Source organism: Lygodium microphyllum, chromosome 15 (assembly GCF_053477565.2).
Source record: "Lygodium microphyllum isolate KBCC chromosome 15, Lygodium_microphyllum_v1.1.10, whole genome shotgun sequence".
Taxonomy (NCBI): Eukaryota; Viridiplantae; Streptophyta; class Polypodiopsida; order Schizaeales; family Lygodiaceae; genus Lygodium; species Lygodium microphyllum.
In genome coordinates this window covers 79537037-79609125 of record NC_141149.1, presented here as the reverse complement: position 1 = coordinate 79609125, position 72089 = coordinate 79537037, and positions in this window count along the sequence as shown.

The window sequence follows — 72089 nt, the reverse complement described above, 5'->3', positions numbered from 1 at the left end:
TTATTGATCTAGTTTATGTCAGCACAGAGGATCAGGTAGCTGACATATTCACGAAGGCATTGGGCGCAGAGAAGCTGCGCAAGTTCAGAGACCTGCTTGGTGTGCAGGAATTGGGATTGAGCTCGAGGGGGAGTGTTGAGATATCGAGCTCCACTCGTGATACGCCAGGGTGACCGTTGTATATTTATGTCACCGACTTGTCAGTTGCAGACGCGGTTGGTACACCGCCCATGAATAATAGCTACATGATAGCTATCCTTATCTACTCTAGTTCGTGGCTCAGTTAGTATGCCACCTTAGTTAGTTGAGTTTGGTTTGAGACCCATATATAGGGTTCTTCTATTTCTTTGTACTTGAGTTCTTTTGGCTTACACAACTAAGAAGAGGAAAACTGTTTTCAGCCTCCACCCTTGTGTGTCTTCCCCCATTGTGCAAGCAAGAAAGCTTCAAGCGAGACTCCTTCCTTCTCTCCCACTATCTTGACAGACGTGTCTTGAAGATAACAGGTGGACACAGTACAAAGGTCCTGAATGAATGGCAACCCCAGTATTCTCAAGTCAAAAGAGAGCTTTGGGGTGTAGTGACAGCCCTTAAGTGTGATAGGGAGTATTTTATGGGAGCTCATGTAGTGGTAGAAACTCATTGTCTACCTCTATTGGGCATGATAGTGAATTGCTCAACTCCTGATATTGCTATGTCACAGTGGATTGCATATATAAATTCACCTTGATTTTCAGTATATTGTAGGTAGAGAAAACCCTGTGACTGACATACTTTCACGTGCAAGGTTTGAAGATGAAGAGGAGCTAATGGAAGATGAAGAGGATGATATGATAGGTGTTGGAAATGACTTTATGATAGCAAGAAATGAGTATGTAGCTACTGTTACTACAAGAACAACCATGGAGAATAAATGGGCAATAGAGAGAAAGTATCATCAGTGGTATGTTTTTGTGAGAATACAATTTTTAAAAGAGTCGTATGAGGATGATTGGTTGAAAATAGGCCAATATCTTAGCCTCATGAAAAATAAGGCTAGATGGTCTGAAGTTGAATTCAAAAGGATTAAAAGAAAAGCTTATGGGTTTTTCTTGAAAGATGGATATTTATGGAGGCATGCAAAGAAAAAGAGAGGAGCTCTAGTACGTGTATTAGAAGATAGGGCGGGCTTCTCAGCAACAGATGATGCATGAGTCTCATGAAAGCATATGGACTAGACACAAAGGAGTTTGGGGCACATTTGCCAAAATGAAAGAGAAGTGTTAGTGGCAAAACATGTATAAAGATGTGGAGCATTATGTGGAATCATGCAATGTTTTTCATAATATGTATTCCATGGTAAAGCATAGAGATGAGTTGCAACCGACCTGTCCATTGTCTATGCATGACAAATGGGTAGTTGATTTGGTTACCATGCCTATAGGTTTATGGAATATGAGATATCTTGTGCTTGCACAACAACACTTAACCAATCAAGTGGAAGCTCGAGCTCTTAGCACAAAGACTAAAGCAATTTCAGGTTCTTATTAGAAGAAGGCATTTGTAGGTATGGTTGAGTTGGTAAAGTGCTTGCAAATAGAGGAGAATTGGATGTGGATGAGGCTCATGACTTCTTTTCACGATTGGGTATCAAGATAGATTTAACTTTAGCCTACAGTCCTGAAGCAAATGGAAAAAATGAAAGAGGTCTCAGCCTATCATTAAAGCATTAGCAAAGTCATGCAAGGACATGATGAAAGTGGCCAAGAATGTCACCCTTTGCTTTGTGGGCTAATAGAACCACTCATAGTGCACTTACGTGGTATATGTCTGCTGAGAATTGATGTATGGACAACAACCAATCATGCCTATTGAGGGGACTATTACTACTTGGAGTGTTCTACCATGGGAGGAGGGTTTGAATAGAGAAGAGTTGTTGGTCATAGGCATTAGATAGTGAAAAAGAAGGTCTAAAGACATTGACACAGCCATGAAAAAGCTGAAGACTACAAGGATCAAGAACAAAAAAAGGTTTGAAAAGTGACACAGACTTCAACCACGAGCTACACAAGAAGCGGAATGGGTGTTGGTTTATGACAATAGCTTGGAAAATCAGCATAGTTCCAGCAGTCGAAAGATGGCAAAGCGGTGCTTTGGTCCATATGTGGTAAGGTTGTTTTTGATAATGCTACCTATGCATTAAATGAGATGGATGGGACTACTCTTAAGGATTCTAGTGGGTTGGAAAGCATATCAAGCTCTTTAAATGTAGGGATTCTTCAATATATGAGTTAAAGGAGTTGGATACTAAGCATGAACATGAGAATATGGAAGAACAAGAGGTAGAAGATGAAGACATTGACATGGTAGAGGATACTTCTTCTGACACTGGAGATCTGTAAAACCCTAGAGTGCATCGTCATTTGGCTTTCTTATTGATCTATAGATCCAATTTCATATTAGTCATTAATGTCAATACTCGAAGTGTGGGTGGTCTAAAAATACTAGATTTTTGGACAAGTTTAGCCAATTTTTGATATTTTAGATATTATCTCTTATAAAAATCTAAAAACTATAGATAAATTCTAAAATAGGATGAGATGTAAAAGAAAGCATTTAGCTTTTAGCCATTTTGGGAGGATTTTATGTAAAAAGAAGGATTGGCAAAATCGCGCGATGCGCGTTTGCAGTTTTCAAGCAGTAGACAACGCTCCGAACTAGGAGATAAAGAAGGAGTGATCTGGCAAAGTTTTGGGCAGGTGTCTTGGTATTTTACCCCCTTTTGAAGCCAATGGAAATATCAGATTGGCGGTCTTCTCAGCAGCACAGAGGAAGGTATTGTTTTATGCATGTTTCTATCTAGAAGAGATTTATCTTCTCATAATAAATTGACAGGCTTCACCTCTATGAGTATTCTTTTATATCTATGTCTTCGAATCCTCTTCTTTTCCGTCTATTCCTCTCTCTGAATCTTCCTTCACCCTGCTGTCTCTTACCCCCATGGTAGACTTTTGACCCCAAACACTTTGACAATGGGTGATGATTTATTTCACACATTGGAAGAAATTTCTTATCCTTGCATGATAGTCAAATATATTATATTTTTAGATATACTCAATGCCCTACCCTCATAAGTTGCTACCAATGATCTATGGTGCTCAAGGTTATAAGTTCCCCATTCTGAGGAGAAGCCGTGTGTGAGCTTATACATTGGTGGGTCTTCACTTGTATGCTAAATGAGTTCTATATGACAATCGGATGACCAAAAGGTGACCATTGTGGGTCTAGCCATTGGATTAGATAGAATAACTAAAGCTTCTAGCAACTTGAGGCATAGTGTATCAAGTTGCGGGGTAAGGAAGTTATCAAGGACCCCTAATTTGGGTTTGAGGGCCACAGAAGTAGCCGTTGGCTAGGGAAAGAAAATATTCCCTCAAATATTCACTGGCCAACTAGTGAAGGTACACATGGAAGGTCAAGACACACATGTGCATATAGAATATCAATAGACACATGTGCACATGGAAGTTAAATAGATACTTGTGCACATGGAAGGTCAACAAACACAAGTGCATAGAGAAGGTCATCCATCCTGACTCCCTTTGAAGGCTATAAAACGTAAACCCCTTCACAAATTTCATGATCCATCCTCTCACCCAATTAGAGTTATTCCAGCTAGTCTTAAACTCTTCACCTATCTTCTGTCTAGATCACCATCTAAGCTCCATATTGGAAGCACACGAGTGGACAGAGCCATCTTTGTATCAGCTTGTTTGGAGTTAAAGAAGACTTGTATTCTCCCAATCTCTTGTTCAAATTTTATTCATTGCACTCTGTAATTTTTACATAACATCAAAGCCTAGGGGCTCTAGGAATCAAGGAGTACGTGAGAAACAAAGGCCTCAATAGCAAGAAGGAGCTATATTAACTTTTGCAAGCGGTTCTTCAAACATTGAGAATTCGTACACAAATCTTTAGCAAAGAAAAGTTACATGGTAAAACTATACTTTATGGAAGTTTAAAATCACTACAATCCTTGATTCTTATAAGCTTTGGGAGATGATGCTGGGGACTAACCTAGAACCACAACTGACCCCCAACCCATCAAATTTGAGTGGGATGATTTCTCCAAATGTAGATCTTTTATGAGCTTGGAAACAAAAGAATGCATTTGCACTATGTGCCTTAGTTACAATTTGTTCTTGATTTTGATTCAATATATAATAAAGGCATCAAAAGTGCGGACACTATACTGAGAAGTCAGTATGAAACAAGAAATTTAGGAGGTGTCAAAGAGATTGTTTATACAACAAGAATAAAGGACATGAAATTGCAAATTGTTGTGTCAAGAAGGTAGATGAAAAGAATGGTATACTTAAAAGTAAGGGGAAAAAGATAGCCAACAAAGATAAAGTAGAGCTAGATTTATTCATAGCAACCATTGATGAAGTTTATTCCTCATCACAAGAAGAATCTACCACTAAATCTTGGATATTAGATAGTGGTGCATCCCATCACATAACCAACAAGAAAGGTCTATGTAGTTCTATGCAACCTCTATAAGAATCCATCACTTTGACACTTGGAAACAATACAAAATGCCTTGCTACAGACACAAGTATTGTTTCCTCTATTGCTACAAATGGTGAAGTCAAAAATCTTTCATATATGTTGTATGTTCTAGAAATTAGGAGAAAGTTGTTATCAATTGGCTGCCATGATTGATCTTTATCATGAAGTGCGATTCAACAAGACATGTATGAAAATTCTTGAGAGTGTTGGCAAAGTTGTTGGCAAAGGAGAAAGAAGGGACAACCTATATGAGCTAAGTAATCTTTGGCATGAAAGGTTTGGACACGTTGGATTTGCAGTCTTGAAGGAGATGCATAAGTAAGGTGTGGTTGCTCACCTACCTACAGTTATCGAATTGAAGGATCCATGTGAAGCTAGTATGATGAGAAAGAAAAAAAGAAAGGAATGTTCACAAGAAAGCAAGGATAGAGCAAATTCTCCTCTAGAGTTCATATATGTTGACTTGTGTAGTAATATGCATATACAAGCCTTAGGAGGATCTTCTTATTTGATATTGATAATCGAGGACGACAGTAGGAAGTTGTGGGTGTACATCCTTTGTGATAAGGCTAAAGCTTTTGGCAAGGAGGATCTTTTCGCATATGGGAGTGTAGGATGAAGATTCAACAGCGTGACAATCAGAGTTGCATTGCCATTTCCAGGAATCTAGTGTTTCATGCACACATAAAACATATAGAGATCTAGTATCACTATGTGCATGATTTGATCAAGAATGGGATAGTGGAGCTAGTCCACTGTCCAATAGAGGAGAATGAAGCATATATCTTCACCAAAGCACTCTGGAAGGATCTTCTTTAAGTTCATCTTCAAAGACTCAATATTGGCTCAAGGAATTAGTTCACCTATGGGTGGACATTGAGGGGGAATGTTAAATATGCTCAATGACTCACCCTCATAAGGTGCCACCAATGATCCATGGTGCTCAAAGTTGTAAGTTCCAATTATGAGGAGAAGCCATATGTAAGCTTGGACATTGGTGGATCCTTCTGAATTATATGTCAGATAATGTTTAAGTGATCAAATGGTCAAAAGGTGATCATTGTGGGTCTAGCCTTTGGGTTAGATAGAGTAGTTAAAGTGATAGCAACTTGAGGCACACCGAATTGAGTTCTTGGTGGGCAAATTGGAAGTGAATGTAGTGAATGTCGGAAGGTCCCCAAGAACAAAGATTTCTACAAAACCTTCATAAAGCAAAAAGAGAGTTTGCATGACATGAGACAAAAATAAAAATTGGGTGCAATATCCCCCCATGTCTTATATGAGCACTTCTTCACAAGGCATATATTTATAGATTTATTTATCACCAAGCTAAAAAATAGCCCACTTTACAAATAGCATGCTTTTGGCTTTTGTTTTTGCTTTTGCCCAAATAAAGAGTAAGGCATTTGGGCATCGGTAGTGCCCAAATACAAATATCAGGTAATGAAATATTTAACGGAGCACCTATGTGCATACAAGATAATAAATGTTTTGTCAAGCACTTTAATAAATCAGTGCGCCTAAATCAATACTAGCACCACGCCTTTAGTAATAAGGTACACGCCCATAAGAAATAGTAAATCTTCTAGGAATTTTGAATTCATGCCATCACTCCGTGCTACCCAACACCATTGCCGCTTGCTCTACACATCAACCGAAGCATTCACAATTTTTAAAAAATAATAAGATAAAACCCAACAAAAGTGAATACCTAGTAGTCTTCAGCTACAAATAAATAAATAGGTTGGAACTCTGTCCTAACCTTAATTTAATTCGAGTGCATACTCTAAACTCCTAATCGTCCATTAATTTGATATGTATTTTGCAGAATCATTCGATGTGGAATCATCCACGTGCACATTAAATTAATCTAACTCCCGAAAAGCACAAGTGTCCCTGTCAACTTCTTGCACAAGGAATCCACCTTGTGTATGAGCCTCAACAAATAAATATAGTTTTACAAAATCCGTAATAGAATATGCCTCTATTTTTATGGAATCCACTGTGGAATATGCCTCTTGGTATCAGTTTAGAGGTAAGAAAGTTATCAAGCACCCATATTTTGGGTCCAAGAGCCACGGAAGCAGCCCTTGGCTAGGGGTAGAAAATATTTTCTAGAATGTTTTTTGGCCTAGTGGAAGTGCACATGGAAGGTCAATAGAAACATGTGGATATGGAAGGTCAACTTACACATGTACACATGGAAGATCAATAGACACATGTGCACATGAAAGGTCAACAGAAAACAAAGCTACATATGGAAGGCCATCCATCATGAGCCCCTTCATAGGCTGTAAAAGGTAGACTTCTTCATAGCTTTCATGATCCATCCTTCACCCAATCCAAGTTATTCCAACTAGCCTTAATCTTTTCATCTATCTTATGTCTAGATCTTATCTAGATTGCCATCTAAGCTTCACATTTGAAGTATACTGGTAGTTAGAGCTATCTTTATATCAGCCTATTTGGAGTTCACAAAAAAAAAATCCTCTTATTTGTTGTGTACTCTCTTTCTATATTGCTTGCTCAAATTATATTCAATATACCGTGTAATTTATATATATATATATCATCCATTACAAAGAATCTAGTGTCTATTGACTAGATGGTAGATCAAGGGCTACTGGTTTTTTTTAATGTAAAAGGTTGTTTTGTGAATGAATTTAATTATAAGTTCTAGTTGGTCACAAAAGAAAGTATAGTAGACTACATATTCACTTTAAATGCTAGGATTCTTCCTATAGATATTTCTATGTATGCTAAGGGCAAAGGAGTGATTGGAGACACTAAAATATGGCACAAACATTTTGGGCATGCAAATATACAAAGGCTGAAATTAATGTAGTCCAAAGCATTTGCTATAAGGTTACCTCTTTTTAGAGTTATAGAATTTCATAAAGCATGTGAAGCATGTCAATTTGGTATGCAATCAAGACAACCTCCTTCACATGATAGAGACATGAGTATGAATATACTTGATATTGTGTATACATATATTTGGGGGTTTATAAAAATATATCTCTTGGTGGCAACTAATATTTTATCACATTTATTGATGATTGTTTAAGAAAATTATGGGTGTATTTCATAAAGGAAAAGAGTGATGTGTTTGACTACTTCAAAACTTTTAAGGAAGCTATTAAAACAAAAATAGGCTTGAAAACTAAGTGCTTGAGGTTTCATGGATGAGAAGAGTATCTCTCTAATGAGTTGAGTGACTTCTTGAGGTCTCATGGGATAAAGAGATAATTTACTTGAACATGTATCCCATAGCAAAATAGGATTGTAGAAAGAAAACAATATGGATATTGTAGAAAGTTGCACATGCATTGGTAGCTTGGGGAGGTCAGACATAAATATATGTATGTATCACATGGGTTCAACATAAGGGATTCTTAAAATACCATTTTTTTACATACAAAAGGGTCTCACATAAAGGGGTTACTTAAAAATTGAATATTAAAATATTTAATTTCATTAAGAAAAAATTCACAGATAAGGATATTTATAAAGAGGCCTTAAACACATGTGATATAGAGGGTATACATATAGTGAGTCACCCGAGATTGGTAGGTTGAAAATAATTTGCCAAAACATTTTTGGTTTGAAGCTAGTTATACTTGCATTTACATTATGAACTAAATATCCATAATTGCAATTCATGGAATGACCTTTGAAGAATGCTTTACAAGTCTGACAAGATCACAATGTATATTTTAAATATTGGATTTTATGTTTTTAATCCTGATCACCCAATTTCTATGAGAAAGGAATATGCAAATTTGGTCATTATAGGCATCTATGTGGATGACTTCATTACTACAAGTACCAGTGATAGTGGGATTACTAAAGTCAAGAACCTTTTGAAAAAGAAGTTTGAGATGAAGGATTTGGGTGAGCTTAAGTACTTTCTTGGTACTAAGGTGATCAGATGTGATGATGGTATATAATGGCAACCCCCAAGGCAGTATGGCTTGGATATGTTTTCCAAGTATAGAATGATAGCGTGTAAGTCTCTTTCAGTTCTATTGGAGCGAAATGTAAAGGTGAGTGTTGATATTGGGGATGATATTAAAGACCCTTCTATGTTCAAGAGGATAGTAGGGAGTTTGATTCATATGGCTATCATGAGGTTAAACTTGAGTTACATTATTGGCTTGTTAATCAGTTTATGAAAATGCCCAAAAAGCCTCTTTTTGATGCAATTAGATGCACATTAATGTATGTGAAGTGAAATTTGCATTATGGACTTTTTTATAAGGCAGGTAAGGATATACATAGATTTAGATACATAGTTACAGATTGGGCTAGTAGCCTGTCTGGGTGAATATCTATCAGCAAATTTATATTTCCCTTTAGTAGTGCGCCAATTTCATGGAGTAACAAATAGCAATCTACAAATTCTTTATCAAGTATCGAGGTTGAATACAAAGGTGTTACTATGGAAATATATCAAGTGGTATGGTTGCAAAAGTGATTGGGTGATTTGGATGTGTAGGGAGATGGTCGAGTTGTCATTCACTACGACAGCATGAGCAACATATAGTTAACTAAGAACCTAGTGTTTCATACTTAGCCTAGTAGTAAATACATTGAGATGCATTACCATTTTGTGAGAGAGAAGGTGCTTGTAAGAGAGATTGATGTGTTATATATCTGCATACAAGACCAGATAGTTGACATTTTTATAAAGGCATTGGGTGTAGAGAAGCTTTGGAAATTTCAAAGCTTATTTGGAGTTGTGGAGATACAATTAAGCTTGAGGAGGAGTGTTGAGATGGCAAGCTCAATATGTGCATGTTAGCAATCGTTATGGTCCTCACATGGCCACCACTTACTTATCATTTATTATGTTTCAGTTGGCTGCACCTACCTACAACTAGCATAGTTATAGCACCAATCAATTAGTATATCAGTTATGAATTGTTTTAGTTAGTAGGTCAGTTTTCTTTAAGTTTTATCTTATCTATAATTTTTGTACACTATATAGTGTGGAAAAGAAGAAGAAGAAACTAGTAAGAAAGCATTTTGGCCTCTATCTCTCTTGTTATGTTTTTAAGTGAGCTTTCTCTTGTGTGTATGGTGTGTGTTTGGCATAGTGATTCAGGCAAGTCCTCCCACCACGTGATTCCTAACAATACATATCGGCCAAGAGACTCTAGAGACCTTCAATTTATCTCCATACACATTCTATAGAAAATTGGTGCCTAAATTTAACTATTTCATCCCTACTTTTGAGAGCTGCCAACATGATACGAAGTGTATGATGGAGGGGTATGATGATGTACTTAAGAACTATGCCCCTACCAACTAGACTCAATTGAAGCTCCTTTCACTTTTTGAATTTCTTTCTTACCATTTTAAGGATCAAAATTGATCTCTATTATAGTGTGATACCAAAATGAATGTACCCCAAGCAATATAAACTCTTTACTTGCCTCTATTTTCTTCTAGCAATTCTCATGGGGGATTATTAATGAGTGTCTTGATTTGTGTTTTGCCTACATTACTAATAGAGCTAGATGCTCTACAAACAATTTATAGGAAATTCAAGAATGCTACTAGAGAGACATGTCCTTGCCAGTTCCAATGGTGTCATCAACAGACTAATTGAGCATCATATATTTTTTGTTAGGAAATTTGATACCCTTAATGTTCCCCTTCTCAATATCTACTTGTATGAGCGAACCCGATGCATAAGTAGCAATTGCAAATAAGAATGGGGCAAGTGGGAAACCCTATGTGGCTAAGCTCATTAATGGAAAAAATTCAATCATTTCTCTATTGATAGCTATCTTGATGGATGTGGTACCAACAAACAAGATACTAGAATACTTAATGAATCTCTTGCCTAGACCCATGCCTTCTAGGGACTGAAGAGTGAAGTCCCATTTCTAGGCTTTGTCAAAGTCTATTTTCCTAAAAACAAAATCTTGATCGGTGTTAATTTGGGCATAGTCTATGCTTTTCCAAAGACGAATAATGGAATCAAATATAAATATTTTTTTCATGAAGCCCTTTTGTTCCTTCTTAATCTAAGTATCTAGGTGTGGAGAGATCCTTGTAGCTAGGATCTTGGCATATACTATAAGGGAATATGTTTGGCATGTTATTAGTCTCTAGTTTGACAAGACATCCTTCTCATCCCTTTTGTGGATCAGTTTGCAACTCTTTCATTTACAATGTAGGGTACTGCTCTAACTTTAAAGGCTTCTTGCCAGACCTTGAGGAGAGGTGTAATCAAGAATTCAAAAATTTAAGGAACTCATTGGGCAATGCATCCATTCTAGGACTCTTGCTATTAGCCAATACATTTATAGTATCCCCTATCTCTATAGGAGTAAGATCACCATCTAATACATCAGTCGTACTCTTGGGGAGCACTTTCTTACTAACCAAAGCCATTTTAGCTTTAGTAGTTGTGTACTTTGTTTTGCTCTCCTTAAGGGGACTAACATTTTTGGATAAATTATTAGCCTTTAACTAGATTTTGAACATTTTCTTTGGCTTGGATTCAATCCTTTCTAATTAATATTGAGATAGTGCCTCTTAATTTATTCTTTTTTACAACATTAGACATCTATGTTGTTGATCTAAATGCCCTCTTTTCCCACTATTTTCTAGTGAAGAGCTCAATAGTAGTTGCTTCATTAGCCTCTAGTGCTCAAAGCTCTTGCTTTACTTGAGTACATCAAGTTGGAGGTGGGTTTCTCCCATGTAAATTCTACTTTCCAATGATTTGGAGAGGGCATATTTATTGGATCTATGCTCTCTACTTTGTTGGACTTATCTTTAACTACCCTAAGAAAGGATTTGGTTTCCTTAATTGCCATTGTCTAGTAAATAACATGGGATATTGGGTTATGAAATGCATGAGTCTAAATATTATCAATGCCTATTTTGACTTTCCTACTTAGAAGATGCCTAGGGTCAATATGGAACCGACCAACTTTAGCTACTTGAGAGCTATTAGAGAGACTTAATCATATAGGGTAGTTTTCAAAGACATTGCAATTGCATTACACAATTTTTCATTTTGAATTAAAGAAGGTACATAAGAGCTACATTAAAATATAATATCTATTTAATCTATATTTGCTTAGAGTGCTTGTGCCTTGATCATTAGTCCAAAAGTGAATCCTAATTTATCATTGATGTCAACTAAACCATGGAAAGCTCTAGCATTTAACCATTTATCTTTCTCTTTACCTAAGATAAATTGACGTAACTATTTGTGTCGCTATTTGGGATGCAAATGCGACGCAAATAGCGACAGTACTCAGACAAAAAAATGCGGACGAAACCCGAGTGCGGCATTTTGCGAAAGAGAGAGCGAAATATTAGAGAGAGAAAGAGGGTGGGAGAGAGAGAGAAAGAGAGAAAGAGGAGTGAGAGCTTCTCCCTACCATCGCCATCACCGCCCTCACCATCGACGTTCGCAAAGAAGAGAAGGAAGTGTACGAAGGGCAAAGAGGAGAGAAAGAATCCATCTTCTTCGAGCCTTTGTGATGAGTACATTGCTCCCTCTTGTTTTGTTCTTGTTCTTTCCCCTTTTCTTTTGTTTTTTTTTTGTTGATAATAATGAGGTGTATTGAGGGAGAAAGAGAGGAAATGAGAGAGGGAGAAGAAGAAAGGAAAAGGAAGAAAGAATGAGAGAGAGAGAGAGAAGGAATAAATATGAAACATAATAGAGAGAGAGAGAGAGAGAGAGAGAGAGAGAGAGAGAGAGAGAGAGAGAGAGAGAGAGAGAGAGAGAGGGACGAAGGGAGGGAGGGAGGGAGGAAGGAGAATAAACAAGAAAATATGAGGGGGTAGAGAAAAACAAAGAGAGACCATAGTCATGCAACATGACATTTCATGGTTAAAAGCTTGGTGAAAGAAACCCCCTATACCTTGACAGGTCACAAGGGCCATTGCACTTGAGAAGGAGTAACCAAGTCTTCACTAATGGGAAGCTCAACTCAACTCACTTATTTACACACGTTTAAGAGTGTTTTCAGAGTGTTAGATAGAGGCAAAAGAGATTAGGCCAAGACTTCTGATACGCTCACTTCCAAAGTAAGTGCTCAAGGCCCCCTTCATACCTCCAAAAGTGAACTTGAGTAGTCAACCTAAAACTATTCTGAAGCTCACCTGGAACCATTTGGTGATAACAACTTGAGTGGAGATAGCACTAATAGTGATAGTTAAGCCCTTGGACCTCATGCAGCTAGGTCATCAAAAGCGACTATATTTAAGAGATGAAAACCCTATGAAAACTAGGATCTCACCTTAATTAGCCTACAAAATCACTCACAAGCAGTTGAGTCATCAAAAAAGAAAGTTCACACATTGTGTAGTATTGTAAAAATTCTAATTGAATGCTTGTTTGCATATATCATAATTGAATTGGAAGTTTAAGCACCATCATCATGAATATACTTGCATTTATATTGAATCACATTGATTGTGGAAAACAAAAGCCTACTTGTGCATGGAACACCTACATACACTTGCAAGTTAGTAAAATTTCAAATTTCTAACAAAGGAACACAAGATACATAAAGAAATTAAAAAAAAAAAGAAATCACAAAATACATAAAGAAAATTGAGAAATAGAGAGACCAAATATTGACTAACTCTAGAAACCCCTACAATCATAGCTTAGACAAAGAAAAGAGACTGTGAAAAATGGACCTTATCATCAAAAATATTCTTAAGCATACACACCATGCAACAGAGACCACATTACCAAATGAGCAAAATACGAGTGGAGGAATGTGAGTGTGACCAAGTTGTTCAGGTACCTTCTACGTACGCTTCATTGATTGCACCATTATAAAAAACAATTCTGCCTTTTCAAGGTGTTTGTATCATATATTACCACTTGAAAATACCATACTTGAGTCTTGTGATGATGCGCGACATGTTTTACAAAAGCTTGGCATGGACTACAACAGCATCCATGCATGTGTCAACAATTGCGTGCTATTTCGAGGAGAGTATGAGACTATGGAGACATGTCCAAAGTATGGTTCTCATAGGTATTGACAGGACTTGCAAGGGCAAACCATCCCACAGAAAGATCTTAGACACTTTCCACTTATCCCCCATATACATCAGATGTTTTGTATGTTGGGCTTGCCAAGCTTGACAATCTGGAATGCACAGAGTAGATCCAGAGATGGAGTCCGATGAATATCAGTGGATTTACACACATGGAGCCACATTGACCCTACCTTTCCAAGCTTTGCACAAAAGTCAAGGAATCTTCGACTCGGTCATGCTATGGATAGCGTATAGTGCTTGTTAACTAGAACATCCGCCGGCCATGACTCTTTACGAAGGAAGGATACCTGATTCTTAGCTTGCTCGTTCCTAGCCGCTACAAAGTCAAGAATATGGATGTCTATCTCCATCCATTAGTCGATGAGCTTAAGATTTTGTGGGAGGAGGGGGTCGCCGTGGAAGAAATAAGCAAGCGTGATGGTCGACAGTTCGCCAATATACGAGCCATTCTCATCTGGACTATGCATGACTTTCTAGGATTCAAGGAGTGCTTAGGTAAGTAGCCTTCCATTATTGTTAGTAATATTTATCATAGCTCGTTCAAGTTTGTATTCACTGGATAGAGGTGTTAGGACATGTCTGGTTATGTAACGTGTCCACTTGTATCTTCAGGGCACGTCTTAGCAGTCCATCGGAAAGGATGTCTAGAAAGCTTCACCCGGCACTCCCATGGAATATTACGGGGTTTGCAATCTAGGGCTTTCCGCGTCTGCCACATAGCAGAAGTATTCCGATCGTTCCCACTTAGGATCGACCTAAATTAGGGTTTTTCTTATTGGTCATTTCCTAACGGCGACTAGCATCGGACCCAAGCGAACTAGTTTATGCAGAAACGCCAGGTCTGAAGCGGATTTACGCTGCACTTGGTTCAAGGAGAATGGGAAATGAGAGGGATGCAAAGCTCCCTCTCTGCCATAAGGCATAGTCCCATTCCGTTCCCCTAAAACAACGAAAATGGGGATCAATCATAACTCTAGGTCAATGCTTTTGTTGTTCGTGTTCTTTGATGGTCTCCATGCTGTCCATCGTGATTTGAGAAAAGTTCCCGGCCAACAAGGACCACCCATCCGTAGGACGGACCTATGGCCACATCCACCGCACTTTCCTCGAGTTGTTTTAGTTATTTAACTACCTAGCACATTTAGTTGGACATGTAACAATCAGCTTCTTTAATTAGCCCGTTAGGCACTGGTTCTTTCACATAATCATATCACTTGACATAGAAGAACAATGTCAAACAAGTTCCTTATTAATAGGTTATCATATTTATCTTTGAAATACAAAAAGTCTAGCCTGTAGGCTTATCCACAATCCGCCCGAAGGCTATCCAGTAATCCACAGGGATCACCAATCCAAGATTCCGCCGTAGACTAGTATGTGGGCCTCGAGATCCAATCCCGAGTCACATTAGCCTCTTTTGCAGGGCCCGGAAGGCAAGGGATTTACGGCCAGAGCCCCCTCTAGCACCCAAGCATCCTCCTACTCCAAGTAGCGCTCAACGGAGAGACCTCTCGCGGCGGGTTCGGTCCACTTTTCTGGTGCGGTTAACAACCCCCTTGGTTAGGGTCAGGCAGGCAATCAGGGGTAACTGAAGCTGCCTCTCCCTTCAGGCCTTCAACCTGAAGTATTAGATATCCATTTATCTTTTAATTCATTGATCAAACAAAGCCAAACAGTGCTTTAAAATCTGTAGCAAGCACAAATATTTCCATTGGTCGTTTTTGTTGGCAAGCTACTAACGAATGAATCCTTCCTTTCGAATGCGTCCAGCACTCGATTCGGGATGACTTGCGACTTGGCAAGATCCCCTATATCATGGGTTAGGGCGTACCCTATTAACCCGACTTGGTCAAATCTTAAGTTCATAGATTATTTCAGTTTATCAGCTGGTCTTTTGCTTCCAAACAATTATCTTTACTCAAGAAAGATACTATATTAGGATGATTATTCCTCCTCTTGTAAGATAACTTGCGTAAGGACTTGCCAACCTCATTGTGAGAATTGGCCAATCCGTGGTGATCCAAACACAGGATCATACGACTCCGCACTTGTTGCACAAGTGTCGCATCGACTATGAGACTATTCTACTCATCAAATGGAGTCACGAAACAATCTGTTCTTGATTACATTAGGCTGACATCATCAGTCCTAGGGTTCCAAGTTCCATCTCGTAAGATTCTTAGGGAGAAACCTTAGATCACTTTCCAATTATGTTTCACTATTCCTATATTCGGTGAATGTGGGCAAGTATTTATGGTATAGGAGTTTCACTTTTAGCAATACGTACGATTAGGTCATGTATTAATTCCTAGTGAATTTCTTGGAATTTAACTCATTCTACACGAGTACTCCGCGGTTTAGGTGTTTAGGTTTATGCCAATTTATTTAACTCTTGAAGATAGTTACGTTATCATTTCATAAACACATGACTTGTTGTCTACGCGTAAATTGATTTCTCAACCCTAACTTATCGATTTAAGGTCAGGCATAGGTTAGGTTAAATCCAACTAATCTTCCTATAACTTTGCGAACAAAATTCATGCTAAACAAGAAACCTTTTACTTGATAATTTATGCAGTTGACAACCGATAATTGCCTAGAGTTATGCATCGTAAGAATCATTTCATGCCTTGCACTTTCCTAAGGATTCCTAATACTTCCCCTGATGATTCATCGCGAAGAGGATATGGCTTAATAATGCGATATGCAGTTTATACTTCCATGTTTAAACGAAGTACGCTATCTTAATTTCATTTTTTTGTAAATATGGACTAAATGCTTATCAATTTCCTAAAGCATTTAAGACGAAAACTGCATCCTTATTTGCAACAATTATCCTCGCAAAATTATAACAATACCAAATAAAAATTAGGAATGAAAACCTGGACTTGGGGTGAGATGTCCACGTGGATGCTAGGAGAGGATCCTCCTACGGTTGCGCCTTAGGCTTTTTAAGGAGGCATCGCAATTGTAGTCTTTCCGTCGTGGATGCAGCTTTACAACTCCTTTCTGAAATTCCATCATGGCTCCCTTTTGCAATAACTTGCACCGTCCGTCAAAAGTAGTTTTAGAAGGCTTCCTCCTTGAAGTTCATCTCAACCCTTCAACCTCGAATATGTAGGGTTGAGTTTACGTGAGCTTCCACAAAAATGAATAGCTTCACGACTTTCAGGTCTTCCAACCACTTGATCCTCTTTAGGTTGGTTTATAGATAAGAAAACCGGTGGGCGGCTATATAGTAGATTCCTGAGGCACCCGTCCATCTTCGTTCCATATACAAAGTCGATGGATTATAGATTTTCTCTAGGATGTTCATCATCTCAACCCTTTGTCAATAATGCAGATAATGCATTGCAGTCATAAACATGACGCGGAATACCAAGAACTTGTTCCACGCTTCGTAATTTTGCAAGATATCATTGAAAGTAAGGAAATGTTTGGACAACAACATTTACTTTACTTTATCTTATTAAGATTTCATAAAAACAATTTCATTGTAACCTGGCTCTGATACCAACTGTAACATGTCCACTTGTATCTTCAGGACACATCTTATCAGTCCATCGGAAAGGATGTCTAGAAAGCTTCGCCCAGCACTCCCATGGAATGTTATGGGGTTTGCAATCTAGGGCTTTCCACGTCTGCCACGTAGTGGAAGTATTCCGGTCGTTCCCACTTAGGATCGACCTAAATTAGGGTTTTCCTTATTGGTCATTTCCTAATGGAAACTAGCGTCGGACCCAAGCAAACTACTTTATGCAGAAACACCAGGTCCGAATCGGATTCACACTGCACTTGGTTCAAGGAGAATGTGAAACGAGAGGGATGCAAAGCTCAACCTCTCTGCCATAAGGCATAGTCCCATTCTGTTCCCCTAAAACAGCGTAAATCGAGATCAATCATAACTCTAGGTCAATGCTTTTGTTGTTCGTGTTCTTTGTCAATCTTTCTGTTGTCCATCGTGATTTGAGAAAAGTTCCCGGCCAATCGGGACCACCCATCCGTAGGACAGACCTATGGCCACATCCACCGCACTTTCCTCAAGTTGTTTTAGTTATTTAATTGCCTAGCACATTTAGTTGGACATGTAACAATCAGCTTCTTTAATTAGCCCATTAGGCACTGGTTCCTTCACGTAGTCATATCACTTGACATAGAAGAACAATGTCAAACAAGTTCCTTATTAATAGGTTATCATATTTATCTTTGAAATAGAAAAAGTCCAGCCCGTAGGCTTATCCACAATCCGCCCGAAGGTTATCCAGCAATCCACATGGATCATCAATCCAAGATTCCACCCGTAGACTAGTATGCGGGCCTCGAGATCCAATCCCGAGTCACGTTAGCCTCTTATGCAGGGCCCGGAAGGCGAGGGATTTATGGCCAGAGCCCCCTCTGGCACCCAAGCGTCCTCCTGCTCCAAGTAGCGCTCAACAGAGAGACCTTTTGCAGTGGGTTCCGTCCACTTTTTCGGTGTGGTTAGCATCCCCCTTGGTTAGAGTCAAGCAGGCAGTCGGGGGTAACTGAAGCTACCTCTCCCTTCAGGCCTTCAACCTGAAGTATTAGAAATCCATTTATCTTTTAATTCATTGATCAAACAAAGCCAAACAGTGCTTTAAAATCTGTAGCAAGCACAAACATTTCCATTGGTTGTTTTTGTTGGCAAGATGCTAAGGAATGAATCCTTTCTTTCGAATGCGTCTAGCACTCGATCTAGGATGACTTGTGACTTGGCAAGATCCCCTATATCATGGGTTAGGGCGTACCCTATTAACGCGACTTGGTCAAATCTTAAGTTCATAGATTATTTCAGTTTATCGACTGGTCTTTTGCTTCCAAACAATTACCTTTACTCAAGAAATATACTATATTAGGATGATTATTCCTCCTCTTGCAAGATAACTTACGTAAGGACCTGCCAACCTCTCTGTGAGAATTGGCCAATCCCTTGTGATCCAAACACAGGATCATACGACTCCACACTTATTGCACAAGTGTCGCATCGACTATGAGACTATTCTACTCATCAAATGGGTTATGAAACAATGTGTTCTTGATTAAATTAAGCTGACATTGTCAGTCCTAGGGTTCCAAGTTCCATCTCGTAAGATTCTTACGGACAAACCCTAGATCACTTCCCAATTATGTTTCACTGTTCCTACATTCGGTGAATGTGGGCAAGTATTTAGGGTATAGGAGTTTCAGTTTTAGCAATACGTACGATTAGGTCACATATTAATTCCTAGTGAATTTCTTGGAATTTAACTTATTATAAATGAGTACTCCGCGGTTTAGGTGTTTAGGTTTATGCCAATTTGTTTAACTCTTGAAGATAGTTACATTATCATTTCATAAACACATGATTCATTGTCTACGCGTAAATTGATTTCTCAACCCTAACTTATCGATTTAAGGTCAGGCATAGGTTAGGTTAAATCCAACTAATCTTCCTATAACTTTGAGAAAAAAATTCATGCTAAACAAGAAACCTTTTACTTGATAATTTATGCAGTTGACAACCGATAATTTCCTAGAGTTATGCATCGTAAGAATCATTTCATGCCTTGTAGTTTGTTGTACATGCAGGTATTGTACAAGGTTTAGGTAAAGCACATAAATCTCGATCGACTATTTTGATGTAATGAGTGATTCCTTCATACTAGATGATATGGATCTGTTGGAAGTTGATGGTTCAAAAATCCTCTACTTTATTAGTCATGTGTGTCCATTCGGATCTCCATGCCAATTGGCAATCATTCATGAAACTCTTGTATCATATCATCCATATAACGTACAATGTGTTGAGTCATAGAATATCTCATGTGTCAATCCAATGTGTCTATTAAGATTTGTATGCCATGTGGCTGCTATCCTTGTAACAACTACTCTATAATACCGACGTTTTATATAATGTATCGAGTCAAATCAGACTTCTATTCATTATAATAAAGTTTATTTTGGCAAAGTTCTCTAAGTATCTTGTGCTATTCTTTTCATTATATTTCATGTAAATGGTATGATTAAAGTGATGCCTTGAAATTGAATCTATACTTTGTGTCGATGTACATATCCACATGCATTTCGATATCGATGTTTGTGTCTATTTACAAGAGTGTAAACATCTCTTAATGCCATGTTGATTTGTATGCCATATTGGCGATTACTAGACAAACTTAAAATGCTTATTAGTTAGGGGTTAATACATACTTCTTTACATCTAATGTGTAGGTTTTAATGCGTGAGAGAAGAACAAGCATTCTCTCAATAGAAATATATAAGAGAAAAGATGAAGGGAATTGGATGACTGATACGTATCATTACTCTTCTTGGATACATATGCGTCCAAGTATGAAGGGAGGGTGAAAGCATCTGCAATTGCAAATGTATCAAAGTACTAGAAGGGTAAAATTTTAGCTCTCAAACAAAAGAATGTTGATTCTCACCTTGTAACAGAGGCGTTTGTACAACATGTATTCATGTAAAAATAAATACATATTATGCTCACTGTGCTCTTTTAATGAAATATTGCAAACAGTAAGTATTTGCAACTCATTGAGAATGAGAAATTTAATGATATCCATGTAACTACTTGTCTTGTATTTACAAAATTATACCCTTTGGATTGTTGTGAGTGGCAAAATGGTGAGGGTTTCATAGGTTCTTTTAAGTGTTACCACCTTGAAATTGGTGGATTGCTTTGTGAGGGGCATACATCTAAGTAGCTCACAGAGAACCTTATTTTTTTCTATGACTCCAAGTACATGTTGCCCAATGGGGGTCGAGAAAATGGAACCCTTGAGTCTATGCACATATCGAATCTCAATATCATAGAATGACCATTGTGTAGTGGCGACATTTTGCACATGTGTAGCATAAAAATTTCAACAGACATATTGAACTCTATGAAGCCAAGCACTAGCTCACAGAATGTACATCTAAGCTGGTTCATACCGATTGTAATTTTTGAACATATGTTCAAGGAATGTAAGGGTTTGAGACGTACCAAAAGTAAATATGTCATAAAAAGTGCATTGGAGGATTATGTAATAAGGATTCTAGGCAAAACCTAGACATCAAACATGACTCATAGTCCTGATACAAAGTCACAAGGGACATGGCTTTCAAGTAAAATTTCTCTCTCTTAGTTGACTAGTATCTTACTTTGGGATGGATCAGCTAACTTTTCTTTCCAACTACAAGTACTTTGTCACACGATAAACTTTATGCCTAGTGTTTAAGTATTGTAGATGGAGGATGCTCAAGGGTAAATGGTTGTGCCTTGATCAAGACACACGTGAAAGTGCAACTATGGATGTTATTGTAATTTGTGAGGGCCGCGAGCCCCAAGTGTTGCAAATGGAGGATGATTGGCCCTTGAGTATAATACACCAGGAAATTACAATGTTAATGCAAAATCTACATGTTAGCTTCTATTTCAAACTAGATTGTAGGAAATTTAAAGCCAAGTTGAGGATACTATTACCAGTGAAAAGTGTGTGGCTCCACATATTTTAGAAATTGTAGAGTCTCCCTAAAAATTCCAACACGACAAGTTGTAATATCTAACACTTCTAGATTTTCAGGTTTTTTTTTCAATATAATATTGTCGCTTGTAAACTTGCAATATTAGAAAATTATGGTATTTATGCAAAATCATATACTTGTTATATACTTTTCACATCAACACATTTACATATTCATGTAAACTTTACAAAGACGTAAGTAAAGCCATAACTAAATATCGTATGTGAACATCCTTTAATGGCTTAAAACTTAAGATTTTTAAGGTAGAACTAGTTTTGTTCTTGTTTCATTGTTTCATTTCATACTTTCTCTCTTCATCTCTTTATATCCACCACACATACCTTCTACCTGTTACGATGGATGCTCGTGAACACTTTGACGAGTGGATCCACGAGACTATCTTTGCCACCCAGGGTGACGAGATATTTCATTTTTTCTCTAAGAACTTCAAGCTTGGAAGCATGCTCTCATCACTGGATCCCCCACTTTAGGTTTTGGATGACTTTGTAAGTACCATTGCTACCTGCACAAACTCCATCAAGGGATCTGACATGACTTGGATGCCTGTGGAACAGCTCATGGTATTTAAGACATGGAAGAATCACCAAAAAGTGGTGATTAGGTATGTGGTCCACATGGATCCTTTGCACATAGTATGCACTGTTCCCATGGGCAAGGCACTAGGTACAACATCTTTGGATCTCATGAAGTGTGATTGCGCATTGGCAATTTACCTCCTTGCATTGGATACACCCCTAGAGGAGGAGAGCGATGAAGATAGAATCCACAAGTTATTGCTATCACATACACAGGAGATAAATCAATTGAAGAGCTCATAAATGTTGAAGAGAAACATTGGGTGGTGGCAAAGAAAGGGTTGGCTCTCATGGTGCCATTTTCTTTAGAACAACCACAAGTCAACAAACCTAGCCTTGCCTCCTTGACACCTATTGAAGTAGATGGTGTACAATACTTGCTTCTATTAAATGTTCTACAATACTTGGAAATGAAGGAAGAAGAGTTTTTTTCCATCCTAGTTAAGTATTTGATGGAAGACTTGATTGATTATGATTACATGGATGTGCATCTAACAATGGCAGAGATTGGAAGATATAATGGCACAAGCTTATATGCAATGAGTACCATCATAGGAGCATAGGAGCATATTACCTCAGTTGAAGAAGGTTTCCTTGTGCCGAATGCTGAATTTTAAGCACTACAACATGATCTGTTCAAACCAAGGCCCAAGCATCCTACCAAGGAGTTTATAGATCCCTTTGCCCAAAGAGGTGCATTGCTAACATACAGGAAATAAAGATACAAGATGATCTTGAGAAGGTGATATTTCTAACTACTATATATTTTCATGCAAGGAAACTTGAAGATAGGGTGCATGGGGTCTCCCGAGTCCACTGGTGAAATCTTGGCAAAAAATGATGCGTGCAGCTGCCCTATTCAAAGTCTGGCGTCTGGGGCTACTTTTTGGTGCACCCTAATCGTCAAGTCTCATCGTTTTCTGATAACTCTAGGTTAGTTGCTTAATATATTGTTTGATTTAACTTTGTCATTCAAGACATACTGTATATAGACGAGTTTACATCAAAGCAAGGAGGAGCTTCGTATGTGGATTGACATAAGGATTTAGCTCTAAAGGAGTACATTGGCAACCTTGTTCAAGACTTGGTAGTCTTCCATAAGAACTGCTCACCATGAGGGGAAGAAACAATCATGAAAATTTGAGCTTTGATAAAGTTTGGACCTTTTCAAGTGATACCTAGGACATCTAGCTTGAAGAAGGTGGTTCTAATCAAGTGGTCAAAGCTTCTTTACTTGTTTGACCAAACACGTGGTGGAGTAATGTGTGTGCTTGCTACATTAGATGAACTTGCTAAAGTGTCAGATCCGCTTCTCCTGGAGAAAGAACTGAAGGGGGAGTGTGTCATTTTTGAAGCAAAGAAGGAACTTCTATTTTCACCAGAAGGTGGCCCCTTCTCTCCATCGATGAAAAAGCCAAGGAATGAATGAGAGTTCTTGTTGGCTATGGGGTTTTTGTATCTGCCATCACTATCAACCATCGCATGTATTTTTCTTGATGAATATAAGATATTTTACTTTGTCCATATGAATAAATATTTATTGAATAAATGTGTGGTTCGTATAAGTATAATGATAATGTGTGGTACGTAAATGACACATTCGCGTACGTTAACATAATCCAATTTAATTATGTCAATGCGCAGTACTGCACTTGCGATTATGCTTAAGCAATAACGTAACTCGTATCCGTACGTATTACTACTTTCGATGTGTATGTACATTAAACAAAAATTAAGGGTTGTGCGTTTCAAGAAATTAAACAAAACAACTTTACTTAATTATTTGAATTTAATACACATCGCATGAGATATTATGTGTGTATATATATATATATATATATATATATATATTCCAATATGGAAGAGTATCCAAATTTTTTGGCCTTCCAAGATGCTATGGTGCTATAATACTCATTTCAAAACCTTTCATAATTAATCTCATAACCTATGGAGGAGTCCCCTTGCCGTGTCGAAGCCAAACGATAAAATTCATGTATTTATCTCTGATTGTGACGTGATTTGCATGGATGGCTACTAGCTATGTATCATTGAACAAGTCGATGAGAAACCCCTCTGCAGCCATTTGCAAGGCCTCCATAGTTGTAGTAGTCCACCTTTCAGCTCCAAGTTTTGCATGACTTCCCGAACAACCTTATAAAAAGATCTTTTTGGGATGAGAAGCTCGTATCCGCATTGGATTCTCCTTATCTCTCAAAAGGCCAGAGCGCCCAGTTTCCATCTCTTCTTCTGTAGTGGTTATTGTGCTCTATGGGGAGCACTACTGCTGCACTAGATAAGGCTCATGGGCCTTGGCTTGAAGTCTTCCCATGGCCAAAACAGTGACATGCTTGCTTGGTGCATGCCATGCAAGCTCGAGGAGGGCAAGATGGAGAAGAGACAGAGATTGGAGGTGTGAGAATGGAGGAAGCAATGAAAACAAGGTGTGAAAATGAGAAAAAGAATGAACTTTTAACCAATTTAAACCCCAAAACTAGGTTAATGCAACTTCATATACACTATCCATCGTGTAATCGTAAATCCATAACCTTTTATCGGAATGTGACGAAACTTCACATGCGTATTTATTAGGTGGCCAAAATCTCAAATTATTTTTTTTGAAAAGAAAAAAACATGCACATCCATGGTCCGAAATATGGCATCTCGAGCCACTTTCCTACGTACCAGAGTCCAAATTATTTTCTTTGGAAAGAACATGCCTACATACCTCGGTCTGAAGTCTAGCGTCTGAAGCCACTTTCCTAGCTCTAGCCACCTAATGAGTGTGCATATGAAGTTTCATCACATTCCAATACAATTTAGTATTTTAAAAATTATCCCACATCAAAATTATGGATGGATTGATAATTGAGAAATCAACATCGCGACTATTGGCCCTTAGAAACTTTGCACTACATAGACTATACAGAGGCATCAAGAGTAAGGTCTACAACAAGAAATTGCAAATATTTGCATGTTTTTCCTATTGAAATTGACAATGCTAGCAAAAATTATAAGTAAGAGTTGAAAATATAGCAAAGATGCACAGTCAAAGCTGAGAGCGAATGACGAGAGTAAAAATTTAATTTATATTTTAAGGGCGTGTACAATAGTTTTACACTAGGATGACATAGTCATATATCCAATGCACGAGGAGAACATTATGCCAAAAAAAATAACATTACAAACTATGTTCATTCCATTGGAACGAATGAGTCCTTCACTGCTTGAAGATTTCTTATAAGTTGGAAGTCCTTCGGAGGTACAATGATATGCTTTGCATGTATTGCACAACGCTGAGCATCAGTCATAAAGTCAACTAAAAAGGCCTCTCCAGCACACTCTAGAGCATGAAGGAATTCTTTTGTGAAGTGATCAAGTCTATCCTAACCTTGTGCCAAAAACCACCTCCTACTTTATGTGCGGTAGAGGTCTTGCATAATCTCACGAACAAGTCTCAAGAAGCTCACCTTTGAAATGATGAGATTAAAAGAGCATTGATATCTCTTGATTTCTCTCAAGCCACTCTACCTCACTTTCACTTGTGTTTCTTGTAGGGATGCTGAGGAGGAGGACCCTTGTGAGGGCGGTTTGAGGAAGCTAGGTTAGGTTGAGAAGGGGGTGCATTTGAGCTACTAGATGCTCCAAGGGGCTGAACATGATATGGGGCTCTGAGCGGAAGCTTATTTGCAACTACCTTAGACCGAGCCATTTTTCATGTACAAGAGACGTGAGAACTCAATGAATAAGATAGAAAGTGAAACCCTCTTTTATATAACCCTAAATTGTAAGACTCATTCACATAGATACATACTCTCTCTTTCTCTCTTAAACTATGAATTACATTCACACCGAATAGTACATTGTTCATCTTACTATCTTAGCTCTTTTCGAGTCCATTTACTGCCTTGTCGAAGCCCTGTTTCTAGCCACTTGGCATGGTTTTCTTTGGCATTTGAGGCTTTATAACACACTCTTTTAGTGACTTGATGTGATTCCATTGTGTCTACAGCCGATTCATCAACACTTTCATTTGCTTGCTTTTGTGAGAGTTTAGTTTCATCTGCTACTATAATCACTATAAGGATATGGAGGTATAGCGACGGCTTTTTCCGACGTAAAATAGCGGCCTCGCTATTTGTATCGCTATTATGCGACGCTAATAGTGATGCAAATAGCGACTATACTCAGACGAAAAAAAATGCGGGCCGAAACCTGAGCGCGTTATTTTGTGCGTATATACGAAAGAGAGAGCGAAAGGGAGAGTGAACATCTTGCATTTGAGAGGGAGCGGGAGAGAAAGAGAGAAAGAGGGAGAAATAAAGCTTCTTACTGCCGCTACCACCGTTCGCAAAGAAGAGAAGGAGGTGTACGGAGGGCAAAGAGGAGCCGCTGCCGCAAAGAGAAGCCGCCAAACCCGTCTTCAAGCCTTTACGATGAGTGCACTATTCCTTCTTGCTTTGCTTTTGTGTTTTCTCTTTCTCTTTTACTTGTTTTTGGTAAAATTCGTGTGTATTGAGAGAGGGTGAGAAAATGAGACAAAAGAGAGGGAGAGGGAGAGGGAGGAAGAGGAAATGAGAGAGGGAGAGGAAGAGGGAGAGGAAAGAGAGGGAAACATTAAACATAATAGGGAAAAAGAGAAAGAGAGGGAGAGGAAATGAGAGAGGGCGAGGAACAGAGAAAAAACATTAAACATAATAGGGAAAGGGAGAAAGAGAGGGAGAGGGAGAGAGAGGAAATGAGAGTGGGAGAGGAAGAGAGAAAAGGAAATGAGAGAGGGAGAGGAGAGAGAAAAAGAGAGAAAAAACATTAAACATAATAGGGAAAGAGACAAAGAGAGACAAAGAGAGAGGGAGGGAAAGGAAATGGGAGAGGGAGAGGAAGAGAGAAAAGGAAATGAGAGAGGGAGAGGAGATAAGAGAAAAAGCATTAAAGATAATAGGGAAAGAGAGAAAGAGAGGAAGAGGGTGAGAGAGGGAGAGGGAGAGGAGAGATAAAAAACATTAAATATAATAGGGAAAGAGAGAAAGAGAGGGAGAGGGAGGGAGAAGAAATGCGAGAGGGAGAGGAAGAGAGAAAATAAAATGAGAGAGGGAGAGGAGAGAGAAAAAGAGAGAAAAAACATTAAACATAATATGGAAAGAGAGAAAGAGAGAGAGAGAGGGTGAGGGAGGGAGAGAGAGGAAGGAAAAAACATTAAACATAATAGGGAAAGAGAGAAAGGGAGGGAGAGGGAGAGGGAGGGAGAGAAAATGAGACAGGGAGAGGAAGAGAGAAAAGGAAATGAGAGAGGGAGAGGAGAGAGAAAAAAATTAAACATAATAGGGAAAGAGAGAAGGTGAGGGTGAGGGTGAGGGAGGGAGAGGAAATAAGAGAGTGAGAGGAGAGAAAAAAAGTTGTAACATATCCACCTATTCCCTTTAGGACACATCTTAGCAGTCCATCGGAAAGGAGATCTGGAAAGCTCCGCCCGGCACTCCCATGGAATGTTACGGGGTTTGCGATCTAGGACTTCCCGCATCTGCCTCATAGTGGAAGTATTATGGCCGTTCCCACTTAGGACCGACCTGAATCAGGGTCCCCTAATGGTCAATTCCTAAACGGTAACTAGCCTCAAACCCCCAGCAAACTATTTTACGCAGAAACGCCAGGGCCGAAGCGGATTCACGCTGCACTTGGTTCAAGGAGAATAGGAAACGAGAGGGATGCAAAGCTCGATCTCTCTGCTATAAGGCATAGTCCCATTCCGTTCCCCTAAAACATCATAAATCCGGGATTATTATCACCTAGACTCTAGGTCAGCATCCTTGCTATTCATTTCCTTTGAAACAATCTTCTTGCTATCCATTATGATTGAGAAAAGTTCCTAGCCAACCGAGACCACCCATCTGTAGGACGGACCCATGGCCACATCCACCGCACTTTCCTTAGATTGTTTTAGTTATCTAATTACCTACCACATTTAATTGGACATGAATCAAGCACCTTCCTTAATTAGACCGTTAGGCACCGGTTCCTTTACATAATCTTAGCACTTGACATAGAAAAGCAGTGTCAAACAAGTTCCTTTTCAAAAGGTTACCATATTTATCCTTGGAATGCATTTATAAAGTCCAGCCTATAGGCTTATCCATAATCCGCCCGAAGGCTATCCAACAATCCATAGGGATTATTAATCCAAGATTCTGCCCGTAGACTAGTATGCAGGCCTCGAGATCCAATCACAAGTCACGTTGGCCTCTTGTGCAGGGCCCGACAGGCGAGGGATTTACAGCCAGAGCCCCCCCGGGCACCCAAGCGTCCTCCTTCTCTAAGTAGCGCTCAACGGAGAGACCTCACGCGGTGGGTTCGGTCCACCTTCCCGGCACGGCTAACAACCCCCTTATCTAGGGTCAGGAAAACAGTCGGGGGTAACTGAGGCTGCCTCTCCCTTCAGGCCTTCAACCTGAAGCATTAGATATCTTTTCAGCCTTTAATTCCTTGAGCAAACAAAGCAAACAGTGCTCTCTAAACTATTACAAGCACAATCATTTTCAGTGGTCGTTAATTTGACCAAGTGCTAAGGAGTGAATCCTTTTCTCCGAATGCATCCAGCATTCGATCAATTGTGACTTGCAAGATCCCCAAGGGATTGTTTGTTAACCCTTATGTCCTTGGGTTAGGGCTGTACTCTATTAACCCAACTTAACCAATACCTTAAGTTCTATTAACAGAAAATATGTTGCTCCAAATTATTGATTGGTCCTTTGCTTCCAAGCAAATATCTAATCCCCTTATCTTGGTCACTTTTCCCAAGAAAGGTACTATATCAGGATGGCTACTCATCCTCTTGCAAGATAAACTTACACAAGAATTTGCCAATCTCGTTCCGAGGAATTGGTCATTCTCTTATGATCAAACCACAAGATCATGCGAGTCTGCAACTTGTTACACAAGTGCCACATCAAAGTCCATGGGACTATTTTACCCATCGAACGACGTCTTCTTATCACAAAATCATGATTAGATAGGAAACAGGGTTAGGGTGTCTTCATATCCAATCCGTTCCTGATTGCACTAGGCCGACATTGTCGGTCCTAGGGTTCCAACTCAATCCGAGTTTCATCTTTTTAGCGAGCGATCCTTAGGGTAGAAACCCTAGATCGTTTCTTACAAGTATGTCCTATTGTCCGTACATTCTGTGAATGTGGGCATGTCTTTAGGGTATGAGAGTTTCAACTTGGCAATAAGTGCAACTAGGTCACGTCCTCAACATGCTGAACCCTAGTTAGCACTTGGGGTATGTTGCATCGATTTAACCATTCCTAAGCGAGTCCTTTGCAGTTTAGGTGTTTAGGGTAAAACAACGTACTTGTCTATTCCTAAAGATATTGTCTTGATCAAAGAGGAAAAAAACTGGTAGTACTACATCATAATTCATGTAAGCATGCGATTCATTTCCTCTAGATTCGCAATCCCTAACTTTTCTTGTTAAGACCAAGCACCTGCTAAGTTACGGCATAATTTCTATTGATCCTTCTAGAACATGCATTCAAGATTCATGCCGCTAAGATTTTAAGGTTTTATGTTAAAAAACGAACCATGCAGCCTTTCCCTAACTTCATTTCTCAATGAAATATTCGTACGCTTAATGAGCATTACACAACCTTTTCTAACTACTTAGGTAGTTGATTGAGACTTATGCCAGTTGACTAGAGTTTAACCTACTTCATGCAACTGTAGAATCATTTCCATGCCTTGCAAATTCCTATGGTTGTTAGCAATCTTCTTTAATGAATCATTACTAAGAAAGATTCATCTAATAATGCGACATGTGATTTAATCTTTCCATGCATAGTCGAAGGTGTACTACAATAATTCCAACTTTGTAATGATAATCATTGTTGTTCTAGATTCATTACTTTGCAATGCACAGAAGCCACTTGCTAAAAATGCATAAACATCTTTCGCTCATTCCATTAAAAAAATACAATTGACCAATCTTCATTCATGAGTTATTTCCTTTAAAATAGCCAATGTATTTCAATCGTAAAAGTGCATCCTAATTCCATAAACTATCCATGCATAATTGCAATTTTTCGACGTAAACCAAAATTAGGAAGAAAACCTGGACTTGTGGGTTCGGTGAAATATCCACATGAATGTTAGGAGATGATCCTCCTGCTGTTGCGCCTTGTGCCTTTTTAGGGGCCATCCTGAATTCGACCTTCTTGCCTTGGCTGCAGTCTTATGATCTTGGCCCGTCTCCTTCGTATGCGAAATTCCCTTTGTGGTACGGCTTCCTTGACCAAAGCACTGTCTTGCGGAATTGGGCTTTGGAAGGCTTTGGGGTTCGGAGCTTGGGCCTTCTTTGTTTAAAAATCCCGGGGGTTTAAGGAAATTATGGAGAAAATCGAGTGGGAAGTGCTTTGTAGCTCCCTCTCCTTCAAAACCCTGGAAAAACGTATTAGGGAACTAGTGGGAAGGCCTTATAGGCTTCCTCCTCGAAGGTCGGAGGAAAGAAAAGTTATCTTTAGGAGGGTCCAATGGAAAAGCCCTTAAACACGGCAAGAAAATTGGCCTTGTAACGGATGCAATGAAAAAGGCCTTTAAATTCCGGGTTGCAATGGACTTGTTAGAATATCAAGCTCTGGGTGTGTTGACCGACATGAGCTGGACACAGCTAGTCTAGCCATAGTAGTTAGATACATTAAATAAGTCGGTGCCTTTGGTGTGAATGGTCTTATGACCGTAGGTTGTATCTTTCACTATAGAGTGTGGTATGAATAAGAGAGTGAGAGAGTAAGCTAGTAGCTTCACTCTGTCTGTCATCTATCTGCCTCTTTGAATCTAAACATGGTATCAGAGCCATGAATGGGCTCACTGGTGGAATGCACTCAATAAGAAGACTTGAAGAGTGAACTGAAGAGCTGGAAAAAGAAGAGGACTGACTGTCATTTCCATCAAAGGTCACACTAGAGGTATGTACTGTGAAGCATTGGAGTCTCATGGCTTGAAGCAGGGTTGTGGCTTGCTGAGGAGTCTTCCAAGGACTGTTTGAGCACCAGTGAGTGCATCATTATCATAGTAATGAGCAAGATGTGCAGCAGCACAGATCTGCCCAGCCTGCGTGTTTGCGCCTGCTGAAGGCATGGCTTCTGCTGAAGCAAAATTGACATGAGCACTGTACAAGAGGTCATCAAATGCTAGTGAGCAGACACTGGAAGGTAGTTCAGGGTTACAAGAAGTCATTGCTTGTGTTGGAGTTCTCTTATGAGCTAAAATCAGAGTACACAGACCTGGAACAGAAGGCTGAACTGCTGTATACAGTGTATATACAGCATATGCAATACTTTGGAAGAGCCTTGAAGCTCTCTGACATGCTTTATGGACCTCACTAGAGCCTAGGAGCATTCTAGAAGACATAAGTATCAGTTCTCAGGACTTTGAGCTGAAGTTCCTTGAAGAAAATACTTAGATTTGGAAGTGTAAACAGGCTGGAAACCTGTCTCAGAACAGTGGGCAGCAAGCATTAGCTTTCACTGAAGCACTACTTGACACTTGGCCGGGATCTACCATATGTATGACATGGGATATGTATGCTGGAGGTTTATGGATTGGGTTGAGCATCAAGGGATCATGGAAGTTGAAGTCTAAGGCTGGTGATTACTACAGTGACATTGTCTCAGTGGTTGCAAGCAGTAAATGCAATATATATAAATTGGATTCATGAAGACAGGATGCCTATAGTTACCCGAATGCTCATGTATTGAACCTAAAACTTCAAAGTGAATGTCTAACATGATTTGAGGCTATTTTTGGAGCTGGTTTGACTGTGGTTTACTGAGAAGTTGCTAACTGCAATTTGTAAGCAGAAGGCTTGATACTTATACTTGCTATCTATGCACTGATTTGTGCCCCATTGGTTATGCTCAGTTTGCTACATGTACTAGCAAATGTCTATGAAGGTTTGGGATATGTATGCCATGTATACAACTCAGTTTTGAGCTTGAAATCACTACTGGTCACTCACAGAATTACAGTTTTCAGACTGCATATATGTACCCTGGCAGTGAGGTTGCAGGAGTTCAAACCGAAGTGAATACATAGTATTTGCATTGACTGCTTTACTCACAGGTTAAGCCACTTGGTGTGAGCTGTTTTGGACTGTTAGTGGGCTGAAATACCCTGGTTTTTTACTGCAATTAATTGCAGAAAACTGTCATAAACAGTTCCGGGCTGAAGTTGAACTGTTAAGAAAATCTTGGTTTGCAGGTAGTCAGGCAAGGTCTGCAACATGGCAAATGCTGATAGAACTGATAATGTAACCCAGATTGTGGGAGAAAAGCTTGATAGCAACAATTATGCAATATCGAAGTTCCGCATGGAGAACTTTCTGATAGGCAAAGGATACTGGGACTTAGTGATAGGTGTTGAGGCTGAACCTGAAGTTCCAGATAGGAATCCTACAGCTGATCAAAGATGAGCGCATCGAGCTTGGACGGAAAGAGCTCGCAGAGTTTTACATTGGCTGTCATTATGTATCTCGGATGCTATGGTGATGCAGATCATGAACTGTAAATCCCCAGCAGATGCATGGAACATATTGGTCAGGTACTATGGCACAACTACGAGTGCCAGGAAGATACAACTGAAGCAAAAATTCAACAACATAGAGAGGAAGAACAGATCCATACAGGACTATGTCACGGAGATTAAAACCTTAGCAGATCAGCTCGCATCTGTTGGCTCACAGGTAGAAGATGAGGATATGGTTGCAGTGACCTTAAATGGCTTGGGTCCGGAGTATAAGTCCTTTGACACTTCAGTATCTGTGCGGGCTGAGATGCCTGATTTTAATGAGCTGGTTGCGTTGTTGATTCATGAAGAGGTGAAGCTTGGCTTAGTTACAGGGTCAAGCAACTCAAAGAATAAGGATGCAGTTTTTTATTCGAATCAGCGTGGTCGTGGTGGCCGTGGTAGAGGCTATGGATCTGGCAGAGGAGGCCAGCAGAATGCATCCTATAGTAATAGCAATCAGCAGTCATCACATGCAAGAGGTAGTGGCAACTTTCGAGAAAGGGGGAGATCTAAGTCCCGTGGCAGAGGCTCATGGCAGCAGCAGCATCAGTCAGACAATCCAAATAAAGATAAGGATTGTCACTACTGTGGCAAGTATGGGCATATTGCAAAGGATTGCTGGAAGAAGCAAGGAAATCAGAAGGGCAAGCAACATGGACATTATGCTACGTCCAGTCAGACAGATGACTCTGGTGATAGACTGTTTGCCATGCAATATGTCAAAGATAAGGCTGCTGAAAAATCATCTGATGATGCAGTGTGGTACATTGACTCGGGGGCGTCGAATCACATGACCCCTCATGGTGATTGGTTCACGGATATGGTGGCTGAAAAGCATGGCTATGTATGCACAGGTGATGACACGCAACATAGCATTGAGCATAAAGGCAAAGTGCCTCTGGTTGTACATGATGGCATGAAGAAGAATCTTCATGATGTTTTGCATGTTCCTTCGATTACGAAGAACCTATTGTCTGTGGGTCAAATGACAGAGCAGAACTTGTAGGTTTGCTTCAATAAGCATGGCTGCTTTATTGAAGAGTTTGGCAATGGATGCAAGTTGATCGCGAAAGGCCACAGAAATGGAAGAATGTTCACTCTTGATGCTACACTGCCAGAGCTGAATTCCGCTATGTTTGCTCAGGGTTCTGGCACTATCAGGGACTTAGAGATTTGGCACAAGAGAGTGGGGCATGTAAATTTGCAGAGGCTGCAGACCATGCAGAAGAAGCAGCTGGTAACAGGGCTACCTAGATTCCAATATTCAGATATTGGTCATGTCTGCGAGGCTTGCCAGTTTGGTAAGCAGTCACGATTGCCGTTTGTCAGGCATGTAAGACAGAGTACACGACCACTGCAGTTAGTGCACTCTGATGTTTGGGGACCAGCTCATAATGCATCTATGGGGGGTTCCAGATACTATGTATCCTTCATTGATGACTACAGTCGATATACCTGGCTTCACATATTGAAAACAAAAGATGAGGTCTTTGCTGTTTTTCAGAAATTTAAGGCACAGGTTGAGAAGGAATTTGAGTGTTACATCTCTTGCTTGAGATCTGATAGCGGTGGGGAGTATGTCTCCAATGAATTTGCTGATTTTTTGGCTGAAAATGGCATTCGTAGGCAGCTAACCTGCAGCTACACTCCGCAGCAAAACGGAGTAGCTGAAAGGAAGAACAGGGTTCTGATGGAAGCTGCTAGGGCCATGATGAATGAGAAGCATATGCCGCTTTACTATTGGGCAGAGGCTGTTGTGACAGCCGCATATATTTTGAACAGGACTCCCACTGCAGGCATTCATGACATGACACCGTTTGAGAGGCTCTATGGCTATAAGCCGGATGTAAGACACATGAAGGTCTTTGGCTGCCTTGCTTATGTGCACATTCCAGATGAGAAAAGGAAAAAGTTGGATCCCAAAGCGCATAAGAGTGTGTTCATTGGATACTCGCAGGAGAAGAAGGCATACAAATGTTATGATCCCTCTACCAGGGAGACTTTGGTAAGCAGGGATGTCATCTTTGATGAGCTGGGCTCTTGGTATGTCTCACCAGTTGCAGTGCCATCCGATTTGCCTTCCACTCATGTCTCTACAGTTGATATGCAGCAGAGCACTGCTATGACAAGACCTATCAGTCAGACAGTATCCCCATGGACAGGGAGATTGAGGATCTCACCGTCCACTGACACGGGTATGTCAGTGAGGGGGAGACATGATGTCTTGGACAGCAAAGGAAAAGAGAAAGTTAGTGAGGATGGTATGATGACACCTGGAGAATGACTTCGGGCTATGAGTCTAGTGATACTTTAGACAGCGAACTTGGTATTCCGACTGTCTATACGCCTAGCACGAGGCAGAACAGGTACATTCCGCCTCATGAGAGAGGTGAATCGAGTAGTGCACCACAGCCTAGACGATCGCAGAGGGTCAGATACCCTGTTGACAGGTTGACGTACTCTGGTTATTCTGCAAAGCATTATGCATACATGACAAAAGTGATGGAGATCAAAGAACCAGGTACTTATGCTGAAGCAGCAAAGGATGAAAACTGGTGCATGGCTATGGACGAAGAGATGAAAGCCTTGGCTGAAAATCAGACTTGGGATTTGGTACCACTGCCTGAAGGAAAAAAACCTGTTGGCTGCAAATGGGTTTATAAAATCAAATGTAAGTCTGATGGCAGTGTAGAAAGGTACAAAGCAAGGCTGGTCGCTAAAGGATATGCTCAACAGTATGGCTTGGATTATGATGAAACATTCAGCCCGGTTGCAAAAATGGCAACTATACGAACTGTTATTGCCTTGGCTGCTGCAAAAGGCTGGAAATTGCAGCAGATGGATGTTAAGAATGCATTCCTCAATGGTGATTTAACAAAGGATGTATACATGGTTCAGCCGGAAGGGTATGAGCACCCTGATTTTCAGCATTATGTGTGCAGGCTGAAAAAGGCACTGTATGGGCTGAAGCAGGCTCCGAGAGCCTGGCATGCTAGGATCAGCAGTTACTTGCAGAGTCTTGGATTTGTTGTTGGCAGGGCTGATCACAGCCTGTTTACAAAGAAGACTGACAGTGGCTTGGTAGTGCTGGTCATATATGTTGATGACCTGATAATCACTGGAAATGATGACATGGGAATTCAGCATGCTATGAAGATGCTGAAATCTGAATTTGACATGAAAGATCTGGGAGATCTGAAGTATTTCTTGGGTATTGAGGTCGTACCAGCTGAAAATGGCTTATGGCTGATGCAGAAGCACTATGCCATGGAAATGCTTAAGAAGTATGGCATGGCTGAATGCAAACCACTAGATACACCTCTGGACCAGAATGTAAAGCTAGACATGAACACTGGGGCTGAAGTAGAAGATGTGACTATGTACAGGCAGATGGTCGGCAGTCTGATTTACTTGACCATCACTAGGCCTGACTTGAGCTATGCAGTAGGGCTGATAAGCCAGTTTATGCAAAAGCCGAGAAAGCCGCACTTGGATGCAGTTAGACGCATCATGAGGTATGTTAAGTCCACTGTAGACTATGGGCTATTCTATGTCAGAGATAAGCCCTTGATACTGATTGGATACACAGATGCAGATTGGGCAGGATGCTCAACTGACAGACGATCTACGAGTGGCTATGCCTTTGGCTTTGGTAGCGGCATGATCAGTTGGAGCAGCAAGAAGCAGCCTACGGTTGCTTTATCTAGTACTGAGGCAGAGTACAGGGGGGCTGCATTGGCAGCATGTGAGATTGCTTGGCTGCTCAAGCTTATGGCTGACTTGGATATTCAGGTTGATGCTCCAGTGAAACTGTTATGTGATAATCTGAGTAGTGTACTCCTGGCCATGAATCCAGTTTACCATGCCAGGACAAAACACATAGAGGTACACTACCACTTTATTCGTGAGATGGTCCTTGCAGGAAAGGTTGATCTTATGCATGTGAGGACTGATGAGCAGGTAGCAGATATCTTTACCAAGTCTCTAGGTAAAGATAAGTTCTGTGGTTTTAGACAGCTACTTGGAGTACATATGCTGTCTTGAGCTTGAGGGGGAGTGTTAGAATATCAAGCTCTGGGTGTTTTGACCGACATGAGCTGGACACAGCTAGTCTAGCCATAGTAGTTAGATACATTAAATAAGTCGGTGCCTTTGGTGTGAATGGTCTTATGACTGTAGGTTGTATCTTTCACTATAGAGTGTGGTATGAATAAGAGAGTGAGAGAGGAAGCTAGTAGCTTCACTCTGTCTGTCATCTATCTGCCTCTTTGAATCTGAACAGGACTTAATAGGGACTCCATGAGTAGGACTTTACAACCGGGAAAAAAATGGCTTTTGGGGGATGCAAGGGAAAGGGGACTTGAAAATTCTGGATATAAAATGGCCTTCACGAGAAGGGAAAAAATGGCTTTAAAGGACTTGCATGGGAAGGGGTTTAAAAGGAAACAGGGGGGGTTAAAAAGGCTTTGTGGAAATGCTATGGAAAGGGGCTTTAAAAACCCGAGCTAAGGTGGCTTTTGTGAAATGTGAGGGGGGGAAAGGGGTCTTAAATCCCGGGGGGGTAAAAACCGCTTTATAGGGATGCAATGGAAAAGGGGGCTTAGAGATTCTTCCTCCCCTACGTGGCAGAATGGTAGCTTCAATACCTTCGTCCACAGTCTGGTGCCGTCTTCCTTCTCTCTCGCTTCACACTCAGAATCTCCCATTCTCCCCTCCTCCACCCCTTAGAGGGGTTTATATAGTTGAAGGGGGAGGGAACCTCCCCCCTCCCACACGGCCTGTTGCATGGCCCTATTCCCCCATGTCCTCCAGCTATAGTGCTGATACATCTGCGCCACACTCCCTTTCCTCTAGCACAGCATTCGACTGGGGAAAGAAGGAGGAATAAATATAATATAAAAAGAATTTGAATTTTTATCCCCACATTATCCCTTTAACCTCCTCCCAAGAGGATGTTCACCTGCGGTTTTGTGAGTTTTTAAACCTCGATCTCGTTTGGCCAGTGGAGAGTCATGATACATCATGTACAATTTAAAGATCACACCGTCTGTAACTTCAATGCCAGCATTGTCATTTGCATGAGTCTCACGTGGCTAGTAATATTTTCCAACAGAAATATTACATAAAACATTAAACATAAGAGAGGAGAGAGAAATAAGAGAGGGAGAAAAGGAAATGAGAGAGGGAGAGGAGAGAGAAAAAACATTAAACATAATAGGGAAAGAGAGAAAGAGAGGGAGAGGGAGAGGGTGAGGGAGGGAGAGGAAATGAGTGTCAAGATTATGGGAGAGAAGGAAGGAGTCTCACTTGTAGCTTTCTTTCTTGCACAATGGGGGAATACACACAAAGGTGGAGGCTGAAAAACAGTTTTCCTCTTCTTAGTTGTGTAAGCCAAAAGAAGTCTAGTACAAAGAAATAGAAGAACCCTATATATGGGTCTCAAACCAAACTCAACTAACTAAGGTGGCATACTAACTGAGCCACGAACTAGAGTAGATAAGGATAGCTGTCATCTAGCTATTATTCATGGGCAGTGTACCAACCGCATCTGCAGCTAACAAGTCGGTGACATAAATGCACAACGGTCACCCTGGCATATCACGAGTGGAGCTCGATATCTCAACACTTCCCCTCGAGCTCAATCCCAATTCTTGCACACCAAGCAGGTCTTTGAACTTGCGTAGCTTCTCTGCACCCAATGCCTTCATAAATATGTCAGCTACCTGATCCTCTGTGCTGACATAAACTAGATCAATAAGACCTAGTAAAACCCTCTCCCGGACATAGTGATAATGCACCTCAATGTGCCTTGTTCTAGCATAATAGACTGGGTTATTTGCCAAGTGTATACTACTCATGTTGTCACAATAAATGACAACTGGCCCATCTATAGGCTGATGCATATCATAAAGTAGCTTATGCAACCAAGCTACCTCACATGCAGCCATCGATTATTCTAATCTATGCATGCAAAGTACAAATATGAACATTCTTAAGAGAGATTGAAAGAATGGGATCCCAGATGTCTTCTATGTTTTTAAATTTACTCAAATCTATAGAGTCTCTATTTGGGGCTCTTCTTACTAGTCGCAAACTACTCCAATCTTTGGATCCAATACTTTCCATGCAATAAATGCAAGGATATTTTGCATTTGCACCATTACATAGTCCAAGCATACATTTGATAGTTTTTAAATCAACACTCATATGCCATTCCACATTAAAATTACCAACCCCATCAACTAACAACATTTTGCCTTCACTTTGAGACTTAATGATATTTGGAATACCTGTATGGTTGAACAACCATTTCAACGTTTGATGATTTTCAATTGGTACCTTGGCTGCACCAATCCACCAAATCTCCATCTCGGATTGGATCTTATGCAATGGAGCTTGGCCCTCACCATTGCTATGGTCCAATGCCATGTTCATGAGGCAAATGCTAATTCTTTCCATCTTCTATCCCTTTTGAATTTGTGCTTCATCCAACTTCAAGGCAAACTTTAGAACACCATAACTTTCTTCTACTGTGATTTTATACATGTGAACCATTGCAATTTGCACCTTTTTTAGATCAACCCATATATTGTTAAACCCATTATAATAAAAAATTGTCTTTTTTTTTTCATAGGACATAGACCTTTCGATGTGAATGTAATCTCCAAAAACATGTCGAATCTTGCGATTCATGGCAATTCTTGCAGTCGAAATTGCAAGGGCTCGGGGCAATCCAGATATAGTTACCCTATTGCATTTAAGATTTTTAAACCATAATCCAGAGATAGCACGATAACCTTTTCGACTTATACCCACAGTATCACACGTCTCTACAATTTCATTTGCTTTCACCGTGCCTTTTAAGTCCTTAATCACTAACTCTTTGAGAGTTAGACCTCTCAAATCCACATTTTCGAGTGACTTAAGAATCCTCAAAATATCTTTCTTATTCATGGTTTCCTTCAAAAGTTTGATTCTTTCCCCATTCTCTCGGATATTGATGCCTAATATGTCAGAGACATATTTCTTTGTAAGATTTAGTCTCCTTTTCTTTGCTCTCTCACAAGTTGGTTATATTTTTTAATGGTCTCTTCCTCTCTCTAAATCCTACTGGAGTTTCTCTCAAGCGTGTTAGCTTATCCTGCAATGACTTGTTAACATTTTTCAAAACATCAATCTGACTTTTCAACTCTAAAATATTTATTTGTGCAGTTTTTAGTGTTTTTTTCATTTCATACATTTGAGCTATATATGTGTAAGATGTAGAGTATAACCTCATACAGTAGCCAAGCATCCCATTGTAACCTTCTCCAACATATCTTATATAGTCATGGACATTGAAAAAAGGAGGTGGTTTACCTGTAGAAGGATCCCTGGGATAAATATTTCCGTCCACCCACAAATCTATATGCTTCATTCCTTGTGTTTGCAACCTATTGGCTTCGATCTCATCTATCAATACTCGATGATGTATACTTCTCCAAGATGTGTAAATCGGATCTAGCTGAACAGTTAGCTTGTATTTACATGTGCTTGCACCTATGTTATTTGAAGAGGTATTGCTAGACATTTTAGCAAATGAACCGAGCAAGAATCTCACAGTGATAGGAAGCAAGTGTAACAAAAAGAATGGCAAAAGAGAATAGTGTGTAGAAAGAAAACGCGAGAGCAAACAAATGCGAATTTCGTACAAAAATCTCTAAAATACAAAATCTCTCGAGTTCCAAGACAAAAACGGCCGAAAAGGTGACCCTTGACCTGGATTAAAAGATGAGGGCACTTAATGGCCGACCTCTTCAATGAACCAAATATTCTCTCATTAATCACATCTAGACAACCAGATTTAGAGGTTTTATTATTCCTAAACCTCAACTAATTAGCAACTTAATCACTTTCTTACAAGTGCCATTTTTGAAGCGTTTTTGGCTCTAATGAACATCACACATGCAAAGAGGTTTTGCAAAATCTCCAGTGTATCTCCCCATCTCAACAACTGTTCCTCTAGCAACGAGGCTAGGACACAATCATCGCTATAATATGCATTTCCACAGCCTTTGAATCTTGACATTTCCCACTCCAATTGAAAGGTTGATAGCCTGAACGTATTGCAATGGTTTATACTCATGTTTTTTTTTTTTAATATTTATTTAAAGAAAAGAAAAGAAAAGAAGAAAAATAGAAAGAAAAAGAAAAAAGAAATAGAAAGAAAAGAAAGAAAGAAAGAAAAAAGAAAAAAAAGAGCACTCACAATCACAGCACGACACCTAGGGGTACTCAAATTAGGTACGCCTAGTGACCTTGGTTGGCTAGCTCCGTCCCCAGTCCCCTAGCCCTCTACACATCCCCCACAACTTTTCAGGGCACATCAAGGGCAGGATATACCTAGGGAGCTTGTCTTGCCTATGATTAGACCTGTCACTCTGACCCATTTGCATGATTTCTTTTTGCACTCCGCCTTAATACCATTGCAATCGCTCATGGTAAGCACCCCACGAATGGCCATGAAAAGTACACCGTACTTGTCGAGCAAGCCTGGTAGCTACCATCGCTACTGAAATTTTGGTGTCAATGTGTTCAATTATGCTACATCCTGCTATCACAATGCAAAGGATGTCTCATACACCTTCATGTGTACTTCTCCTCGACATGGACAACTTTGCTTCATCTACACATTGTTACGAGGAACCAGACATGCAATCTTCAAACTACGTAACATCTAAGTATGCACGAGCACTCATATCATATCTGCACGGAAATATATACACAGTTTGGGTCCTCAAGTGAATGACAATACTCTTAGCTTGCTTAGAGTTGGACCTATCTCCCAAATTAATCAAACTACATCTTGTGCATGATAAAAGCACTAGTACTAACCCAAGGGAGAGACCACATATGAGAGGTTTTCAATTGCAGGTATCGAAGTCTCCAACGAAAGTGTCGTTCGCTCTTCATCAATACTCAACTTTGAATTCTTATCCTTTATCATCCTGCAAGCCCGCCAAGAATCGTCATGTGCAGAATCCCCAACAACCAATACATGTGCCAACCATCAAACACAATCCCCAACAAAGAAAAACTAATCACCAACTCCAACAACCCTACCACCAGCCACCCACACCAGTAATGTGCCCCTAATGACCTTCCTCCACACCACCACCAACACGCCTCCACGGCAACCATAGATGTCCCACATCTTCAGTGCATACCAAAGCCCGCTACCAATGATGATGAGTGCCAGGGGATGGGCACTCAACTAGGAGAGGGTAATGTTAACCCTCAAACAAACAAGGTTGAAAAGCTAAAAAATCTAAAGCAGAAGACAATGCCAAGGAAAAAGTGAAACTGAAGACGAAGGCGTGCCAAGATGAACTTGGAAACACAAAAAGTGCAGAAAAGTCCTAAATAAAGGAAAAAGGTGCATGAGAAAAAGCGTGAGCCTATACTTTTGCAAAAAATGCACAAGGCACACCATGATGTATTTTAAGAGTGTCGGGGCACTCTCACCAGTACCATGTGAAAAAGGGGATAAGAGGATGACTACCCAAGAGGGATTTAGGGTTTTGTATATAAAGTTGAAAAGTGAATGAGAACCTCATTCTTGTGTGTGGCCAAAAGTAGCTCTCTTCTTCTTCTTCTTCTTCTTCTTCTTCTTCTTCTTTTTCTTCTTGCTTGCTTGAGCTTGTGCTTGAGAGAGGGAGTGTGAGAGAGTGAGGGAGTGAGTGTGTGAGTGTGTGAGGGTGAGGGACCAGGGAGGAGAAGCTCTCCATCTTCTCCTCTCTTCTTCTCTTCTCTTCTCTTCTCATCTCTTCTCTTGCTTGTGAAAATGGAGCTTGGAGAGTTGAGCTTGAGGATGCATGGGAGAGGAGGTAACTCGATTGGCATGGAGGTATGCTCAATATAGCCATAGATGTGGATGGCGTGTCAGCTATGTGAGAGGTATCCATTAGTGCAGCACGAGCTCCCACACTTAGGAAGCCACATCCGCAAGTAGCAATGCCCCATTAGCAGTCCAGTCCTGGCTCGTTGTCCAAGGGACCCAACCCAATCTCAAGAACAATTGAAACGGCAACCATCTGCTACCAAACTCTCTAGTTCTGTCAAATCCCAACCACACATAGGCCTTAGACCCTCCTATGAGTAGAAATTATTATTGACACTAGCCTCAGATCTAGCCAAAGGCACAAGGGATGACATGATTCCTTGCCTTAGATGCTTAGATGTCACATTCAAGTCACTGGCCATGAGCTATGACCGCTTGGACTTGGACCTATTGCAAGAGCCCTTAGAAAGTGAAGTTTGTACGATGCCTTGTTCATGGGACACATTCGAATTTGCATTCATCAAAGCACCCCACTCACCTGCAAAACTGCTCAGTAGTGAGATATCTAGAGAGCAAGTCATCAAACAACGCCTCATTCCGGTGACTTCCTAATGGATATCCTTACTTACATCACACACATAGGCAACCGACCCTTTAATCTGGACTGCGAAGCTTAGTTGGAGTACAATCCAGACTTCTATGCTTGGATCACGAGAAGGTAAAGACTCGACCTGTACGATGAATGCCCTTGGCCTACTAACCTTCAATCTTAGGAAGGATTCTTCTCAAATCGAGAAGAAGCGGAAGGGATAAGGTGAGTCAAATTAGAACCAATCAAAATCAAGCAAACACATAAACACATAAGAAAAAACACACCATCGTGAAAACCTCAGTCTCTACACTCAAACACAACAAGAAAAGAAATGTTAACTTGTGATTGAGGAAAGACGTCACAAATTTTTTGAAATAAAGGGTGAAAAGTTTGAAATTGAAGTTTATTTTGGAGCTTAAATGTTTTCATTCAACAAACATGAAGTCTTTCTTTTCAGTAAATAATTGTTTTGAAAGCACTAATGGGAATCATTGTTCATGATAGAAATGAAAGATGTCGCAGCAAGATCGTGCTCACCAAATCCCTTTCATGGAGGAGGAGAGGACGCAATACAACATCAACTTAGAAAACTGTGCTTATAATCAGCTGAAAATTCCATAGTATCCACAACCTTTAGGAGGTGGTAGCAAATGAGGAGGCTGCAAGGAGAGTGGTGGAGTCATGTAACCTCTTGAAGTACCTAGAGAAGTTTGCACAAGAGCCTAACCACACAAAGTGTGTGGAATTTCAGAGAACATAAAACCCCAATCAACAATGCAAAACGGTGATTGTGGGAAGAGGAAAGAATGCTAAACATGTGCAGGTGCCATTGAACCAAGATTTGGTGGAGAAGGCACTGGGGTTGGAACCTAAGGTGGAGAATAACATAATAGAGATGTGTATGCTACGCTAAAGATGAAAAGGGAGGATGTTTTGACAAACAACGGCATCAACATATAGGATATCCGCGATGCTGAGGCGGCATGCAGGTAAAATTGGTGCGCTCACTCTTCTCTAGCTAGTGCTATAACACCCTCATGCACCGAATCTGTGTGCCTATGTTGGAGAATGTGGCAACCAACACCTTGGATGAGGTAGACTAGAATAGCTATGTATGCAAGACTATAGACCAAGTAGCCAAAGCACTAGCCCTTGGCAGCAGATTGACAAGCGGAGAGTCCCCAGACTCTAAAAGTACTGAGAGAAAGAAACCTTCCTCGAAAGCCTCTTTCATTGGATATGGAAGTGTGCTGATAGCCATCATCCAGGAGGCTATAAAATAAGCTCAGCAAGGAGAATAAGCAGAGGATGAGACTCTAGATGGGTCACCGATCCACCATGAGAAAGAGCCATCGAGTGACAGGATAGAAACTGAGATAGAGAGGGAGGATCAGAAGGCTCAATTCAGAAGGAAAAAAGCAAAGAAGCCCACTAAAAAGACAGCTTAAAAGAAGAAATAGGATGAGGTCATGAAGAAGGAAAAAGAGGATTTAGAGAGAGCCAAGATGGAATCCCTAAGAGAGGAAGTAGAAAGAGAAGGAAGAAGTTGAAAATCTGGCATAAGAATCAAGGCAAACATAGGAAGAGAGAGAGAGAAGAGTTGTGGAAAAGGAGGAGAAAGACATGGCCAAAGAAACTCATCGGTCCATAGAATAGTAAAGCCAACTCAATGACCTAGCTTTAAGGCTGCCCAGGGATGAGGGACCTAGCCCAAGCACTCATGTACTTGAAGTTATACCACCTGTGGTCATCGAAGGCAAGGGCAAGGCTCCCATCCATCCCATCCTGCCCCTCTTGGTGCCCACCAGTGAGGCATCCACTCTCACTCCAAGCACCCCAGCCAACATCGATATAAAGAATTTTGTGGCTTGGATGCAATAATTCATTAATAAGGAACTGACCCAAGGAAAGAGTGTGGAGACTACGGCCACTGGTGGATAGAAAAGATCAGCCAACACAGATGCCTGGTCTAGGCACGATTCGAAACGCCAAAAGGTGGAAGTTTCGACCACTCCAATCCCTACTACTATGACGCCACTAGTAAACTATGATGAATATGTTGCTAAACTGCTCTCTCAAAGCTAGAGAAGGCAAAGGAGTATAGAAAGATAGTGGTGGCTGAGTTGGAAGCGAAAAAAGAGTTGATGGCAACCTTCTAGCTAGAAAAGAGGAGGCGAATAGCTATGCAACCAAAGGAGATCTTTGATCTAAAACACAAACTAAAGGCGAAATATGACAAGGAGTAGAGTTGGTGGTATTGGATCAAATATGAAAGTCAAGAGCTAGTGAAAACGCAAAGAGAATATAAGCTTTTAATCATGCAACATGAGGATTTGGCATCAAAAATAGATCGGATCAAACAAGACATGGAAGATCTTGCCGCAAGGGAAGAAGAAAGGAAGCAAGAAGAGTAGAATCACCAAAGAGAGATGGAAACCATGATGGAAAAGTTGAGCCTTGAAAGAAAAGAGGAGGAGAGAATGAGCAAGGAATTGGAAAACTAGGAGCAGAGACTCATGGCCCTGGTACGAAGACAAGGAGAAAGTATAGAGGAGATGAAAAGGAGAGCCATAGAGTGGGCATGCCAAAATGAATTAAGAGTGTGAAGACCTTGGCGTGTCACCTGGCTCTCGTGGAAAAAGAGAAAGTTCTAGCAGAAAGCAAAGCAGAGGCAGCCCAAGTGGGCTTCAATACTCAACAACGAGCTTTCCTAAATACTCTGATGGATGCCACTCATACGGAGGAAGGGGAGTCCCTTGAGGTGGTAAAGAAGAAGCTGAGCATAGCACGCAGAGCTCTGTAAGTAGGGCTACACGTGCCACCACAACCCGTTGCAGTTGGGATGAACCTTGATGAACAATGCCAATATGTGTTGTTGGCTACCAGCCTAATCCCCAGGAGACTAATGCACTAGGGTTTGTAGAAGAGGTACAACAAGAAGATCGCGAAAGGGATGAAGCTGAATTGCAATTTGACATGGGAAAATTCAAAGAAGAAGTGATCCCACAACCCCTTCACCCCACTTTGAAGAACAACATCAGTCAACAGACACATCCGTGGAAAGAAAAACGGCCTTGAGGGAAAAGAGAAAGAAAATGGTGGAAGAAGCCAGACAAAGACTGAGGGCCAAACCTATGGCACAACTGTCTGCACCTCTTCCACCATGCCTAGGTGACCTACCGGCCAGCTTTCAGGCAGAACTTGTAGTATGGGAGAGACAAGAAAAAGAGAAGCAACCCTTTTAACTTCAACTTCCTCCTTCCCAATGGCTTGCGCAAAGTCCTTTTCCTTAAAGTAGTGGAAGAGGTGAGCGGCATTGGAAGCCAGCTAGGCCAACAATGGCTTAAATAAAGAGAGAAGAATCCCACCCTCTGGGGCATTGAGGAGGCGCAGTATTGGCAAAATAAGGTTTTTGAAGTGCCTCAATCTGTGCCTGGATACGAGTGCCAGCCATTGTGGTGGAGATGCATTTGTGACGACAATGTGTTCTCCTGGATGGCTTTTTGTAATACCCTCCCCTCAGAGAGAAAAAAGCCCACCTTCATGGCGTATCCTCGTACGGTAGGAGTAGATTTTGATACAAACACCCATGGTTGCTACGACTTCCCCATCATATATAACCCCTATGCTACTACCTTAGCACAAGCCCTCACTTTCACCTCGGATAGCCTAGACCCTACCATGACCCGCTTCATTACTGACTTCTCCTCTTGTCTTGATCCCGCCTTCATTACCACGTGCAACTACCTTAGGCTATTAAAAATCTTACTTAAGCAGGATCCCACATTGGCAGAACGTGGTCTCCCCCTACTCTTTTTTTATCCTAGTGCCATAGATAGCTGTGCAATGACTCGCCTACTAACGATGCAAGCCAGTCTTCTACCTTTCTTTTGCGTAGCTATTCTCAAGGATATGAGTGACAGCCAATTCACTCGTTGTAACCACCCATTCCTCTCCACCACCTCTCTCCATGTCCGCTTGAACCTTAAGGGTTACATGTAGAGCTAGAAATTTTTGAGTCATTCCATTAAATTCCCTTCCCCACCACATTTTGATAATGATGATTAGCAATTAGCTACTGCCCGAATCATGTAAATTAAAAAAAAGAAAAAAAAAGAAAAGGCCAAGCATAAAGATAGAAAACAAATAACAATAAAAGGAGCACACAACATGTCCAAACATAATTTGTGGCACATAGCTCACAGTCACTGTATCTAGGGGTCTTCAAGTTAGGCACGTCCGGTGGCCTCAGTCGGCTGGTTCCATTCCTAACCCCCTAACCCTTTTTGACTCCCCACTTCACGCTTAGGGCACCTCAAGGATAGGACAAACCTAGGGAGATAACACTCGCCTATGGTTAGACCTATCACACTAAGCTACACACACGGCACCTCCCTTCGCACGAACGGGGTCCTCAAGTGTGGGACATCACCCAGGCTTGCTTGTGGTTAGGAGGCCCAGCTTGCCATTCCACCAGCATGAGCACAGAGCATTGCATGGTGAGGTAGACACTCCACTTAGGTAAAGCACTTTCTCCTTTCAGGTATAGCAAGATGCTGCAAACCACCAACTTTGGAGGCTCCCATCATCCACGCAACATGCCTTGGGTTCTCCATCCAAATCATTATCAAAGCTTCCCAATCAATGGAGTCCACATGTGGCCTTATCATCACCCCACCAGCCACTTGCCCAGAGGCCACCTTTCCACAATAAAGAGCTCCAAGTGCCATGGGACTAGTACCCATCCTCGGAGGGGGGTAATGTTAACCTCAATTCGAGATGGCAGAAATACGAAGCAAAGAGCAGAAAAAGGACAGAAAGAGAGCAAAGATGGTGCAAAGGCGGCCCTTGAATCTAAGGTGAGGCAAAAAGCGCAATTTTAAATGGAAGGCACCTAAACAAACTTTAAAAACTCTTATAAAAGAGTGCCAGGCTCCCTCCTATGCCATTTGTAAAAGAATAGACGAGTGTAGGCTTAAGGCATGAGGCAAGAAGAGGAAAATAGGAAAAAGAACCTTGCCATAACAGCCAGTTATGTAAAAAGAGATGGATGCCCATGAGATGGATGCCCATGAGATTTTAGGGTTTGTATATAAAGTTCAAAAAGTGAATGGAAGCTCATTCTTTGGTGTGTGGCTAACAAGAGTCCTCTCTTCTTCTCTTCTTCTCTTCACCTTACTTGTGTGTGTGCTCTTGAGGGAGGGAGTGTGAGAGTGTGAGGGAGTGAGTGTGTGGGAGTGAGGGATCAAGAGGGCGAAGCTCTTCACCATCTCCTGTTCTCTTCTTCTCTTCTCTTCTCTCGCACGCCTACGGCTATGGTGGATGGAGCTCGATGGAGAAGGCTTGAGGATGCTTGAGCTAACATCTAGGATCGTGGAGCTACCAATGTGTGCAAGGGAGGAGGCAACTTATTTCACCATCGAGGTAAGATCACTATACTCGTAGGTTCGAAGGCGCGTCGGCTAGGTGAGAGATAACCAATAGAGCTCACTTGAAGCTCTTGAAAGAATAAGCAGTCTGCGGGTCTTGGCAGTTGATTGTGAGCTTCCTCTACAAGGACCCATGCATAACTTCTTTGAATGGATTCATGTTCTCCTAAGTGAACATTGTGTGGCTGATATGCACAACATAATTTCAAGGTGCAATCTCTTCAAAGCATAAGCGATCAAAGCATATGGTACGACGATTGCACAAGTATGATGTCTTTTAGGTACACAAGGGTCATGCAAGTGCCTATGTGGTGCACCTAGCATGAGGGATATATTCTTCAAAACATCACATTGATAAACAGTGAGGGGTGAGAATAGGTTTTACCCGATTTGAGAGGTATGAATAAGAAGAGATTAGTCTTTCTTTTCTAGCTTTTGAGATATCAACGCAAATATGGCCATGTTTCTTTTTGTTTTTCCTTTTCCTATTCATTTGGTAGGCCTACTATTCGTATGTACAACTTGCTTATTAGTATTCATGGATGTTTATTTTTTCTAGTCAATTTCAAAGCATGCGCTCTGAAGGCCTAGAGTGCACTCTATCTTCTGTACATATATTTGTGTGAATGTGAGTTGTATAAATGTGTGTGAGTGCATTCATGTTTGTTATTATGCTATCCATGTGAACAAGCTTTTGGAAGCCCTAAAAAAGGGTACAAAATGGAAAGTAGGAAGGGCTTTTGAGTAAAAAAGGAGGAGGGGCCAAAAAGAAGAAAAACTGCGTGGTGACGATGGTTGGGGAAGAATTGAAGGGAGAGGAGTTTTGAGAATGAGATATTGAAGGGTAGCGTGCTTGTAATGAGAAAGAGAACGCTACTATGAGCAGGAGCTAAGGCCTTCGGTGTGAAGGAAGGGGTAGGATGAAAGCACGAGGGATCAATCGAAAATGGAGTTGAAGAGAAATTTGAATCTCAATCAGAAGCCAAAATGGCTAGAGTAGTCAAATGAACTTTGAATTCCATAAGGTTACCCGAAACCTCTGACACAACCTTAGTTGGCATAGAAGGTAGCTTTAGTCTTGGAGAAGGCAAATAGATTCCATAAGGTTACCCAGAACCTCCAAGACGACCCTAATCGGCACGGAAGGTAGCTTTAGTCTTGGAGAAGGCTCTAAAGTATTTGCTAGATGATTTGATTACCTTGGCGCCAAAACTTCTTGACGTCTCAGATCATCCATAGCAGCAAAATGCTCTATTTGAACATCTTTGCAAAGCAGATGGAGAAGCTGCATTACATTTGCCTGTACTGGGAGCTCTCAGCGAATTGGAAGTAGGGAGCAATGTTTGGGAGACAATAGTGGATTGGCTTGGATCGGAGAATTTGATATCAAAAAGTCTATCTTTTGTGGTTTGATGATAGCTATGGTGCGTGAATAAAGGCATGAGCAGGTAGCCATAGAGAGCAAATGAGGAGAGCTTCTCTCTTTTGAAGCGACAACAGGTTGCCATTAGCAAACTGTACTATAATAGGTGCTTCTACTTGGTAAGAAAGGCACAAGATTTGGAGGCTGCATACTAGACATAAGGGGAAGATGAAATTTTTGTTCACCGTATAAGTTTTTGGCAACCTGCTGATCTGAATCATGAACGAAAATTATTAGGATATGATGGAGATGCAGGATTACCTTGATGTATCAAAGACAAGCCATAGTGAGCAAAAGTAATTTAAGACACACTACAGGACATTTGATCTTGAAGTAAGCCTTCCAAGCAAGTTAAATATGAAACTCCATAGGGGTGGCACTGTTCATGATCAATGGGCTACTAACAAGATCAAAGATGCTGAACATTTCAACTATGGTGGTGTACTTTTAGAAGAGAAGGTTTGGTTTGTCAAAGTGATTGTGAAGAAGGTGCAACTAGGGCATCATAGGCTATTTTATGGGTCTTATTCTATTATGTTAAGGTTTTTAGTAGTAAGAGACAAGGTTCGTAGCACTCTTGTGCCAAATGCTCCAAGTGAAAAAAAATTAGGTTTTAGAGCACTACATGTGGAACATCTTCAAATTGGGTGAAATTTAATGGTGGGTAGATAGGTTTTAAATCATGTCCAATTCGATGAAAGGCTTGTTGCACAACATAGTGAAAAAATTGCCATAGATGCTCTGAATGCCATAGATAGATACAAGGGCTTGGAAGAGCAAGCTTTCGCTAGACACAATCAAAAAGTGGGACTATGCAAAGGCCATATCATCAAGGAATGAGTAGCCATTGTGATAAAGTCATGGTCTAGTAAGAGAGAGAGTACCATTGGAGTCAAAGGCAACCATAATTGTGCCCCTATGATGCTACATGAATAGCATGCTATAGTGTTTATATAGGATTAAGGCCTTTATATGTGGCTTCTTTTTAGTAGAGGTAGATGTAATTCAAAAGCACTTTGTTCTTTGGCAACCAGTTGTCTTATTTGGTGTGGATTCTACTCTTTTGGCCACTATGTTGGAGCTAGATAATTATATTTAGCAGGATGAGCAATTGTTGAAACGAGGACTAGTAGAAAAGGGCCGCTATGTTCTAGCTAGGGAAAACATCATACGTATGCTCAACTAGCACTATTTTTTCATACAGAAGGTTGCCTTTTTCCTTTGTCATGTGAGTTTTGGCCAAGTTGTTGGTCCTTATCCTAGTGTAATATTCTAAAGATACACGGTAGATGGTAAAGAAAAGGATGTACAGGATGAATGAGCTTTCGAGAGCATCTCTAAAGATATAAAGCAAACTAGCCTAGTAGCAATGTAAGGCTTCCATCTAGGGCAGCTCTACATGCAACATCTCATGCACTCCTCAATGTCATGCAATTGTACATCTTGTGTAATAGTTCAGACATTGGTACAATGTAACCTCACAATACAAGACAATTCCTAGGACAACTTTTTGCATTTTCATCAGCATCCAAGAGGCATCCATATAGCAACATAGGCATAACTGTAACATTCCGAAGGCACGCGTGAACTGCCTCTCTAAAGGATAATTTAATTGGATAAATGATTAAAAAAAATATTCCCCTTATTCCCCCCAGCCGACTGTCATGCTGGAGGGGGAGGGGAATAGAAGGAGTAACTAAGCTCCTCGATGGAGCTTACTAGAGGGGATGTAGCCATGCCAAACGCCGCGTGGGGGAGGGAGGATCCCCTTCCCTCTCCCTATAAAAACCTTACTCAAGGGAGCTAGAGGGGGCGGTCGAATCTCTGTCATGAGTGAAAAGCGCCGTGTGACTGCGTGAGCTGGGAGAGGCAAATGTTGTAAGTGCAAGGATGGTCGCCGCCGTGAAGCCATTGGGGAATGAGACGCCGCCCAACCACCATCGCAGCTGCCGCTGCAGTCCCCCGACCCCTGCCCACATTGCCACCAACTGCCTTATCTTCGCCGCCTTATGAAACATGCCGACGGATGCCATCTGTCGACGGCCTCCACCCTCCAAGTGCCTCTTCCTAGAAGCTTCCAAAGCTTCTAAGGGGGGGGGGGGCTCTATAAGCCCCCTTTATCCCCCCCCTCCGATTTGCCATTGAAAGGCTTTCAAGTGGCCTTAAGCCCTTTTTCCCCCTCCCTATGTAAGAATTCCTTCTTAACCCTTTTCTACCCTTTGCTTATGTCCCCCCCCCCCCCCCCCCACACAAATTCCCTCCTAAGACCCCTCTATATGCCCCTTTTCCCCCCCTACAAAAATTTCCTCCCTAAGGCCCTTTTATACCGTTTTTTACCCCCCCACACAAAAAGATAAGCCCCCTTCTCGTGGCTTTAGTAAGCCCCACTTTAAAGAGCGTTTCCTACCCCCTTCCCGGGAATTGAACTCCAAGCCGTGGGTTTCGCCCTCCCTCACGAAAAATCCCTCTAAGGCCTTTTCCGCCTTGCCCTTCTTTTCAACCCCTCAAAAATCCATTTAGTACCCTTTTTTCCGTGGAACCCTATTCAAGGCCTTTAAAAAGCCCATCAAGATTTTCCTTATGATTTCCTTCAATCTCCCAAATTAGCCCAAGGCTAAACCCCTTTCTGTGCATTCAATTCGCACCGAAGCTTCTACAAAAGGAAGGAAAAAAAAAAACATTCACAAGGGACGGGTGAATTACAAAGGGAGTTTCGCAAAGCTGCATCCAAGACAAAAAGGCGACATTCGCGATGGCTCCTAAGAAAGCCCAAGGCGCAACCGCAGGAGGATCGTCTCCTAGCATCCACGTGGACATCTCACCACAAGCCTAGGTTTTCCTTCCTAATTTTTATTTTATGTTATTATAATTCAATGGTACGAGGATAAAACTTGGAAATAGGATGCATTTTTCGTCTTAAATACTTAAGTTAATTCCAAAAGAATTAGCTCATGAGACAGGAAAGTTCGATCATTAATATTTTCAAGAATCGAACAAAATAAAGTAAGCAGAAGATTGATATGCATTTCTAGCAAGTAGTTTTTATGCATTGCAATGAATTAAAAATTAGATTAATGTCCATTTTTTTTTCCAAAACGGAATTGGGATAGTGCACTTCGTTTAGGCATGGGAGTATAAATTGCATGTCGCATTATAAGGACATATCTTCTTCGCAAATGAGTGGTAATGGAAAGTGCTAATAATCCATAGGAAATTGCAAGGCATGAAATGATTCCTAAATTGCATTAATTGGTCAATTATCATTTTTCAACTGCATAATTATTAGTAAAAGGTTGCTTGTTTAGCATGAATCTTGTTCGCAAGTTATAGGATGATTAATTGGAATTAGATTTAACCTAACCTATGCTTGATCTTAAATCGATAAGTTAGGGTTGAAAATCAATTTACGCATAGACAATGAGTCGTGTTTATGGAAATGATAGCGTAATTATCTTTAAGAATTAAACAAATTGGCATAAACCTAAACACCTAAACCCGCGGAGTACTCGTTTTAGAAAGAGTTAATTCAATTCCAATGAACTCACTAGGATTTAATACGTGGCCCTATCGCATGTGTTGCTAAAACTGAAACTCCTATACCCTAAATACTTGCCCACATTCACCGAATGTAGGGACAGCGGAACATACTTGAGAAGTGATCTAGGGTTTGTCCCTAGGAATATTTCGCTAAAAAGATGGAACTTGGAACCCTAGGACTGATAACGTCAGCCTAATGTAATCAGGAACAGATTGTTTCATGACTCCATTTGATGGATAGAATAGTCCCATAGTTCGATGCGACACTTGTGCAACAAGTGCAAAGTCATATGACCTTATGATTGGATCACAAGGGAATGGCCAATTCTCAGAATGAGGTTGGCAGATTCTTACGCAAGTTATCTTGCAAGAGGATGAATAATCGTCCTAATATAGTATCTTTCTAGGGTAAAGATAATTGCTTGGAGCAAAGGACAAATGAATAAATTGGAATAACATATGAACTTAAGGTATTGACCAAGTCCGGTTAATAGGGTATGGCCCTAACCCAAGATATAGGGGATCTTGCCAAGTCGCAAGTAATCCCGTATCGAGTGCTGGATGCATTCGAAAAGAAGGATTCACTCCTTAGCAGTTGGCCAACAATAATGACCAATGGAAATGTTTGTGTTTGTTACAGATTTAAGAGCACTCTTTTGCTTTGTTTGATCAAATAATTAAATGATAAATGGATATCTAATGCTTCAGGTTGAAGGCCTGAAGGGAGAGGCAGCTTCAGTTACCCCTGACTACCTGCCTGACCCTTACCAAGGGGGTTGTTAACCGCACAGGGAAGATGGACCAAACCCGCCATGAGAGGTCTCTCCGTTGAGCGCTACTTGGAGCAGGAGGACGCTTGGGTGCTAGGGGGGCTCTAGCCCTAAATCCCTCGCCTTTCGGGCCCTGCATAAGAGGCTAACGTGACTCAGGATTGCCCGCATACTAGTCTACGGGTGAAAACTTGGATTAGTAATCCCTGTGGATTGCTGGATAGCCTTCGGGCAGATTGTGGATAAGTCTATGGGCTATGATTACGTGAAGGAAGCAGTGCCTAACGGGTTAATTAAGAAAGCTGATTGATACATGTCCAACTAAATATGTTAGGTAATTAAATAATTAAAACAACGTGAGGAAAGTGCGGTGGATGTGGCCATAGGTCCGTCCTACGGATGGGTGGTCCTGATTGGCTGGGAACTTTTCTCAAATCAGGATGGACAGCCAGAAGATCGTCAAAGAACACGAACAACAAAAGCATTGACCTAGAGTCATAACTAATCTCGATTTACGCTGTTTTAGGGGAACGGAATGGGACTATGCCTTATGGTAGGAGGTTGAGCTTGGCATCCCTCTCATTTCTCATTCTTCTTGAACCAAGTGCAGCGTGAATCCACTTCGGACCTGGCGTTTCTGCATAAAGTAGTTCGCTTGGGTTTGAAGCTAATTGCCATTAGGAAATGACCAATAAGAAAAACCCTAATTCAGGTCGGTCCTAAGTGGGAACGGTCGGAATACTTCCGCTACCTGGTAGATGTGGAAAGCCCTAGATCGCAAACCCCGTGACATTCCATGGGAGTGTCGGACGGAGCTTTCTAGACATCCTTTCCGATGGACTGCCAAGATGTGTCATGAAGATAACAGGTGGACACATTACAGTTGGTATCAAAGCCAACCAACGAAGGATTTGTTTTTATGAAATCATAATAAGATAAAGTAAAGCAAATGTTACTGTCCAAATATTTCCTTACTTCCAACGCTCTCTTGCAGAACTATGAAGCATGGAACAGGTTCTTGGTGTTCCACGTCATGTTTATGACTACAATGCATTCTCCGCATTATTGACAAAGAGTTGAGATGATGAACATTCTAGAGAGAATCTATAATCCGTCGCCTTTGTACATGGAACGAAGATGGATGAGTGCCTCAGGAATCTCCTATATAGCTGCCCACCGGTTTGCATACCTTCAAACCAACCTAAAAAGGATCAAGTGATTGGAAGACCTAAAAGTCGCGAAGCTGTTCATTTTTGTGGAAGCTCACGTAAACTGAACTTTACATATTCAAGGTCGGAGGGTTGAACTTAACTCATATGTATATGAGGAAGTGACTCATGTAATCCTCGTTGACAGGATTAAAGTGTTGGGGCGCCATGAGAAGAATGGGTTCCAAAGGAAAGGATACCCTGAACTTCCAATGATTTACTGATTCCTGAAGATCCATGACCCGAAACCATACTATTATATAGTTCATGTAGATAAATGTAATACAACATTATTCTCCCCAAACTAAATGTAACAGTTGGCTTATCATCACAAGAAATGTTGTATTCCAAAAGGGCTATGCCCATATAAATACAATGACTTCTTTTTATCAATGTCTATTCCGTCGTTGAGAATAATGTAAAACAACATTATTCTCCCCAAACTAAATGTAACAGTTGGCTTATCATCACAAGAAATGTTGTATTCCAAAAGGGCTATGCCCATATAAATACAATGACTTCTTTTTATCAATGTCTGTTTCGTCATTGAGAATTGATAAGAAGTTAAGTGGTTAGATTGCTTGATTGATAGCTGAAATCGAAATGAAATATAAATCGTAACGATTATCGATTAATAACGTTAAGAATCCTTTATCCAGGCATAACCCCAGGTAGAGAATCCCAGTTCGCCTCCTACATCAAGTACTGCTGTAATCCAGGAGAAGAAGTTTCTTCTCAAGCAGATTAAGCCGCTCGAATTTGACAGGAGAGGCAGGTCCATTCAAGCAGATGCTGAAATTTGAATTGAATCCATGGAGGATTACTTCGAAGCAGTCGATACTGCACCCGCCAATCAGGCTATGCTCGCCAAGCTAAAGCTCATCGGCGAAGCCAGGCTTTGGTGGAAGCAATGGTGCAGGGATCAAGGGATCGCGGAAGGATTCGTTACCTAGGAGAAGCTGAAGAAAGCCGTGTAGGGAAGATACTTACCACCTGCATATCACACGTAGAAAATGAACAAGTTCTACAAGCTAAAACAGCTGGGACTCACTCTCGACGCATACTACTCCAAATTTGTCTCACTTCTTAAGTTTGCGCCACAAATGGATATGACATAGCAGGTGTCAAAATTTTGTGTTGGTTTAAATTCACTAGTAAATAACCATCTCGAATCGATGCGCCCATTAGATCTTCAGGACGCATTCATTCAAGCCGCGCCTATAATTCAAGAGGTGCAAACTAGACCAAGGGGTAACAAAACTTGTTTTTATAATGACCCGAACAAAGGAGCATTCAGGCCTCAGATGAAGAGAGTTCTAGGTTAGAATCATGGACAAAGAAAGAAAGCAAGAACTAATAACGTCGACAACTATGTTCCTACTCAAAGTAATGGCCAAAACCTCTGTTGTTTCCACTGCAACGAGCCCGGTCATTTCAAGAGGCAATGTCCCAAACTTGGAGGAGGACATCGCCAAGCACCTTTCAAAGGAACGGGCTGTGGTGAGGGAGCCGCTACCCGAGGCAGAGGAAGAACCGCCTACATTGCCAATAGACAAATGTGCGAAGAAGAAGAAGACCCGACCATGGAAGCAGAGTTTGAAAGGGCAACAATCCATGCCGCTCTTTACAAGAAAGGGCCGAATCGCCAGTTCTCGGTGATTCAGACATCGCCTGACTATCAAGGTAAAAGTTTCAAGACCTTGATTGATTGTGGCACTACACATTCCTTTATCTCACCAGCTTGTGCAAAAAGACTAGGAATAGCCACAGTAGAAGCACCTATCTTGTTTGTGGAATTGGCAAATGGTCGTGAGGTTACTTGTACCAGGAAAACTGCTAAGGTGGAATTCTTTCTGGGAGGAAAGATGACTTCGGTCAAATTCTGAGTCATGAATTTAGGTATCCATGAGTGTCTACTCGGAATGGATTGGCTTAAGCCTAATGATGCCCACATTCATTGTGGGAAGGGCCAAATTTCCTTTCGTAACTCTGAAGGGGATTTAGTCACAACTCAAGGTGAGGCTGGAATGCCAAAACTTCAATTGGCAAAATCATCTCGGATTATAAAAGGAGTCAGAAAAGGACTACCTGTCTACTTGATTAAGCTCAACAAGTTAGATCAGGAGCAAGAGTCTAGTAAAGGACCTTCATGGTTAAAGGAATACGTGGATGTATTTCCTGAAGAGTTGACAGAACTCGCGCCTCAAAGAGAAGTGGATCATGAGATTAAGCTAGTAGCAAGAGCTGCACCAATTGCAAAGAGACCTTATAGAATGTCCATACCTGAAGCAATTGAGCTAAAGGAACAACTCAAGCAATTTCTAGATCAGGGCTACATCGGCCCTAGCAGTTCACCATGGGGAGCTCCAAACCTATTCCAGAAAAAGAAAGATGGAACACTTCGACTATGTATTGATTACAGAGGGTTGAATCAATCAACTATCAAGAACAAGTACCCTATTCCTAGAATAGATGAGCTTCTTGATCGTCTTCAGGGTGCAAAGATCTTTTCCAAGATTAATCTCAAGTCGGGTTACTATCACATAAGGATCAAGGAAGAAGATATCCCCAAGACGGCCTTCAATAAAAGATATGGACACTTTGAGTTCCTAGTTATGTCACTCGGGCTTACGAATGCACCTGCCACCTTCAACAGGTTAATGCAAGATATTTTTAGGCCATATCTTAATGACTTCGTGCTTGTCTTCTTCGACGACACTTTAGTCTATTCTAAACAGGAAGAAGATCATGAACCCCAACTTTGGATTGTCCTTGAGACGATGAGGTCACATAAGCTATATGCTAAGATGAAGAAGTGTGCATTCTTCAAACGGCAGATTGAATATTTGGGTTTCATCGTGTCAGTGGAAAGAATCTCAGTGGACCCAGCCAATACCAACAACTGTCAAAGAAATACGCAGCTTTCTTGGATTGACAGGATGGTATAGGGTCTTCATAAAAAACTATGCTTTGATTGCAACACCTCTAACGGACTTACTGAAGAAGCAAACATCCATTGCATGGTCAACTCTCGAACAAACTAGCTTCAACAGATTGTAGCAAAGTTTGGTATCAGCACCTATCCTAAAGCTTCCAGACCTCAATAAGGAGTTCGAGGTAGTAACTGATGCTAGCACACTTGCCTTAAGTTGTGTGCTCATGTAGGAAGGTCATCCTACAGCATACTCTTTGAGGAAGCTGAAGAGTCATGAGAAGAATTATGCTACCCATGATCTGGAATTGTTAGTTGTCATCCATACTCTAAAGCTTTGGAGACACTACCTATTGGGTAACAAGTTTACACTAGTAACTAACCGTAAGAGTCTCAAGTGGATATTTACCCAGAACGAGCTCAACATGAGGCAACGTTGGTGGATTGAAGTGCTGGAGGAGTATGACTTTGAAATCAAGTACCGACTAGGGAAAAAGAATGCAGTTGCCGATGCACTCAATCGCAAGGCATTCCTAAATTCTCTAATCTTGCAAAATCCATCAACGGCTAGATCTCTAGCTACAAAAGTATCTATGCCAAGTAATCCAATACTTGAGTTAGCTAGAGAAGAAGCATGCCATGATCCAGCCTACCAAACGATGCTAAGGGAGATCTCTATCAAGGATCAGGATCAAAAGTTGCAGGCTAAGTATCATGAATTCTCTATCAACAATGGACTTGTCTACTATAGAACGAGACTGTGTATACCGACAAGCCAGTCACTTAAGTAGAAGATATTGTGGGAAGCTCATGATTCCCCTTTCTCAGGACATCTTGGCTATGCCAAGACTCTCAATGCAGTTAGGAAGAGCTACCATTGGGAGAGGCTTAAATGTGACGTTCTCAAATATGTCACCGAGTGTTTGTCTTGTCAACGTATCAAAGCCGAACATGTCAATATGCCAGGGAAGCTGCAACTGCTTGACATTCCCCAAATGAAATGGGAACTCATCAGTATGGACTTTGTTGTTGGCCTACCCCAAGTTCAGGGAGGATACAACTCCATCATGGTTGTGGTTGACATGCTAACTAAAGTTGCACATCTTATTCTAGTAAAGACAAACTACAAAGCCTCAGACATTGCAAGATTGTTTATCAAAGAGATATTCAAGCTACATGGGCTACCCAGAAGAATCATTAGTGATCGTGACTCTCTCTTCACATCACACTTCTGGAGAGATATTTTCGAAGCCATTGGGACTCAACTCTGTTTTAGAATGAGAGCGAGTCAATCAAGTCATCGAGGATATGCTTAGGGCATACTGTTGTCGTGATCCAAAAAGGTGGATTCAATACCTGCTTTTGGTTGAATTTGCCTACAATGCTTCTTACCAACAAAGCATTCAGATGACCCCTTTCCAAGAATTGTACGGTCATTATTGTCAAGTCCCCTAAACTTCTCAGATCCAACCTTAAGGGTTGAAGCTTCAAGGCACATGTTGGAAGAGATGGATGACCAAATAAAGTCAATAAGACAGGACATCCAAGCCGCCAAGGATAGACAGAAGGCATACGCGGATTTGAAGCGTCAAGATAGAATCTTCGAGGAAGGAGATATGGTCTTCATTCGCGTATGCCCTAAGAAGAGTTCCCTATCCTTAGGAGATTGCAACAAGCTAAGTCCAAGGTATTGTGGACCATACAAGATCCTCAAGTGCCTACGACCTAATGCTTATAGATTGCAACTCCTTGAGAACCTAAAAGTTCATAATGTATTCCATATCAGCCTATTGAAGAAGTATGTACCTAATCCTAACCATGTACTTGATGACCAACAAGTTGTAATGCCTAGTTAAGGAGACCTTGAACTAAGGCCTGACAGGATCTTAGATGTTAGGGAGAGACAACTGAGATCCAAAACCTTGAGAGAATGCCTCCTCCAGTGGAAAGATTATCCCGAAGAGGATGCCACTTGGATAGATGAAGGCACTCTCAACCATCAATATCCCCAATTTATTTCGAGATGAGGACATCTCGATTCCTCCAAGAGGGAGAGAATGTAACATTCCGAAGGCACGCGTGAACTGCCTCTCTAAAGGATAATTTAATTGGATAAATGACAAAAAAAATTATTCCCCATATTCCCCCCAGCCGACTATCGTGCTGGAGGGGGAGGGGAATAGAAGGAGTGACTAAGCTCCTCGATGGAGCTTGCTGGAGGGGATGTAGCCATGCCAAACGCCACGTGGGGAAGGGAGGATCCCCTTCCCTCTCCCTATAAAAACCTTACTCAAGGGAGCTAGAGGGGGCGGTCGAATCTCTGTCTCATGAGCGAAAAGCACCATGTGATTGCGTTAGCTGGGACAGGCAAATGCTGTAAGTGCAAGGGTGGTCGCCGCCGTGAAGCCATTGGGGAACGAGACGCTACCCAACCACCATCGTAGCTGCCGTTGTAGTTCGACCCCTGCCCACATCGCCGCCAGCTGCCTTATCTTCACCACCATATGAAACACGCCGACGGATGCCATCTGTCGACGGCCTCCACCCTCCAAGTGCCTCTTCCTAGAAGCTTCCGAAGCTTCTAAGGGGGGGGCTCTGTAAGCCCCCTTTTCCTCCCCGATTTGCCATTGAAAAGATTTCATGTGGCCTTAAGCCCTTTTTCCCCCTCCCTATGCAAGAATTCCTTCTTAACCCTTTTCTACCCTTTTCTTATGTCCCCTCCTCCCCCCCCCCCCCCCACAAATTCCCTCCTAAGATCCCTCTATATGCCCCTTTTTCCCCCCTTACAAAAATTTCCTCCCTAAGGCCCTTTTATACCTTTTTTTTCTCCCCACACAAAAAGAAAAGCCCCCTTCTCGTGGCTTTAGTAAGCCCCACTTTAAAGAGGGTTTCCTACCCCCTTCCCGAGAATTGAACTCCAAGCCGTGGGTTTTGCCCTCCCTCACGAAAAATCCCTCTAAGGCCTTTTCTGCCTTGCCCTTCTTTTCAACCCCTCAAAAATCCATTTAGTACCCTTTTTTCCGTGGAACCCTATTCAAGGCCTTTAAAAATCCCATCAATCTTTTCCTTTGGATTTCCTTCAATCTCCCAAATTAGCCGGAGGCTAAACCCCTTTCCGTGCATTCAATTCGCACTGAAGCTTCTACAAAAGGAAGGGAAAAAAAAAATTCACAAGGGACGGGTGAATTACAAAGGGAGTTTCGCAAAGCTACATCCAAGACGAAAAGGAGACATTCGCGATGGCTCCTAAGAAAGCCCAAGGCGCAACCGCAAGAGGATCGTCTCCTAGCATCCATGTGGACATCTCACCACAAGTCCAGGTTTTCCTTCCTAATTTTTATTTTATGTTGTTATAATTCAATCATGAGAGGATAAAACTTGGAAAAATAGGATGCATTTTTCGTCTTAAATACTTAGGTTAATTCCAAAAGAATTAGCTCATGAGACAGGAAAGTTCGATCATTAATATTTTCAAGAATCGAACAAAATAAAGTAAGCAGAAGATTGCTATGCATTTCTAGCAAGTAGTTTTTATACATTACAATGAATTAAAAATTAGATTAATGTCCATTTTTTTTTTCCAAAATGGAATTAGGATAGTGCACTTCGTTCAGGCACGGGAGTATAAATTGCATGTTGCGTTATAAGGACATATCTTCTTCGCAAATGAGTGGTTATGGAAAGTGCTAATAATCCATAGGAAATTGCAAGGCATGAAATGATTCCTAAATTGCATAAATTGGTCAATTATCGTTTTTCAACTGCATAATTATTAGTAAAAGGTTGCTTGTTTAGCATGAATCTTGTTCGCAAGTTATAGGATGATTAATTGGAATTAGGTTTAACCTAACCTATGCTTGATCTTAAATCGATAAGTTAGGGTTGAAAATCAATTTACACGTAGACAATGAGTCATGTGTTTATGGAAATGATAACGTAATTATCTTCAAGAATTAAACAAATTGGCATAAACCTAAATACCTAAACCCGCGGAGTACTCGTTTTAGAAATAGTTAATTCAATTCCAATGAACTCATTAGGATTTAATACGTGACCTAGTCGCATGTGTTGCTAAAACTGAAACTCCTATACCCTAAATACTTGCCCACATTCACCGAATATAGGGACAGTGGAACATACTTGAGAAGTGATCTAGGGTTTGTCCCTAGGAATCTTTCGCTAAAAAGATGGAACTTGGAACCCTAGGACTGATAACGTCAGCCTAATGTAATCAGGAACAGATTGTTTCATGACTCCATTTGATGGGTAGAATAGTCCCATAGTTCGATGCGACACTTGTGCAACAAGTGCAAAGTCGTATAATCTTATGATTGGATCACAAGGAAATGGCCAATTCTCAGAATGAGGTTGGTAGATTCTTACGCAAGTTATCTTGAAAGAGGATGAATAATCGTCCTAATATAGTATCTTTTTAGGGTAAAGATAATTGCTTGGAGCAAAGGACAAATGAATAAATTGGAATAACATATGAACTTAAGGTATTGACCAAGTTGGGTTAATAGGGTACGACCCTAACCCAGGATATAGGGGATCTTGCCAAGTTGCAAGTCATCCCGTATCGAGTGCTGGATGCATTCGAAAAGAAGGATTCACTCCTTAGCAGTTGGCCAACAATAACGACCAACGGAAATGTTTGTGCTTGTTACAGATTTAAGAGCACTCTTTTTCTTTGTTTGATCAAAGAATTAAAGGATAAATGGATATCTAATGCTTCAGGTTGAAGGCCTAAAGGGAGAGGCAGCTTCAGTTACCCCCGACTGCCTGCCTGACCCTAACCAAGGGGGTTGGTAACCGTGCCGGGTAGATGGACCGAACCCGCCGCAAGAGGTCTCTCCATTGAGCGCTACTTGGAGCAAGAGGATGCTTGGGTTCTAGGGGGCCTCTGGCCCGAAATCCCTTGCCTTCCGGCCCCTACACAAGAGGCTAATGTGACTCGGGATTGGATCTCGAGGCCTGCATACTAGTCTACGGGCATAAACTTGGATTAGTAATCCCTGTGGATTGCTGGATAGCCTTCGGGCTGATTGTGGAAGAGCCTACGGGCTAGGCTTTATGTATTTCAAAGATAAATATGATAACCTATTAAAAAGGAAAATTTTGACATTGTTTTTCTATGTCAAGTGTTATGATTACGTCAAGGAACGAGTGCCTAACGGGTTAATTAAGAAAGCTGATTGATACATATCCAACTAAATGTGTTAGGTAATTAAATAATGAAAACAACCTGAGGAAATGTGGTGGATGTGGCCATAGGTCCGGGCCATAGGTCCGTCCTATGGATGGGTGGTCCCGGTTGGCCGGGAACTTTTCTCAAATCAGGATGGACAGCCAGAAGATCGTCAAAGAACAGAAACAACAAAAGCGTTATAACTAATCCAGATTTACGCTGTTTTGGGGAACGGAATGGGACTATGCCTTATGGCAGAGAGGTTGAGCTTGGTATCTCTCTCGTTTCCCATTCTCCTTGAACCAAGTGTAGCGTGAATCCGCTTCAGACCTGGCGTTTCTGCGTAAAGTAGTTCACTTGGGTTCGACGCTAGTTGCCATTAGGAAATGACCAATAAGCAAAACCCTAATTCAGGCCGGTCCTAAGTGGGAATGGCTAGAATACTTCCGCTACATGGTAGACGTGGATAGCCCTAGATCGCAAACCCCGTAACACTCCATGGGAGTGCTGGGTGGAACTTTCTAGACATCCTTTCCGATGGACTGCCAAGACGTGTCATGAAGATAACAGGTGGACACATTACAAGTATTCACTTAGAACAAGTTGCATTCAATATTTAGCATGTAGTGAATACAACGAGGTCTTGAACAAGCTTGCAATAGTAGCAAAAGATCAACTAGCATAAAAGAGAGCATTTGCTATCCTTGTAAAGCTAGGTTTTTACCTCTAGTTCTAATTGCATCATCACAAAAGGTTGATGATACTCTAGTTTCTCAATCTAGCAATGATGATGAGATGAGGATTGTTGCTAAAGTTCTAGCACCATACAAAAGAGAAGAAAATCTACTATCAAGTGGTGGATTGAAGTTTTATCTGTATAAAAAGCAATGTTATTATTGCTATTATTTTAGGAGAGTGTACAATTGAATATGTCTACTAATCATGATTTGGGGAAATATTATTCCATGAGTGTGGCTATCAGATGAGCGAACTTAGAATTTCGAGGCAATCATAGTGGTATTACATAGGTTTTGCTTTGAGGGGAAAAAACGAAATTGCATACTTATATTGAAGCACTAGCTTACCCTCAATGATTACATCTAATATCTGCTCGTCAAGCATGCTAGGCTGAGCATCTACCCTTCCAATAGTCCCATTTGGTTTCTTGATTTTGATCGTGAGGGGCTTGGTCACTCCAATGTTTTTGACTCCAGACTTAGTTTTTCATTTGAATTTCCTCCTATGCTTCTTTGCTCTTGATTCGATCTAGCCTTCAGCTGATATAAAAGGTTTAGCAGGCGGTTTTGGTATCCAAATCCATTTGTTACCTGCGTAATACCCTTGAGCATGTAGTATGCTATGGATATCCATCTCAGCATTTTGCTAGCTCTCCATTGATGCCTTTGTCTATAAGGCTTGGGCTTCTTTTGGGTGGGGTCTTCTACGATATTTGTAAGTCCAAAGCCCATCCTTGGCATTGTCTCCTGACCTTCTTGTTTCAAGCATGGCCTCACTCACTGGTTCTCGTTGCTCAACCTGTGCTTGTATCAAATCTTTCAACAAGTCCTTTCTCTCATTACTAGGCTTTCATGTTATGTCAGCACCTTCCTTGCCTTTCCCTCGAGGTTCGATGAGGTCACCCTTTCTAAAGGTTGTGACTATCCTCACACTCGGTAGTGTCAACGTCACACTTTGTCGCCCTCTTGAAGGGTCTTCCTAGGAGGGTTTCTTTTCCATAATTAGCACCATTTGGAGGAACATGGAAGAGGATAGGTAAGCTTTCCATTTCAATAGTTACAAGGATTTTGCACTTTCCTATAAGTGCTTGTGAGTGTCCCCCATAAGGACTAAGAGTTGCATTAGTTGGTATGAGCTCTTGTTGGCCTAGTAGGGTCCATGAGTCATAGGTCAAGATATTAAAATCAGCTCCTTCATCAATGAGGGCATCGACAGTGTGCTCTCTTTTCGCGGTGAGTTTGACCCTAAGATAAGCATGTGGTACTATGTCTGCATCTTCCAAGCCTTGGCTTATAAATTTAAGCCTTCTGACAAAGGCCCTTGAGTCCCCAACTACACGAACAGATGTGGATTCTCCACTAATGTCTTGGATCGTTTGTGCAACGCTATTCAAGGTGCATCTATCGTCAGGACTGTCATATCTAGTCATCCTGGAAGTTATAGCTTGATGTTGTTAATTTTCGCTTTGACTAGATGCAGTCCGAATGGAACACATATGTATTTTTGCGGTGTGGCCTTTTTGCCCTTGTTGGCTAGATTGGCCCATTGAGGTTCTAAGGTCTCTATTTCTCTTTTTTCGGGTATGGGCTTTTGGTCCTCGCTCCTTTGCAAGTGAGAATCTATACTTGTGTAGAGACATTACTACACTAGGATCTAATTTGGAGGACCTATCACAGTGCACATTTTCTCTCGAGCCTACTTAGGGGAGGTGAGAAGGGGGCAAAGCACCCTCTGCGGGGGTCTAGGGGGGAGGGGGGTAGTCCCCCCAGCCCATAGGGCTGTTACGATAAATGCCATGCGCAATTTGAAGGACCGTTTATAGCCAAGTTTTGAACTACTTGCTCTAGATTTCAGCCCAATGATAAACCTAGGATGTAGTTTTGGCTCTATATGATCTCTCATTCAGTTTTAGGATCTACAGGTTCAAATTTGAAAAAAATCCAAATTCGACCCAATAGGTCAAAATTGCAGGGGGCAAATGCATGATTCGGCCCGTCTGAGGGCCGAGGGGTGAATGAGAAAGGGCCAAATGTCAAATTCGATCAATTCGAGTGTGGTTGTCTGAGGGCCGAGTGGACCGAGGGCCAAATGGTCAGGTGGGTCGAGTGGTTGAGTTAGGTGGGCCAAGTATCAAGTGGTTTGAATGCTTCACTCGGACAGGCCGAGTGTAGTGGCCAAGGGCCAAATATCAAGTTGGTCTGAATGGTCGATTTAGGTATGCCGAGCGGTGGGTGGCCGAGTTGAGTGGTCCGAGTTAGGTGGGCCGAATGGTAGTTGAACGAGGGCCGATTCTGGGACTCAGCCCATAATCATCGTCACTCGGATTGGTCGAACGCGGCGCGACTTTGACCGGTGCAATGATAAATCGCTCTAATCATATGATTCAGGTCACGGCCTATCACACACATCTCTAGATCAAAGCTATGGATGGAGGGGAAGAGTTGTATATACCTGGAATAGCCAATAAACTCCAAAATGCAAATCAGCAATCGAATCAAACCCTCATGCCCTGTTATGACAGCAAAAACCCTTATGCTTGTTTTTCTTCTTTTTCTTTGTTTTTTCCTACCCTAATGCATCCAAATCACAAAGAAAATACCTACACTACTCCAACATGCTTTTCCTAATTCAAAAAACCAAAAACCTACTTGCTAAGGAGATCAAATACCTCTTCAAACTCCCTCGTTTCCTACCTATCTACCTCAAGCACCGGTTTGGGGAAAACCCTATTTCCATGTTTGATTCAAAGCGCGCAAGCGCTCAAGGCTTGAATCCATTGGTCCCGACAATGGAACCAAAATGTGGGAGCTCTCGCTCAACTGCCAAGACACATGGACCACTTATTTCTTTAAGTATTCCAAGCCGAGTACTAATGGCTACCTCTCACATAGCCAACGCGCCATCCATATCTATGGGTGTAGTGAGCTTACCTCCATGCTGATCCAGTTACCTCCTCTCCCACGCACTCCAGTAGCTCCATGATCTAAGTGCAAGCTTCAAGCAAGCTCCATCCTCAAGCTCCACGCTCCAAGCTCCATTGCCACGAGCAAGAGAAGAGAAGAGAAGAGAAGAGAAGAGAAGAGAAGAAGATGGAGAGCTTCTCCTCCCCAGTCCCTCACCCTGACACACTCACTCTCTCACACTCCCTCTCTCAAACACAAGCTCAAGCAAGCAAGAAGAATAAGAAGAATAAGAATAAGAATAAGAGAGCTACTTTTGGCCACACACAAGAATGAGCTTCTCATTCACTTTTTAACTTTATATACAAAACCCTAAATCCCTCTTGGGTGGTCATCCCCTTATCCCCTTTTTTACATGGCCGGTTGTGGCCTAGCCCCTTTTTCCCATTGTTCTTCTATCTTCCTAGCTTCCTTCCTACTACTGCCCATCCACCTTTACAAATTACACGGGTGATAGCCCGACACTCTTAAAATAAATCATGGTGTGCCTTGCATTTTTTTAACAAAAGTATAGGCTCGCGCTTTTTATCGTTTGTCTTTTTCCTTGATTTAGGACTTTTCTGCACTTCTTGTGTTTCCAAATTCTTCTTGGCGTGCCTTTGTCTTTTTTTTCATTCCAGGCATTACCCTCGTAATAGCCTTGCGCTTGCAATAGGTTCTTAGGAACCCATCGTGACTTGACCATATGTCGCTATCTATAGCTTTGTCTTGACCTCCTAGGTATTGAGGTTGCATTCTTAACCTTGTGAAGGCGTGGCCGATTGATCCTTGGTGGCACGCTCAGATGTTTAGGTACCCATAGCAAGTTTTTAGCAAGTCACAACCCCCCTCCTTAGACTTGGATATAGGTGTTTCTATAGGTGGCTAATTTGTGGATCTTGTAGGAGTCACGTAGCCCTTACTGAAAGCTGCTACTATGTCGACATTGCCAATGGCTAGGTGGATATGTTGTGATTCATAATCGACATTGCAGTGAGCTTGCTTTTTAAAGGTTGGACCTAGCACCAATTTTGTGCTTGCATCTTTAGTGTTGGAAAAACATAAACGATCATTGATATGCTCTCAGACTCGATAAAAATCGCGGCTCTGCACTTCCCTAGGAGTGTGTATGATCAGCCCCCATATGGGCTTAGTTTGGTAGTAGTGGGTTGTAATTGTGGTTTGCCAATGCGGGTCCAATGATTGTAGGTTAAGGCATTGAAGTCTACTTCCTCATTGATCAAGGTGTTGAAAGTGCATGCTTGCTTGGCAATGACCATGATGCACAGGTAAGTAAGTTCTACGGCTTTCTCATTTTCATCGTCAATCTCTGTGATTGTGGCTACTCGTACCATGACAGGGGGTTTCTAACATTGGTGGTTCATGCAGAGGATGAGTGGGAGGGTAGTACTTCTTGATGCGACTGCCATTGAAGAAGCCTATGCCCTCGCCTTCTAGAGTCTCAGCTTCCACATTACCAGTTCGCGGCTAATGGCACAAACCTTGAAAGGCCCTAAACCTTTAAACTTCATTTTCTATGTATGCCCCTTAATGGAGTATAAGAGCACTAAGTCTCCCTCTTCAAAGTCACACTACTTGACATGCTTGTCAAACAAGCTTTTGTGTTGTGCTTTCTCACATATAGACGCATGGGTAGCTAGAAATTGAGTTTTCGAGAGGCATTTGAGTTCAACTAAATGTTCCGTCCATGCCTCCTTCCCTTCCCATCATTTATAAAGTGCGATCCTTAGGTTAGGAATGAAGAACTCTATAGGTAGAATTGCTTCAGTTCCATAGGTCAACCTAAAAGGCATTTGGCCTATAGTCATTTTATAGGCTCTGCGGTAAGCCCATAAGGCTCCCATCAACTTGTTATCCCAGTCACTGCGCGAAGAAGAGACTACCTTGGTCATGACGTTTACTAGAATTTTATTTGTAGATTCCACCTGGCCATTAGCCTGAGGGTAGTATGGTGAGGATTTCAAATGGATAATTAGAAAGGTGGATAGAAGATGCGCAATTGCTTCATTAATGAAGTGTGTACCCTGGTCGCTAACAAGTTCGATAGGGCAGCTCAATCATGAGATTACCTTCTTCCATAGGAACTTGGCAGTCATTCTAGCATCATTCTTTCTCATAGCTCTTGCTTGTGCCCATTTCGTTAGATAGTCAATGGCTACAATGATGTACTTGGCTTGTGAGTATTGTGCCACAAGATTACTGGGTCGTATGAAGTCAATTCCCCATTTTTCAAAGGTTTGTCATGCAACTATTAGGGTTAGCTCCATCTGATCCTTGCAAATCAGGACCTTTGTTTACTAACACTCATCACAGTGCTTAACAAATTGTGCCGCATCACGAAAAAGTGTGGGCCATCACAGTTGAGACTGCAGCACCTTATGGGCTGTTGTATCTCCATTAAAGTGTTCTCCAAAAATTCTATTGTGCACCTCTAAGAGTGCATCATGCATCTCATGCTCGCATACACATCTATGCAACAATCTGTCTTGCCCTAGCTTATATAGCTGGCCTACTATCAACTGATAGGGTTGGATCTTGAGGATAAGTCAGTCAGGCTTTCTCTATTGGTCCTTTCGGTAGTCCATGCTCAAGCACTTGGACTATGTTGTCTGCCCAATATGGCATCAAGTTGGCTTGAAATAAATCTCTCTCGTTGGATAGCCTAAACAAGTGGACGTCTGGCAACTCATCATTGATGCCTTGTCCAATGGTCTCTCTTGTGGGGATGCATGACATGTGGTCGGCCATGTAGTGATACTTTCCTTTTCGTACAATGATGGATAAGTCAAATTCTAAAAGGAGAAGGAGTCATCGAGCTATGCATCTTGTAGCACAAGGTTTGTTCACTAAATATAGCAAGGCTTGATGATCCACAAAGAAAGTGAAAGGTGTGGCTAATAAAAAATGCCAAAATTTCTTCACGAAAAATACCATGGCTAGACCTTCTCTTTCTATGGTTGAGTAGTTCATCTCGGTCTTAGTGAGTTGTCTACTAGCAAAGCTCACTAGATAGTTGAGATTGTGTTCGCCAGGTTGGCACAACAGTACACCCACAACAAATTTTGAAGCATCAATATGCACGTGGAAGGTAATGGTCCAATCTGGGGCTCGTAGAATCAATGCTATGGTGTCAGAGCCTTTTTCAATTCCTCATATGTGGGTTGGCATTCTTTAGTCCATTTGAATATAATCAATAGTTTGTACAGAGATCTAGTAATTGATGCATAATTCAGCACAAACCAGTGATAATACCCCATATGACCTAAGAAGCATTGAACTCCCTTATAGTTGGTTGGGGGTGGAAAATCAACAATGACCCTCACTTTTGAAAATTCCGTGGCAATGCCATTCTTCGACACCACCTGCCCTAGGATGCATCCGTGCTTTACCCAAAACTGGCACTTTAAGGGATTTAGAGAGAGAGGATATAGGCAACACTGTTCAAAGAGATTTCTTAGAGCTTGTCTAAGTGTTCTCTCCAGGTCGAGTGAACAGACAAGTCTTCTACAAAGTCTTCTAACTCTTTCCTAAGCATGTCTTTAAATATAGTGCACATCAGATTTTGAAAGGTGCATAGAGCGTTAGCCAACCCGAATGGCATGACTAAGTAGGCAAAGACACCCCACTTACTAGCAAATGCAATCTTATGCCTATCATCAGGATGCACCTGCACCTAATTATATCCAGAGAAGCCGTCTAGAAAACTATAGGCCTCTTTGCCCGCCACTCTCTCAAGCATGTGCTTGGTGTATGGAAATAGATAGTTATCCCTCTTAATTGCAGTGTTCACCTTCTTGTAATTGATGCACACTCTAATCTTTTTGTTTTTCTTCATTATAATGACTATGGGTGACACCCAATCTCTGTGCTCAATTTTGTAGATGAATCCCACTCTCATCAGCTTGCCAATCTCTTCCTTGACCACATGAGAGTGTTTTGGATTCATAGGGTACGGTCGTTACTTGACCAACATTGCGTTTGGCGTCAGGGGTATGTTATGAGTTACTACACTCAGATCTACCCCCTTAAGCTCTTCTAAGGAGCAAGCGAGTGTATCTATCTACTCTCGCAAGAGAAAAACAAGATTTTTCTCCTCTTCCTTCGTCAAATCATCGGCAATAAAGATAGGTCGGGGTGTCTCCCCTTCCTAGGCTAGGTTCACCTCCTTGACTTTGGCAGGTCCCTAGATGGGTTCACTCACTTGCCCTTGAAGTTTGGTAGCCAATAGGATCACTACCCTATCACCCTTCTTGAACTTCGTAAATCTCTTACGGAGGTGCTGTGGTTTTCGTTGTTCGTCAGCTTGTGCATCCTTAGGTTGTTTTTCCCTTTCTTCCTTTAACCGTCTATGCCTTAGGTGGACGAGTAGATCCCCCTTGGTACGTTTAGTCCTAGAAGGCCTAGGTATTTGTGGGTTGCTCTCTGAACTCGCATTCGACTCAGAATCGAGCTCCCTCTCTTTGCTAGAAGAGGTAGTCTCTCGGTGGTCGTAGCTCGGAGGGTGACTCTATTCTAAGCACTGGTGTGGTACCTGGTTGGGTTAGGCCTGCTTGTTCAAAGTCTATGGCTCCTATATGTTCCAACCAAGCATAGTCACAATCCACGCGCATTGCCCCTCACTCTATCCTAAAGAAGCTCTTTTTTTGTGGCTTGGAGTCTTCTCGCATTCGTTCTATGGCTCATCCTTTAGTGTTTTATTCTATGGTATCCATCTCACCCTCACTCTCATCACTGAAGGAGTGGCAATCTTTGTATTCGTCATTGGGAGCATCTTTGTATGGCTGCTCGTTGTCTCCTAGGCCTTGGTATGTCTCTGTCTTTGATTAGGAACTAGGGCCCAATTGTACATTAGGTTTAGGTCATACACCCCAGTCCATTGCCACCTTGGTTCATCTAAGAGATCTTGGAGTGACTTGAAATGTGCTGCTGGATTGCCAGCTAGCTTGTCGATCAAATACTCTAAAATCTCCTAGAGTTCCCTCTTGTTGTTTGGCACTTTGAAAGTGACAGGGTTGGGTCTTCTACGAAGGTTTGGTACCATCATGTAGACTCATACACTGAGGGTGCACCCTTGGGCTTGCCAATCATTTCAATGGCATGTTTGTACTCCTCATTGTCCAAGAACGGCAGGTTGATAGTAGCCAGAACATGCATCCAATCTCGTTCGTCTTCAGAACATGGGATATACTTAGCTAGGGGCGCATAGGATTTCTTAA